This window comes from Mastacembelus armatus, chromosome 4 (genome assembly GCF_900324485.2).
Source record: "Mastacembelus armatus chromosome 4, fMasArm1.2, whole genome shotgun sequence".
Lineage (NCBI taxonomy): Eukaryota > Metazoa > Chordata > Actinopteri > Synbranchiformes > Mastacembelidae > Mastacembelus > Mastacembelus armatus.
Genome location: NC_046636.1, coordinates 4992059 through 5044173, shown reverse-complemented (window position 1 = coordinate 5044173; position 52115 = coordinate 4992059). Strand labels below are relative to the sequence as shown.

General features: G+C 39.4%; 4 protein-coding genes across 9 annotated transcripts in view; 1 reads left to right on the top strand and 3 right to left on the bottom strand.

The window, feature by feature from the left end:
- Window positions 1–5055: 5055 nt before the first annotated feature.
- Window positions 5056–24273, bottom strand: dnai3 (dynein axonemal intermediate chain 3). Its single transcript, XM_026322953.2, has 23 exons — window positions 24222–24273; window positions 23425–23507; window positions 23259–23294; window positions 21502–21686; window positions 20962–21099; window positions 20444–20572; window positions 20160–20359; window positions 19855–19971; window positions 19283–19479; window positions 18651–18769; window positions 18015–18104; window positions 17779–17859; window positions 16455–16574; window positions 15055–15128; window positions 14496–14649; window positions 14099–14195; window positions 12102–12229; window positions 11900–11960; window positions 11390–11520; window positions 10895–11102; window positions 7361–7452; window positions 6833–6937; window positions 5056–5737 (listed from the first exon to the last, which is right to left on the bottom strand). The coding sequence occupies exons 2-23, from the start codon at window positions 23483–23485 to the stop codon at window positions 5633–5635; spliced, it is 2628 nt and encodes an 875-aa protein (XP_026178738.1). The 5' UTR covers window positions 23486–23507; window positions 24222–24273; the 3' UTR covers window positions 5056–5632.
- Window positions 24274–24440: 167 nt separating this feature from the next.
- On the top strand, window positions 24441–31056 carry mcoln3b (mucolipin TRP cation channel 3b). 4 transcript variants are annotated; one of them, XM_026323450.2, is made up of 14 exons: window positions 24441–24483; window positions 25038–25234; window positions 25327–25494; window positions 26313–26454; window positions 26543–26618; window positions 26714–26765; window positions 27046–27145; window positions 27297–27409; window positions 29024–29173; window positions 29328–29429; window positions 29660–29782; window positions 29924–30130; window positions 30307–30434; window positions 30676–31056. In XM_026323450.2, exons 2-14 carry the CDS (start codon window positions 25040–25042, stop codon window positions 30713–30715), a joined length of 1596 nt encoding a protein of 531 aa, XP_026179235.1. In that variant the 5' UTR covers window positions 24441–24483; window positions 25038–25039; the 3' UTR covers window positions 30716–31056. The 4 variants fall into 4 exon arrangements, with proteins under 4 accessions (XP_026179235.1, XP_026179231.1, XP_026179233.1 ...); XM_026323446.2 differs by having other exon boundaries at window positions 26714–26810; XM_026323448.2 differs by having other exon boundaries at window positions 24466–24483; window positions 24993–25234; window positions 26714–26810.
- On the bottom strand, window positions 31048–47873 carry LOC113139853 (G-protein-signaling modulator 2-like). Of its 3 annotated transcripts, none has more exons than XM_026323444.1 (15): window positions 47512–47873; window positions 40488–40709; window positions 40012–40147; window positions 39513–39652; window positions 38862–38985; window positions 38521–38636; window positions 38117–38272; window positions 37109–37217; window positions 36694–36859; window positions 36408–36499; window positions 35708–35890; window positions 34384–34546; window positions 33533–33718; window positions 33322–33437; window positions 31048–32055 (listed from the first exon to the last, which is right to left on the bottom strand). In XM_026323444.1, the coding sequence occupies exons 2-15, from the start codon at window positions 40706–40708 to the stop codon at window positions 31888–31890; spliced, it is 2076 nt and encodes a 691-aa protein (XP_026179229.1). In that variant the 5' UTR covers window position 40709; window positions 47512–47873; the 3' UTR covers window positions 31048–31887. The 3 variants fall into 3 exon arrangements, with proteins under 3 accessions (XP_026179229.1, XP_026179228.1, XP_026179230.1); XM_026323443.1 differs by lacking the exon at window positions 47512–47873 and adding an exon at window positions 41396–41458; XM_026323445.1 differs by lacking the exon at window positions 47512–47873 and adding an exon at window positions 41288–41306.
- Window positions 47874–49515: 1642 nt separating this feature from the next.
- The window catches only part of LOC113139959 (fetuin-B), a 5740-nt gene continuing 3140 nt past the window's right edge, over window positions 49516–52115 (bottom strand). Inside the window, exons 5-7 of the mRNA XM_026323615.1 lie at window positions 51790–51897; window positions 51003–51089; window positions 49516–50356 (exon numbers count right to left, since the gene is read on the bottom strand). Of these exons, the coding sequence (XP_026179400.1) occupies window positions 49871–50356; window positions 51003–51089; window positions 51790–51897 (681 nt within the window). The 3' untranslated portion in view covers window positions 49516–49870. The remainder of the gene's footprint in view (window positions 50357–51002; window positions 51090–51789; window positions 51898–52115) is intronic.

The following is a 52115-nucleotide window of genomic DNA, read 5'->3' as shown; positions in this document are numbered from 1 at the left end:
ACGATCTTTGGTGATATATCTGGAAATACAAGTCCTCTTCCGTAGGGTACCCAACACGTTAAACTTTCATCTTAAGAGACTTCCCAGAACAAACTGCAGGTTTAATTTTCAGTACACTTTCTGAATACAGATACAGTTTTTAAAATTTTATTTATTTATTGAAAACTATTTGGATAAGATTACCTTGACATCAGGAAACTGGAGTCTCTCTCTCTTTTTTTTTTAGATTTAAGTCTGTACTGTGGGAGTCGGGGAATTGCCCTTACTAGCTTGTGGGAATCTCCCAGAACGACTTTCAGCTTCAGGGACATTCCCAGGATGCAGCTGCATTTAGCCATCCTGTAAAATCCACTGCTGGAAGGCTGCACTTTCACCGTGTCTCCAAAAACAAGCCTATACCAACAACATCTGCCAGATATAAACAATTAACGTAAACTTCAAACATCATGTACTAAATTTACACTCAAAAGCAGTTGGCAGAAACAGTTAAATGCCTCTTTAATGTTCTGCAAAACAAGGTCTAGATTCAAACAAGACCATGAAAAATGCAGCCAAGCCCAGCTGAGGTGATACACATCTCTGGCAACTAGCATGAGAAGTCAGAGCAACAGCAGTCCTTTCTGTGCTTAATGGCTTTCATCCTTGTTTGATGTCACTCCATGTTCTATATTCATGGCTATTTATTATGCCTTAATAGGAAGTTTCAGAGTACAGAATTACAGAACATCCACATACCTGCCTGGACTCTGCAACCCTGTTTTATATCCTCACTAAAAAAATATCTATGTCCCTCATTAAATATTTGCCAAGACAGAGCCAAATATGTCACTGACGATGTGCATAATTTTAAACATGGAGAATAATGTTCTTGCCAGTGTCAGGTTATTTTGCTTTAGTGGAAAGAAGAACTCAATCAAACTGCAGAATCTGACTTTCTGAATTCCTTGATAAGAATTTTACATGTTGAGTTAGGGGCTTTCGAGTGCCATTTTCAAGTACTTTATCCATGTTGACTTGCAAAGCTGTTATCTGAGCCCCAGTAAAAGCAAGAGTGAAATCCCATATGAAGACAGAGGTAGACATAATAACACAGAGCCTGTTTGGATTGTCAGGGTCGCCACTTGATATCAGACTGTCTGTCTGTCAGTGTGATCTGAGCTGAACTTTTGTTCATTTCTAATTTGGGAGAGAAGATATAGGTCTCTTTAGGTAAACATCCTTGACAGCCACCTGCATGTGAAACCAGACCTTTTCTCCAATTTTCTTTTCCTCCTCTGTTCCCTTAATCTCTGAGTCAGTGTCAGGGCTGCAAGTCAACCAGCCAACTACACAAACACATGCTCCTTGTTTGAGAGGTTCTGAGGCAATAAAGACAAAATGTCTAGGGTGACTGTACCTTTGAGGGGTCAAAGTAAATTTGTTGTTGATATCAAACTAAATAACACGGAGTAAGGCATGTTTGTTGAGCTGCGGGATTTCATGTGGCAACATGCAGCCTACTGCAGAAACCACATCCGAGGGAAACAAGGATAGCAATGTGTGGAAAAACCAAATATGTTTATATAGTGCTTTGTGTACAACACCCTTTTTAACATGGGATGTGTGTATTTTTGCCTTCTCACCTCTGGGTTACTAAGAAATATAGACAAGGTGAAAAGAAGGTTTCATCTCAGAAGCCTCAGGAGCTACATGCAGTATCCTTCAATGGGAGAGCTATTAAATACATTTTACCAAGGTCCCAGCTTTCTTCATGTGTTTTTGGGGTCTTTTGTTCCCCTACAGTCCAGCTTCTGTACTTGGCAGCTCATCTGAGGGCCTCTGGGCAGATCTCTAGATGTAGCGCTGACAGATACGCCTGTTCTGGACCGCAGTGATGATGAGAGGGAGCAGAAGAGAGGAAAGAGGGGGAGAAGATGAGGAGAGGTGAAAGTGAAGAGTGGAGGGAAGGAGAACACAGATGAGCGGCCTTTCAGATCCTCTGGGGTCGGGCCTCACACAACGTAGGCCCTCTCCTTCTGGCCACCTCCCTCCTCCACCTCCATTGCTCTGTCACTCAGGACTAGACTATTTCATTTTAATAAGGCTAATCCCTCCTAGAGGTAAGCTGCTCATCACCTCTCTCCCCCCCCTCCTTCAGAAGACAGCAATCTCCTTTCAGCACGAAGACAGGATGAGGGTGAGGGTTTGCTCTGCTTGATAGGAAAGAAAAATGTGAAAGGTGAGACTGAAAAGAAGCCTTGACAGCAGCTGTGGTCAGGCTCAATGAGAACATTTTGGCCTCGCTGGTTTGATAATCTTGCAGGTGGCACACCTTTAATACTGATTCATCCTCCAACCACTGTCTAGCATCGTGTTGATATGAAGCATGGTGATAACTTTGTTCTCCAGAGAGGAAGTGGAGTGATATAGTTGGCATTTTAGTGTATGCTATCGCCTGCCTCCTGTCAGCAGAGCACTCTCTAGCTGTCAGCAGTAAAAACTCAGGTGGAGAAGAAGGGTAAACGTAGAACTCACAGAGCTCCCACCTATTTTAAACATACACAATTTAACTATTAGCACATCTGAAGCTCACTGAATTCAAATTCACATTTATTTAAAATGTATTTCACCAATAGTCTCAATACACCATACAAGAATGACAATATAAAGAATTTTATTTGATGTTTTTGGAGAAAATAGTCCTGACTCAACTTACTCTAGATCCTTTTAATCTAATACTGTAATGAGGTTCACATTTGAACTTTGAAAGAAATGTCAAAACCTTTAAGAGAAAGTCATGCCCATACACTGATGCACACAGATGGATCCAAACTGTTGGGAACTTTGAAATTAGAAATGAAAAGCAGTCAAGAGGCAACATTCCAGTGTAGTGCCCTGGTCACCTGATCCCTTATGTGGTCAAGGGTCAACTAATGAAAACTACCACCAGCCTCTCAGAGGTTTTAAAAAGAAACAGCTTTATGGTTTACAGCGATGAATTGTAGTCTGACAAATTTAACCACTAATAATAATTTTGACAACACAGATTTAGCAAGAAACAAGTCTGAACATTATTTTGTAATGATATTTCTTGTTTGTGCACTGATCTGTCTCTCCTTGTATTATTCCTGCTGAGATTCACTCATTTGACTATGTGTGAAATATGCAGGCTTGACCCCATGTAGCGAGATTGAGGCAGCAGGCCCTAACTCCACCCCACCCCACCTAACACCCTCCCCAGCAGGAGCAGCTAAGAGGCCAGCCAGAACAATGCCAAGGCAATGGCTTAATTCGCAAGGCCAGATTTACAGCCCCTCCTGCTCAGCACCTGCTCACATTGTTTCCCAGGATTTGGTTTGAAAACTTTAAGGAGCTGGTGATAAAAATTGGACTGCAAGCATTCCATCCTGCATTGACACCCCCCTTAGGTAACGATCTCTTTTTATGTCTGAGAAATCTCTTAGATGAAGAAATCAACAGAGGAAAATCTGACATCATGAATACCCTTTTTGCCAGTGGAGAAAACTACACAGCATTAAAGTGTGAGTTCTGAGCAGCAGAGATTAACCTGCCAATGCCACAACTTGTGTCTGGGGAATTTCAAATGCACAGCTGTTTACATTGCAAGAAAGTTTGCAGAGGAGTGAGGGACTGCAAAACAGAATTCCCAAGGAGGTTTGGGAAGAGGATGAGCAAAGAGCAAAGACCCCTGTTGTCACCCAGGCCTCATTGGTGCCTCAGGGGCCATATGGACGCCTGCCTCTGTGTGCCTACATCAGGCCATTCTTCACCCTCCTCAACCCCCTCGGCTCTGTGACAGGACCGTCTACGTGAATGAGTCATGGCCTGAGTGAAGTCCACCCCACCTCATCCTTGTGGAGGGGAATCTGTTTTCTATCTCTTGCCATCTTTTTTTCTTCTCTCACTCTTTCCTTCTCCCTCTTAACGAACATTTAACCATTTATGTTTATGATGTTCACTTGTTCTGTCAACCTCTCTCTTCTTTCTCTTTCCTTTGGAGGCATCTCACAGTGTGAAAACCTGGCAATAGACAGCTGCCCCTATATTATGCAGCAACCCCTCCCACCCCAACCCCTTTTATCCCTCCAGTGTCTTTTCTAGCAGGACACCGGCTGTCAATTCTGACTATGGTTTTGCTGGGCTGTTCTTGACCTGAGGTGGACCCAGCGATCTGAGGCATCCTTATTTTATCCCGACTAAGGAGCGAAACTAATGTGTCAGATGGATGCTGTGTCAAATGAAGTCCAGTGTAGTGGAGAAGTACCCACCGCAACACATTGCAAGGGAAACTGCATGCAAATGTTGTCAGCAATGTGGCACAAGCACAAGTTCCATTTAGACAAATTTTTTCCCTTGTGGTGAAACAGTCAAAATTAAATTAAGCAGAAATCCACATGTTCAGTGTAAACAGTGCTCAGTTCTTTAAAGCTTACTTCCACTTTTGGTACTGACTAGCTCAAATCCTCCTTGACAAAGTTTCAAGGCCCATTCAAGTACAGTTCCCTGGAATTTCAAAACAGAGTCTCAGAAATGATTATTCAGCAGATAGCCAGCAGAAAACAATATGGCTACTGGCAAGTGGTGTTAATGAGTTAACATAATTATTTATTTGAAGTTGTGGCTCTGGTGACTACTTTCTATTTGCTTGTTTTCTAACTGTCTGCACCTACTCCTGAGAAAATAATCTGGCTCTGTTCACCTGGTCTAGCAGAATGGTAGAAGACAGCAGTGAGACAGAACCAGAGTAAGGTTGTGGGCCATAAAAGCTTAAGCTTAAAGCAGCACAAATACTCCATAGAGCTGCGGGGAACAATTCTCTGTGGGTTGGAGAGTCTCTGGAGAGTGAGCTCTTCCATGTTACACACACATCACTGAAGGGTTTGCTCATGTTTTCTACTAGCTTACAAAATTTAAAACCATCTAAATTAACTGATTATCACTGTTGGTTATTGTTCTTGCCTTGCTGTGCTAAATGTTCCAGATAGATGTCGTGTCAAAGGTTAACTGGATCAAGACAGAGACTATAGGTATAAATTTACCGTGCGAGAAATATTGTTTCTATTAAGTCACTTTTAAACACATTCTGAATAAAATCTCTGTTTATCAACAGCACAGAAGATGAGCCATACAAATTTCATTTAAATATTCAGTGAGCTTTTGACAAGAAATAAGATTAAATATTACGACATGAAGTAGCCATAGAATTACTTTGAGCCAAGGTCAGATCCTTGAAGTATTTCTAACTGTATCCTCAGGGAGTGACGATGAAGAGGCGCTAAGGGATAATATTACCCAGTAACGAGATCTCATATGGGTTGATGGGGGAGACAAAATCCATTGGTGTATCAGCTTGAATTCCCAACCCAAGGACTGCCTGAACGTGAATGTTGAATAGAATCAATTTACTGAAGTGTTCAAAGTTCTTAAATTATACCTGTAAGTAGTATAGAGATCATATTTTAGTGTATTAGTTATACACACTATGGTAAAAACAGCAACATAGATACAAACATTGACATGGGGGAAAGGTCTGTTATGTGGACCTAAATTTATAAAAGTAAATTAAAAAAGCAATCTGTGTATGTAGTTGTGTGTGATATTAAGTGTTCTGTGTGATGGCAGTAGCTAGATCTCATATGCCCTTCAGGATGCTTTCCTCCAGTGTCAGGTAATCCCTGTACTCCTTCATGTTGACCTCCTCACTCTCCTGCAGGGTTGTCAATTCCTTGGCTGGCTCCTGGGGACAAAATAATTACAGTCATAAACAATATGTAGCATTGGACAGAACACTTTGAAACCTCTCCTTCCCCAATACCTCATGTTTTCTCATTTTAAAGAAGTAATCCTGTCAGATTGATCTCACAGTTTTGTGCCTCTGTATTTTTGTCAGTTCATTTTTCATTTCTTCTAGCACATGTAAAAAAGACATTCTCAAAGTGCAGAAGACATTTGTGTCTACAGAAAAACCCAGGTGGGTCTATAATGTTGTAGTCAGTTTGAGCAGATTAAGGCGAGTCTAAAATAACATAAAACATACACATTTAAACCATATATAGGTACAGTATTTCTCCCACACCAGGGAAAAAGCCTTCTTAAAGAATGGTTTAGCAAAATGATCATTTTCTGTAATCACTTTTATTTCATACTAATAATGAAAACATGCAGGACATACATGTGTACACACAGTGCTCATAGACACACACTGACTATAGTACAACAGTAACGAGGGACAGTGTTTGATTTGAATTCCTGAGGTGTCTTGACTGTAATATGAATACAGATGCTGGAAGTAAGCATACTTTACTGTAGCAGTAGCCTACATGTGGAATGTTTCTGGCTCTTTGGCGCAGCAAGGAGAGAACGTTTATAAATGTGGGTCGACACATTAAACCACTAAAAGATTCAGCTTCTAAAGTTAGTATTTATTAACTGCTGTTAATAACCATGCTGTCTCCATTGCCCAAGATCAAATAACAATCTGAATGAATTAAACATGAGGAGTGAGAGGGATGATGTCTGATGTCCTCTGAAGACAAAGGTATAAATAGAATAAAAAGCTTAATAATGCAAGATGTCATAATTATTCAGATACAGGGATAACAGCAAGAACTTTTAGACAGTCTTTCCGTAAATATGTAGTTTTGCTTTAGCCAAGTTTTGGTGTTGACCTTCAAACCCTTCTCACTTGGGTAAGAAGAGTAAAGGCACAGAACATGAACCACATTATCTCTGGTTTGTTCAACAGCTCCCCACCTTACCTCCACTTTGTTTGAAGCATACTGGCACCTTATGTTTACTGCAAATTGTGTTATATTTAGAATCCATAGCTCACCATTTTCTTCTTGAGTTCTTCAGCCTCATCTTTTTCTTTCGTACACCACTGCTGCCTCTTCATCCCATCTTCTCCGAGTTCCAAGCATTTCTTCACACTCAAACGCTGCACACAGGAGGTGTGGTTAGGAGTTCTAATGCATAGTGTACATGGTTTTGGGCAGACATTAAATAATTTCTCAAACAACAAATCTTGAATTTTGATGATCACTGGACCAGTGTACCAAACAAATCCAGGTTGTAGGCAGTAGACTGTAGACCACTACTGCAATGGCACTTTGCATTTAACACTCATGTTTGTAAAGGATATTATTTTTTTAAGAACTTTTGCTATCTATCCATATAATATCAATGCAGTAAAGATGCACAGAGAAGCCTAGCATTAAAATACTTGACATTAAACTAGTGTTGGCATGCTACACAACTGAAGTTACCTCAGTATAGTACATTACTAATTGTAAAAATAGATAATAAACAACTCATAATGTCCTGTAAAGTGAGTACATAGGAGGTGCTGGGATCATCTTACCTCATTCTTGGAGGGAATATAGAGTTTCTTCGGGATTTCAAAGACACAGACTGTTCCGATGTTGTCAGCCACAGCCATGAAATGATGCTTGGCTGTAGATACAAAAAAATCACCTAAATGATGAAATGTTATTACCAAGGCTGTGAAAATATTAAAACAAACACAGATGCAGGTGCATTCTATATTTTAACAGTAAAATTTTCCAGTCAGTACTCTTCTCACGGTCCAATGACGAAAAACAAAATGTAAGACAAACAATTGCTTAATTACTGACATTTAGATCACATTTTGGTAAAAAATGTTCCATTTGTATGAAACAGTATTTCTTAGTAATAGTTATTCAATTAATATGACCTGGGCACATGGATTACTGAACAGGTCTAGTGGGCACAGGGCCAGGGGTCTGAGGGGGTCTGAGGGTCTTTTGTTTTTTGTTTGAAAGAGGGGCTGGACTCTCTTCTACTCTGGAGTTGCTCGCGGTGAGCGGCGGCGAGCTGGTGTGGGCTTGCTCATAGCTCCCCAGCTCAGCCGCAACGTGTTGGAGTTTTCCCCCCAGAGTGAAAGGGTCGTTTCCCTGCGCCTTCGGGTCGGGGATAGGTCTCTCACTGTTGTTTCGGCTTATGGGCCGAACAACAGTGCTGAGTACCCGGCCTTTTTGGAGTCTCTCGGGGGGGTGCTGAAAGGTGCTCCTACCGGGGACTCCATAATTCTGTTGGGGGACTTCAACGCTCACGTGGGCAGCGACAGTGAAACCTGGAGGGGCGTGATTGGGAGGAACGGCCTCCCCGATACGAACCCGAGTGGTGTTTTGTTGTTGGACTTCTGTGCTAGTCACAGTTTGTCCATAACGAACACCATGTTCAAGCATAAGGGTGTCCATCAGTGCACATGGCACCAGGACACCCTAGGCCGGAGGTCAATGATCGACTTTGTAGTCGTGTCATCTGACATTCGGCCGTATGTCTTGGACACTCGGGTGAAGAGAGGGGCAGAGCTGTCAACTGATCACCACCTGGTGGTGAGTTGGATCCGCTGGCGGAGGAGGAAGCGGGACAGACTTGGCAGGCCCAAACGTACTGTGAGGGTCTGTTGGGAATGTTTGGCCGAACCCACTGTCAGAGGGGTCTTTAACTCACACCTCCGAGAGAGCTTCTACCAGATCCCGGGGGAGGCTGGGGACATTGAGTCCGAATGGACCATGTTTTCCACCTCCATTGTCGACGCGGCGGCTAGGAGCTGTGGCCGTAAGGTTTCGGGTGCCTGTCGTGGCGGCAATCCCCGAACCCGGTGGTGGACACCGGAGGTAAGGGATGCCGTCAAGCTGAAGAAGGAGTCCTACCGAGCTTGGTTGGCTTGTGGGACTTCCGAAGCAGCTGACAGGTACCGCAGGGCTAAGCGTGCTGCAGCCCAGGCGGTGATGGAGGCAAAAACTCGGGTATGGGAGGAGTTCGGTGAGGCCATGGAGAAGGACTACCTGTCGGCCCCGAAGAAATTCTGGCAAACCGTCCGGCGCCTCAGGAGGGGGAAGCAGTGCTCTACCAATGCTGTTTACAGTGGAAGTGGTGAGCTGCTGACCTCGACTGGGGATATTGTCGGACGGTGGAAGGAATACTTCGAGGATCTCCTCAATCCTGTCAACACGTCTTCCATAAGGGAAGCAGGGGCTGGGGATTCGGAGGCTGATCCATCCATCACCCAAGCCGAAGTCACTGAGGTAGTTCGGCAGCTCCTCGGTGGCAAAGCACCGGGGGTGGATGAGATCCGTCCCGAGTACCTCAAGTCTCTGGATGTTGTTGGGCTGTCATGGCTGACACGCCTGTGCAACATCGCGTGGCGTTCGGGGACAGTACCCCTGGATTGGCAGACCGGGGTGGTGGTTCCTCTTTTTAAGAAGGGGGACCGGAGGGTGTGTTCCAACTACAGAGGGATCACACTCCTCAGCCTCCCGGGGAAGGTCTATGCCAGGGTGCTGGAGAGGAGGATCCGGCCGGTGGTCGAACCTCGGATTCAGGAGGAACAATGCGGTTTCCGTCCTGGGCGTGGAACACTGGACCAGCTCTACACACTCTTGAGGGTGCTCGAGGGTTCATGGGAGGTTGCCCAACCAGTCCACATGTGTTTTGTGGACTTGGAGAAGGCATTCGACCGGGTCCCTCGTGACATCCTGTGGGAGGTGCTCCAGGAGTATGGGGTCCGGGGCTCTTTGCTGGGGGCTATCCGGTCTCTGTACAAACGGAGCAGGAGCTTGGTTCGCATTGCCGGCAGTAAGTCAGACCTGTTCCCAGTGCACGTTGGACTCCGGCAGGGCTGCCCTTTGTCACCGGTTCTGTTCATTACTTTTATGGACAGAATTTCTAGGCGCAGCCAGGGGCCGGAGGGAGTCCAGTTCGGGGACCACAGGATTTCATCTCTGCTTTTTGCAGATGATGTTGTCCTGCTGGCTCCATCGAGCCAGGATCTCCAGCGTTCACTGGGGCGGTTTGCAACCGAGTGTGAAGCGGCTGGGATGAGAATCAGCACCTCCAAGTCCGAGGCCATGGAACTCAACCGGAAAAAGGTGGTTTGCCATCTCCAGGCCAGGGGAGAGATCCTGCCTCAAGTGGAGGAGTTTAAGTATCTCGGGGTCTTGTTCACGAGTGAGGGAAGGACGGAACGTGAGATTGACAGACGGATCGGGGCATCGGCAGCAGTAATGCGGTCGGTGTACCGGTCCGTTGTGGTGAAGAAGGAGCTGAGCCAGAAGGCGAAGCTCTCGATTTACCGGTCAATCTACGTTCCCACTCTCACCTATGGTCATGAGCTCTGGGTCATGACCGAAAGAACGAGATCGCGGATACAAGCGGCTGAAATGAGCTTCCTCCGCAGGGTGGCCGGGCGCTCCCTTAGAGATAGGGTGAGGAGCTCGGTCACCCGGGAGGAGCTCGGAGTAGAGCCGCTGCTCCTCCACATCGAGAGGAGTCAGTTGAGGTGGCTCGGGCATCTGTTTCGGATGCCTCCTGGGCGCCTTCCTGGGGAGGTGTTCCGGGCATGTCCCACCGGGAGGAGGCCCCGGGGAAGACCCAGGACACGCTGGAGGGACTATGTCTCCCGGCTGGCCTGGGAACGCCTCGGTGTCCCCCCGGAAGAGCTGGAGGAAGTGTCCAGGGAGAAAGAAGTCTGGGTATCCCTGATTCGGCTACTGCCCCCGCGACCCGGCCCCGGATAAGCGGTAGAAAATGGATGGATGGATGGATGGATGGAAGAGCAAAGTTCTAAAATTGAGAGGGAACATGCCCAAAGATAAGGACAAAATAAACACAAGGAAGTTGTTATGTAAACTGATACTATTATGATTTGATAAGCTTAATAGCATGGTAGCATAGCATAGCATGCTATGACAGTTGCTAAGAGTTGTATCAGTTATAGCTAAAAGTTATAACTGACATAACTACCACAGGCATGAAAAATTATTCAAGACCTTTTAATGAAATATGTTAATTACTTCTCATTGGAACCACCCGAGCTTACTACTGTGAGATGCCCCAAAGAACTTACAGGAGGCAATCCAAGGTGTGATGCAGGTAATCTTGGCATTGGTCACGTGTGCATGAACCTGTGCAGGTTCATTGGTCTTTTCCAGCAAGTTCCACACGTCAATACTTCCATCCTCTTTCCCAATGAAGAAAATTGCTGGTCGGGACAGAGACCAGCACCCCACAGTACATGCGTGCTCATAGTTTGGTGAAATAATGATGGGGCCATCCTGGATGTTATGGTTATAGAAAGTTATTGTATTTAAAATGGAAAAAAAAAATCCTTTTGTTACAGGCTGAATATCATACATTTTATCATGGTTCAATGCATCATATTTAATTATAGGATTTCAATTATGTTATAATGTTGGATAGCTTTGATCTTTTTGTCTATTTAAAGTTTCATTTTGACTAATTGAATGAAGAATGTATGTTAAGCCTGGTGAAAGATTTTTACTTATTGCAGTCAGTGTTTTTTGTAGAAGGCTACTGTACTTGAAGCCACAGCTGTCATTACCATGACTCCCTCCTTCCAGATGGCGAAGCGCCAGCCACCCGTCGTCAAAATAATGTCTTTGAAGAAGGGTGATCGCTGTATTGTATTCACCGACCAGTGATGGATGTTAAAACAGTGGAGGGGCTTGGCACCTGAGAGAGAGGAGTGTCAGGAATAGGAAGTGCACTGTTTTATTTGATAGTAATTTGTTTTGCCTAAAGTACCAGGGCTGTCTAGTACAAAAAGCAATTAACCCTGTGTGCCCTTATAATTTTAATGACTACTTTAAAATGGTGTCTCCATTCAGCATGGCTTCCATACAGAAGAGTTTGATGATAGTTTTTTTTTTTTTTTTTTTTTAATAATTGGAATAATTTGGACATACTTGCTTTATATCTATTTTTATCAGTGGCTTGTCTAAAAATTTATAATGCAATTACTATTGTAGATAACATTAAAATGCTACAAGAAATGGCAACAGTAATTTGTTCCTCTAAACTCACTTTGATATTCGTGAGCTACAGTACTCACTGTGTATCCGTCCAGAATCATCCTTCCCCAGTTTCCAGTCGGTGTAAACAATCTCCCCATTCTGGCAGCAAAAATGTTACTAAGACATGTGGAATAAATATGCAAATATCCCATATTTCTCCTTAGTAAACAGTGCAGTTAATAAAACTGTTACAGATTATAGTTGATTTTATTGACAGGAATGTTAACCTTGGTTCTGTACCTCTGTTCCAACATAGAGCTTGGTATTGATGTCTTCCAGAGTTGTCAGTGGTTTGGCCACTGAGTGTACTGGTACTTGGCTGTAATCTGGAATTGCTTCTGAGCTGTTCTCAGTTTTATCAACTTCTTCTGTAAGAGCAGAGGAGTGTACAGTGTGGGACAAGGGTAAAAGTTATACTCAGGATTATTTTTACGTTCATGGCCTTTTTCAGCCAGTCAAGAGAAGTCCTCATTAGGCAAAAAACCTACTTAGGCTACCTATAGGGGTAATACATTTATATAAAACCATGAATCACTTTGGTTTGTCTTTTTTACACCACTTAAATGCCTTGTGGCTGAATTTTATGCAACTATTTTGGGTTTTATTTGCAAAGAACAGCAGGAAGACAAGAAACACTGAAGCATCTATTTATTTAAAGTAAGAATTGAACAGTGGCTTTGTGTGCAGTCTGATCTGTAATCTGACCATGAACAAGGCCACAGAAGGACAAAAGAGGAGGAAATGGAGAGGGGTACAGCTAAGGTGAATAGGTTGGTAAATAGGGATATAAGGGGAGTGGAAAACAGAAAGTGAAGGGGGAGGTGGGAGTAAGGGTTGTGGTGAGGAGGGAGACAGTAAGGGAGAAGGGTTGGAGGAGTGTGATAGGCAGGGCTGGTATTGATGGAAGAGACCTTTTCCATCACAAAAGCCCAACTGTCTCTCAGGGACAGTGCAGGATTATCCATTCACACCCCTTTATCAGTGGGCTGCTCCCAATCAAGTATCAGCCTCAGTCTGTTAGATCTTGAGGGTCAGATCAGATTACCCCAAATCACATCTTCTAAATCCACTTTCCACAAGTTAAGATGTGTGTTAAGATATGAGACAGATGATACAGCATGCCTTTCACTTTTACCGCACTGCACTGACACTCAACTGTTGCTTAATCCCCACAAGAGCTTGTTTATGAAAACTTACTGTGGAAAATCATGTGGTACTGTGACAGTGCAGGTGGAGTGTGAAAGTGAGTCCAGCATCGAAAATAGTGAAAGACAAAACAAATGCTAAAAACAGAGCTCCAGGGCAGACAGCATAGACTCAATCAATGAGTCAGACATCTAAAGTAGTACCACATTATTAATCACACAAGGGTTCATTAAAACTTTAACAGCAGACAGCCTAAGGGCTGATGGAAAAAAAGCAATAGATTTACTGCCTCCGTTAGTGGGAGTATAAATTGTATAACCACCAGCCACTAAAGCCGTGTTTATAGAGGCATACCTTCAGCCAGACAAAGACAGGTCTCTTCTTGACCAGCCAGGACATACACGATCATCCTCTGAACCCCAAAGAGCCTGAGCAGCATATTGCAAAGAGCTGACAGTGAGTAAGGCTAATGCTCTGCAACTATGAAGGCCTTGTTTTGGAAGTATCACTTAATAAAGTGCTATGAAACTCAAGGAGAAGAGGGACTCAGACAGAGAAAGAGAGTATCCAAGGGCCCAGTGAACCTTGCCTCACTGATCACTGTGTTAAGCCATCCAAGGCAAAATTCAAGAATCCAACACCACCAAAAACTTTGAGTCATACACATTTGGCAGCTGTTGGAATGGGAATAAACATGTTTGTAATGTTTATTTTTGAGTGTCCTTACTTGCACAAGTTTCCAACACATAACAATAATGAATAGGCCTATATTCACATATTATACTTTTATGACTTAAATTTGAATGTTTGTGCCACTGGCAAGCAAAGACCATTCCAACTACAGCTTTTATATATTTTATGATGAATTCATTTGTGTGCCTTTGAAGCTTTGGGTTTTATATTTTAAACCCAGTTTGTTTTATTACATTCCTAACTGGGTTGCCATGTGTGAAAGTGGTCTTTAAATGGCCACAAACTGTAATAAAACCAGACAGTAATTATTGCAGAAATTATAATTGAGAAATGCTCAGGGAGATATGATGAAACAGAAACAAACAAACCCTGGCACCCTTAAGGTTAACATCCCTCACCTGTGTTTCTGCCTGCTTTGCCATGACAGGTGTAGTTTTCCGAGTTGAACTTCAAAGGATAATATTCTCCACTAGTGTCGATCTTTGGCAGGGAAACCTAATGCATGACAAAGAAGACAATGTTTGACATTTGAAGAACTAACAAACCAACTAAAAACAAGTCAGTTTTGTTGGTATTTTTGCCACTGTGAACTGTGTCTAGTGTACACCTTTGCCATTCCATTCGCCACTTACTACTATATGGTATTTGGGTGTATTGAGCTTACTCTTTAGAAATGGATGAAAGAAAAATCTAAATTTTTTTTTACAATAATTCACTTCTGTCAAAAAAAGTTGTAAAGTTGTATTACCTACAGTAAATACTGAGTTTAATTTAAGACCAATAACTCTGCAGTACCCTGAACAATGGTTTCCACATGCGGTCCAGATGTTTGAAGGTGTCGGGGACACCGTAAGCTGTCATCTGAGTCTTCTGAGCCACATTCTGCCTTCTCTCTGATGCTGATTGGCTCAGAAGTCTTGACACTCGCACATCCCAGAACATTATAGTGCTTTAGAGAAACAGTGTAACACAGATGCCATATAATGTGCAGTCACATATATCAGGCCTTCAGATCACACACAAGGGACAGTTTGTACAGTATGTGGTGAGAGATACAGTCAACAATATTACCTAATAAACCAGAGAAACACTAAGTATAGTGAGTCCTGTAATGTGGTCATAGTATATACATTTACCTATGTTGTCTGGTGCCTATTTCCATGCTAAATATTGACTAACACATGTCTTTTGAACATTGTCTACTTCTCCAGAATTGATGCTGGCTGTTATAGAGTGGTGTGCAAGGAGTGGAAAGTCAGGATGTGTCATACATAACTTGGTTATATTGGCTATGAGCTGATGGCAATTCATAAATTTAACATTTCAGTTGAGAATCTTTCTGTACAAGGCCTACCAGTCAGGTGCACAGGTGACAACCTGAACAGAATTGTCATTCTTGTTCTCCACTGGTAAGCCCATCCTGGTCACCTAATCAGGGAGAGTGAAAAAGTCAAGAAATGTTTGTGCCATATTTATTATTGTAAAGAGCTGATAGTAGAAAATGGGATTCCAGTAAAGATATACAGTACCAGTCAAAAGTTTGGTCACACTTTCTCATTCAATTCTATGATAAAGTGAGTCCAAACATTTGACTGGTAGTGTATATGGAAGGTTATTGTTCCGCAAAGGGCACTTTCATGATTGTCTTATTTTATTATACTACCAGTGGCTGTCATGATTTATTACTGGTGGTTATACAGACATGGGGGGCAAGTACCTGTGGAAAACCACAGAAACAGGACATTATATTCAAAATTTCATGAAGAAGATTTTACGATTTTTTAAGTAATGAATATAGATTGTGTGGATTGTATAAATCTGATGAGTTGTGTAAGACAATGGTTCATTATCATTACTTTATGTATACTTTCATAGCTACTAGTCTTACTATACACACTTAGTGACAGACCAAACATCATAATCTCGCTGCAACAAATACCACAACAGGTCAATACATATTAGTTCTACTGAACTGAATACTGAAGGATTTTGTTTTTTACTGGGTCACTGTTAGGGGACAAAACCTGAACCACAGAAATTATTGTTTGCAGCTGTCAGGAACAAGGAAGTCTGTCTGTACAAATACAAAAAAAAACATCTTGAGGCCATGATTAATGCAATCTGTTGTGGCAGTAGTGTTGTGGAGATCATTTTCTGCTCTGACCAGCTATATTTGTTAACTCTCCTACTCTGTTAATGTATTCCACATTGGTCATGTTTTCCATTGTGCCTTCTTGCTGAATCTTCTAATACCGATATCCATGAACTTAAATTGTCACATTCTTACCCTTATAGCCTTTCTTTTGCCCTAACTACTTACCTGTGCCAACTATTGCTTTACCTTCTGTTTAACTTGTTTACTTTCAAATACCATTTAAGTTTAGTCAGATATAGACTCTGTCCATATTCCACAACTAGATATAGAAATCATTAGGGCATTAACAGACCTGACAAGCAGTAATGTTTTATTATCAAGTTGAGATTTACACAGGATGAAAATCTACTCTATGTTTACATTAGATATGATAAAAAGGTTGAGATCAAGAAAATATTATAGAATAATTTACTGAAAGCACTGCTGTGTTGTTACACAAAACACGTTTCATTAATCAAGATAGGTCAAACAAAATACTGATTATAACCTTGTGGAAGGTACCTGTACCTTCCCACTGCACTCCTGATGGAAACTGTCGAGAAAAAACTAATTTGCCTATTTGGTGTCAGACAACCCCTCTACCCTTCAGCCCTCTGTACCTCAAATGTTGGTGGCAGCCATTTGACATCAGTAATTTGTGCTTTGTGGCTACCCTCTAAGGCTGACACTGCACAGTACCGCATGACAGGAATCTTATTCTCTTTGTTGTCATCGAGGTCCTGTTCAGAGGTCAGACACAAGAAGAACAGCATGTACTGAGTTCTGGCAATTCAATCTAAATACAAAGACTTTATACAGACCTGACATGCTATCCTAAAATGGACCTGCAGTATTTTTGAAAATAATATGGATAAAGATTTAGAACTCTAAGTGCTGTCCCTAAAGACCCAAACCTTCAGAGGTTTGTTTTTCAGTAACATTGTATCATAATAATGTTGCTTCCATGGACACCTGAGGTTGTATTTTTTAAGAGCAATGGTGTGAACAGAACAAAATTCTATACAGGAAGATTTAAATTCTTTGTTTATCTGATAAGCTAGCAACAGGTGCTGGTGTAGTGTGGCTTTCACAGCACTCAACATTGAAGCAAAGCCTTTTAGTTGATACAAGTGCCATTGTTTACACTGCAAACACCAGGGAGGGCAGTGATCTGATTTGCTTGTATGTTATCGTCTGTGGGGACAAGCTACGGTGGTAGATGGAAGGCTTGTGTAACAGCTGGAGCATGTGAGCTGATGCTGTTGACTCATGGAAATGAAGAGCAAAGAGAGACAAAGAGAATAGAGGGAGGTGCAGGGATGGAATGGGGAAAAGCTAAAGAGTAGGAAGTAGTAAGGAGAGGGATGAAGACAGCTGGTCCATTGTAGAGGCAATAAAAACACAAAGCAAATGGAGGCTGGATGATGAGGGCATGTGTCTTTTTAAATAGACAGAGTGGAAGATACAGTAGATTTAATGTACTTGTTATGTTGTGAGTTTAAAAATGACTGCTTTGAATTTTCATCTTGTATATATCTATCTACGATGTCATATATATATATATATAGATAGATAGATAGATAGATAGATGAACTTGCTTCAGATTTATTCCTGGTACAATTGTAGAACTAGATTTGACAGCTGTGGCTTCCTTGAAAAGAACCATTAGGCCACTGCATTCCCATCTAATGAAAGGGTGAGGATGAGGAGAGAACTCAGGAGTCAACGTATCATCATCTTACTCTGTCATACAGCACCACTGTCTTTACAGCAAATATGCCGCATGCTTTGATAAACTAAGGACCCATACTTGAATAAACCAAGCTGACATCATCAGTAGCCAAAACTGCAGTAATTGATACCACATGTAATAACACAGATACAGAACACTGTGTATTACTGTATCAACACTGTGCACATTAGAGACGGGATATGAGTACTTACGAATGTCTCTGACACCATTTTACCACTAGTCTGTGTTTCCTGTAAGTGCATGACACGAGAAGAAATGTCCCATAACACAACCTGTGGCAAGAGCAACACAAAAAAGGCATATGAAATACTTTTTCTTACCATTCAAATAAAAAAGAGGGCATGGGAGGGGATTCAGATTATTGAGAAAGTGACAAAGCACAAAACCGTGGAAACAGTCAAATAGAAATGCAGAGTTAAATGATCACCTGGCCATTCCTGCAGCCACCAACGATAATATTTGGATCTGTGGGGCAGAACTCAAAGACAAAAATGTCATCTGGACACTCCAGCAGCAACTACAAAAACACAAAAAAACCACATATACATGGCATAAATGTTATATTTCAAAGTAGAAATTTTCATATATTGAGTGCTTGCCATCCTAAGTATTTATTTATTCTAGTATCTCCGTACAAAGTACAGCTTTTAATCCACTAAACCAAGTGCATACAATAGATTCCATTTGAACAGTTATAGGGTAAAGAATAGTTTTGCAGTCACTTTTCAGCCTTCTGTTTAAATTTGTTCAAATGTATAATTAGCTGTATGGTTGTACTATAGTATTTTGATAAACATATTTATTTGAATTATATAATGTATCTGGTTTCCTTTACATTGTATCCCCTGTTACTGTGATTAGTGGTCCAGTAGACAGTGAAACCAAAGCATGGCACATGCCCCAGTGAAGGCATACATCATGCAGAACTCATGTTACTTTTAAGTCATTTAGCAGTTCAGTTGTATTGATTTAGTGCCTGGGTCAAATCAATAAGGTCTCTCAAATTTTTCCTAAGGTAAATAATCATCTTGAATGACAGCAATGCAAATCTTTCCAGCCATACCTGGGGATTAGAAGGGTCAGAGAAACTATAGAAGACAATGAAAGAAGGTCTGATGTCAGATGTAGGGGACTCATTCAACCGTTCCTGTTTTTTCTCTGTCAAAGCCACAGCTATTACACCTACCAAATCAAAGAACATGTCATACAATGTATTAAATGGATGTAAAAAACAGCTTTGTAGGTGATGACAGCTGGGCAACATCACAATTGTTACCAAGTTCTAAGTAACAATATTTATTTTTCTTTGGACAAAGATTTGAAATTCTGATACTTACGTTCATCATAATTTATTTTATGTCACATTTTTCTCACTATCAACACTGCCTTGCAGAGATTTCTACACCAGCCATTATCTTCTATTGCTTAATAGTCTACCCCCCGAAGCTTCAGTATAGTCCATGCAAAGGTTTAACATGACCTCATTTGTTCTGGCAATGAAAATGCATGAAAGATGCAATAATTATAGTGATGTTATCCAATTATATGTATATTGTAATGAGAACGGGCAGAAACGTAATGAGGCTGCTGATCTGAAAATATTAAATGAGGATGCTACAGTCAATTTTAGTCATTGTTTTTATGAGAAAATGTTGCAATGTTGAAATCTGTTCCCTGACTGAAATCATACTTTACCATAAATAGTAGGATGCCAGTTAATGCTGCTAATTTTCTTGTCCTTAGTGTAGTTCGGATCTGTGAAGGCCTGATAAAGCATTAAACTGTCAGAAGCCTTCCCGGACCAGTCAACAGTTTCAGACCCTGCCTCCAGAAACTTCCAGTCATCAGAGAACACATTCATAATCTCTTCCTGTTGAAGGGCTTGCAAAACCCTGCAAAGCAATAAACATCTTTTGGCAAAACCTTCATAAAAGTGTGCATATTTTTTCTCTCCATAGCTAAAGCTACAGTACAAAGTATTTGTGATGATGTTCATAAGGTTAACATTTCTTATTTCTTAAAGGACATGTCAGAATCTGGGAGAGCATGACAATATCATAAAGTTTCTTCACCAGGAAAGTCAGTTACAGCAACACTAAATGTAGTGAACTGGGAAGGTGAGCAGTGTTCACAAGTACCTTCAAAGTCAAACTTCAGTTAATGGGAGTAACCTATGGCTGTGTAAGTTTGCATTACCTTATCCTACACAATATATACACCTTTGGGCACATACTGGGCACCATAAATTACTAGAATATTCACTTTACCTGGGCATCACCGAGTTGCAAAAATTCTTCAGACTCTCAGCCTGCAGAATACTTTCTATTTCCTCATCCTTTAACTGTCTTGCTGTGTACTGGGTAAAGATGTTCCTCTGAAACTTCCTGTAAAATGGACACAACATTCTCAGCATGAAACATTTATCAGGAATGGAATTACTACTTTCTTAGAATAAAGAGAGAAAATATAGGCACATAGATATAAATGACACAAAACTACTTTACTATTACACTGTTTTTCTCCTAAGTAAACTTTAAAACACAATTTTATGTATAGGAATTTCCTCACACACCACTGTGTCTGAGCACTGCTGCTCTGCAATTTGGGAACAGCTTGAATCCCACAGTCCCTCTGCATCTGCTTGATGCTGAATCTGCTGTCTTGATAGGAAGCACACTCCAGGTAGCCATCTTTAGCATCTGAAGTGTTGCGGTCAGAAAAACAGACTGATACCGCGAACTTCCTCCTCACTCTTGAGAATTTGTAACACAGCTGATAACAAGGAGAGGGGATAGAGGAGTGAAAAAAAAACTGTCTTAAAACACATATTTAATGCGCTTTCAAATACTGAAATACCTTTTCTCTGGTCTCTATGACAGATTCTTCATCTATTTCCTGCTCACTGCCAAGAGATTTCCATTGCTTTGGTTCTGGAGTTTTATTGACTTCTTTTTCAAACACTTCTGGTGTCTCAGGCTCCAGGATCTACACAACACAGAAATAATTACACTAAAATAGTGAGAACAAAAAAGAAACTCACTTAAAGTAACACACTAAAGCAGAATGATTTTAAGAAATTAATTAATATGTCTATTAGCAAAGCAAAATCAGAGATCATTCATCCTCTGGTATCAGTCATTAAGTTTAGTAATAAGTGAAAATAGTATATCACACATAAAAGAAAATTAAATGGCAGAATTACCAGAATAAAGTTGAATAAAATGATTGACCCCACACTGGGCTCTCTAAATGATTCAGCTATTTATCTTCATACTTTGGAAAATGTCATAATGACATGCTCCATAAGTACTTCAAACATTCATACTGGACAGGGTATTAATAAGACCAAAAACAATGGAAGAACAAACTGCAACCTTGTTACTACAACTAGAATTATCCCTTTCTTTCTTGAGGATATTGTCCTTAGCTTCTGGTGTCATAACCAAGTAAAAGCTTTGGCCATAAGTGAAGTCTCTGTCGAAAACCAGCAGGATCTCATCTTCTGGGTAGTCCTGTCAATAGCAGAGAGATAGGAGTGTCAAGACTTCCATCAAGTAAAAGTTTGTAATTCAAGTCAATCAGATGTTTTTGAAAAGACTCAAAGTGGTTTGTATTTATTCAGGCAACCCCAATGAAACTTTGGGGAAGTGGAAGATGGAGTGAGAGGCTAGCCTTTGGCTATCTACCAAATAAGAAAGGTGACATTACTTAGAGGTTGGAATTAATGAGTCTGTAAGGGTCCCCATGAGTGCTATCTGGTCTCATTAAGGTAATGTACTGTAAATGAAGGGGCATGTATGCACAAAGCAATAAGGGTAAACTGGTTATGGTGTCTGTTCCCAGAGCCTTTAATTTGTGTTTGGTGTCTTTAGGGTGTTGTCTGAGTGATCTGCACAACAATGGATCAGACTCACCAGCACAATTTGCTTCACAGGGCTGAAATCGGATACTGCAGCTCTTGTCTTAATGTCCCGAATAATGTTGTCTTTTTCCAGCAGCTTGTAAGGGTTCTCCCCTGTGACATCCACATCAGCACGGCAATCAAAGAGCTCTTGGGTGGCTGATGTCAGGACCATGGGGAAGATATCCTTAGGTTGATCTTGGTGAGAGAACAATTGAACAATCAATATAGGCCAGAAAGGTGACAGACAGGAAATGATATATTAAAATTAGCTAGAGTTAAATTTCTAACTTCCAAATATTGTTTGGGTAAAGCCTCTAATTATGAGAAAGAGAAATTTTGTTAGCATGTGAATAATGTTGTAAAGATAGTGGGCCAAAGCAAGGAAAACACTAAACAATCTACAGATGAAATGACTATTGCCTACAAATGAATTTATCTATGGATGGATGGATCAATGGATAGATAGATTGATAGACACACAATAGCGCTGCATGAGATGCAATCCTTGAAAAAGCATGTCCATGTCCAACTATGTCCTACTACTTTGGCATATAAAAGGCTGATGTATGCTGCATGAATTCAACACATACACTGATCAGTTATGGGCAGCTACACCACGACTGTTATTATAAAAATCCTGAGTGCTGCATCATCATCAGCACAACAAAGTTTTTCTTAATGAACAATATATACAGACACCTCCATATCTAACCCCAGGCTCAGTCCAGGGCACACTACAGTAAACAGGCCTCCGCATAATAATAGTTTTCATCGTGCTTGCAGTCTCTCTCTTCAAAGTCTTTCCACAAGGTTGCTGAGGGGACAGTGGGAATGCTCAAGTATAGAATAAGTAACCACTTCCCAGCTGGGTGTGTCACCCTTTTCATCTCACACCACTTAAGCCTCACTCCAAATCATTGTAGTGGAAACTCACACCCCTCATTTTACAAAGTTATGTGTCAACTATGGCATTTGTATTCATGGGAAATATTTGCTTGGGAGACAAAGAAAGTGTGATGTGCAATGTTCCATGACCCTCAAGAATGCAGTGCAATTGGATTTCTAGACTGTGCTAAATACACATTTGCTGGGCCTCTATCCTCTTGCATAATCCACTCAAGGCTAGACTGGTTCTCATCTGCTTATTGTAAATTATAGCAATTACACTAAACCCCAATACATGATTGTTTCATGTTTGTTTGTTTTAATTTGTTAATTATAGTGAAGAGTTTAAGCCTGCACAACATGTGCATATGGCGATAAAAATGCCCATCATTTATATCAGCAATGTCTTTGAGAAACCTGTTCATGAGTGACAAAAATGCATGATAGGCCACCATGTTGTCATTGGGAAACGTGCACACATTATTTTTTACTCCCACTGGCAAAAATGAACTAATCTCCAGTAAAAACATTAGGTGAGTGTTGTTGAACTGCATTTTAAAAAAAGTGCATTTTCAGGGCTCGTATACTGAACAAACATCAACAATGGTGACAAACAGCTGTGATGCAACGTTACACACAAGATCACATCAGAAGAATGCAGTTTTCCTGACTCCTTAAAGAAAGCTCTGGTTATTAGTTTTACCCTTGAATGTTATATCACTGGCTCAAAGTTTGATGTCTTTTGAATTAAGTGTCCAGCATTTTACAGGTAAACCTGAATAAATGGCATATAGAGTTCCTTAAAGATGATCTTAATGGTGGTAATGAACAAATGAATTTAGGATGGGTAAATAAGTATATAAAAAGTAATTCATTTCTTACCTGGCTTTTCTACAGGTGTAGGTGACCGGATCATGCCTGAATGGGAAGTGACAGTCGGTTCATTCATTCATTTATTATGTTACCCTATTGGAGATCTTCCTAAGACATCTAAGACAATACATGCATTTTCATACATTAGCACTGCATTAGTATTCAAGACACTTACCTTTACCTTTCCCCTTACTGCCTGCACTGCTTGTTTCACTTTTTTGTTTCTTAGGAGGCATCCCTGGTCTTTGTACAGCTTTACTAATGATAGGGAGAAAATTTAGTAGAAATTATTTGAAAACAACATTTGGTTATGTCTCTAGAAGGAAAATGCCAAAGTACACGTTTTTATCTCTAAACAATTGTGTTAACAGTGAACAGTGTCAATGACAAATTCATACACAAAGTGGTAGTACAGAGCCCTCACTGTCATTATTAAAAGCACATGGCGACATCTTGTGGACGATAAGGAAATTGTCCTGCCATTCTTGCACTGCCCTGTAGCAGGGGTGTAGTAGAGGAACTTGAATTAACTTGATATGTGGAAAAAACACTTTAACAAAGTCTTCAGTCTGACGTAACGTTACGTTGTTGTAGAAAGTAGGCTAATAGAATACCCCAATCTTATGACTGTGCTATTTCATAGTTACTGACCATTTTATCCTGGCTATAGTTAGTCTATTAACCTAAATAGTCTGTGTTAGGCACATTACAGCCGAGGAACGTTAGGTTAGCTAACTTAAGTAAGCTAATGCTAATTTAGCAGAATTAGTTAACGATAAATAACACGTTATTAGCGTTAAAGCTAACAGTAATTTATGAAAAGAGCGTTGTAGCTAGGTAAAGCCTCTAGCATAGCTAGGACTTTTTTAAAATTACAGATAGATTTAATCAAAAGTGCAGCTTTTTACAGTTAACAGTGAATTAAGTTCATGACTTACAGATACAGTTAAAAGACAAATAAGTAAAATTTACCAATAATTTAAACCCTAGTCTGCTCGGGGCTCATCAGTGGGAGTGTTTGGTTGCCAGGGGTTACAAGACTGACACAAAGGTTGACTGACTGACCCAATAGCCAATCAGATCTCAGCTATCATATGACGTTTCAAGGTCGTCAGTAAGTTGCCTGACTCGAAACCCAATGTGACTCCGCCCACCTCTGGTTCCACCCCGTTCCTCATTCGGCAGTGACCTCGAGGTTTTCACGCACAAAACATCATACACGCACACGCGGAAGGTAAGACAAGTTTCATTATTTCACTCATTACTGTCAGTTGAACAGAAATTTTGATAAGTTATGAATTTTAATTATGAAAACAAATTCTTATACATTGCCGGTGGCACAGCTGGATGCAATTAGAAGTTAATTAGCCTGTGGTCAGAGATTGGTAGGTAGCGTTTTTTATATGTTTTTATTTTTCAGTTTTCCACCGACAAATGATAAATATTTGATGGTGTACCACAACAGTGTAAGATAATCAACTTTCTGAAAGTGAACTGCTTTGTATTATTCAACATTGCCAAGGTAGCCTACTCCTGACTAGCTAATTAAAATGTTCCCAGGTACACCGATATGGGCTAATCTTGCAATCTGGGGCAACAGTCCTGCATGAAATATATTTGACGCATATTTGTTGACACTGTCAGGTTTTATTATTCAAGTATTTTGAAGCCATAGTTTGGGTATTGGGTACTGGAAGTTGTTTTAGCTGGGACTGCAGCCACTGTTAATCTTTATATGTGCAGAGTCTACAGTGACACCCCAAACCATCCATATTCCATTTAATTTAGATATGGAGGAGTCTAGTGATTTGTATGATGAGTATGAGACAGATTTCCCCTGTTCCTGGGCTGAGGAGGATGTGGAGTGTCTCAGAAGGAAGATAAAGTATTATTTTATGAACCCCTGTGAGAAGTATCACGCTCGTGGACGAAAACCATTCAAACTCATACTCCAAGTCATCAAAATTGCCATTATTACCATTCAGGTAGTACTCTGACATGATCTGAATAGATGTTTTTAAATTTTAATTGCGTTTTTTCCCCATCCTGGTAACAACTTTCGTTTTTCCCATCTCAGTTGGTATGTTTTGGCCTCAGCAACCAGATGGTTGTCACATTCAAGGAGGAAAGTCTGATGACATTCAAGCACCTCTTCCTGAAAGATTATGTTGATGGAGGGATGGATACATATGCTGTTTACAGACAGGGTGATGTTTATGATCACATTAACTACATAATTGAACAGGTAACTGAATGATGGTATTTTCTTTTTATATCATCCCTTTTGCAAGTATCACCAACATGCCATGTATTGTATTTCCTGGGATTAATAGTGTCAACATAGATATACAGGCTACATTTTAGATGCTTTGTAACTTATAAATGTAGATGTTATCATGCTACAAACATTTAGCAGTTAGCTTTGTGATTATATGAGTTATTGTGTTAAGTAGTCTTAAGGTGTCAATTATATATTCCATGTCGACATCAACTGTTTAAACTTTCATTTAAACGTAATTTAAATTAACAATGTAGTCCAACAATGTAGTCATGATGTCAAATCAAAATCAGGTGCCAAAATGTACAAAGACAGACATGGACAGTAGCACTGAAGAGAAAGGATCCTGAGCCGTGTTATTGGTCACTTGTCTGCAGCAGTCATTAGATGACTGTGACAGGACTGGACTGACAACATTTTATAAGGAAGGCAAAGTTTTTCTATAAAAATGCAGCACCAAGTCTTTTTTTTTTTGGTGCTTTTCAACTCTACACAACTGATTAGTTTATCAGAATGTGTAACTGTAATGAACAGCAGTGGTTCATGTGGCATGTTTTCATTTTACTTTTGCTGTAAATCTTTGTGGGAATTTTACAGTAGTGCCTGTGTATATGGCAACAAGCTTGGCAGGCTCTCATGATAAGTTATATCCTGTCATCTGACTGGACTTTGTTCATGTTATTTGAATCATTCACTTAGGTATGTTGCACAGATCTGTCATAAAACCACTCATCTATGCATCCCAATCTGCTGCACGATAACTGTTTTCAATTGTTGATTTCTAGTATGGACTTTTGCACAATATCACAGTTGGAAATCATGAATATGAGAAAAACACACCGTTATCATTATGCCAAGAGTTCTACAGGAATGGAACCATCTACCCCGGAAATGAGACCTTTGAAATTGATTCACAGGTGGAAACTGGTATGTATGTGCTTATTTTATTTTTTGTAAAACATTTTACATAGGTGGATTTACATTTGTGTTTCTCTTTTTTGCTCCTATCTACCAGAGTGCCTGAAAATTTATCCAGTATACAGTGGGTCATTGCAGGAAGTTCTTCCACATTTTGAATTGCATTTCAAAAGGTTCATTTAATCTCTTTTTTTTTTGTAATGCCAAACATTGTCTTCTCTTGATTTTTGTTTTAATATGAGAATCTCTTGTACTTTTTATCTTCCAGATTGCTCTACATCACGATCACTTTTGTTCTCAAGGCCATAAACTTACAAACAGTGAGACATCGAGAGTTGCCAGACTGCTACGACTTCACTGTTATTGTATGACACTTGGCTCAGTAAACGCCACATAGATTAAATGAAAATGTGTCAGATGTGTGAACCCTGTGTTTATTTAATGAAGCTATTTTGAGGACACGATGTTTGCACACAGTGCCTGCTAGTTACATAGTTAAATGTTACCTTGAGGGCCGTTGTTGTGAACGTTTGGCAATGTGTATGTCAAAGTTTATAAAATTTGTCTGCCTTTCCTCTAATATGGCTGTCTGGTTAACAGATCACATTCAACAACCAAGCTCACAGTGGCAGGATAAAGGTCAATCTTGAAAATGATGTAGACATCAATGAATGCAGAGAATGGAAAGTAACTGGGGCATGTAAGTTTGGTGACTTGATTTTAGTGCACACAAAAGAATTATCTGTATAGCTGTATGCCTATGAATTGATTGCTGTGATATATTTTGGCTGCGCTGAAAAATGAGATATTGAGAATTAGATAGACTCATTTTAATTTCTTTGTTCCTTCAGCTGCTAGAAACTTATACCTGACTGTGGCATTTGACTGCCTCATCATTATAACTTGCATCACCTCCTCCTTGCTCTGTATACGCTCAGTGATCAATGGAATTCAGCTGCAATTGGTGAGTAAAATTTACTGAAATCCTGAAACACTGCAAGTATTTTTATTATCCCAATTAGTTTTTTCCAGATCTAAGAAAAAGTATTGTTCTTGTATTAACATAAAGTGGAGGTCAGTTACATTAGTTTACGCCATTAAATCAATACTGATGGATGGAGGTTACAACTTTTCTAATAGTAGTCTTATTCAAAACATTTATATGCTAGTTTTACTTCACTTACAGGATAAGTTCAGCTTTCTAAACAGTTGGCAGGTACACCTACATGAAAAGAGGTTTTACATGCTATAATCATTCCTCCTGTTCATACTGGTCATGAATACATCCTTTTCTGAAGACCTTTCAGTTGAAATGATGGGCAACACAAAACAATCCTTGGTTGGTGCAAAAATGTATTCGAATTCTTATATATGGAGATTCAGCTCACCAAGCTAAGCAAATTAAGTGGGAATCTTAACATTGAAGTCTTTTGGTGTAATATTCCCTCTTGTTGCCCTGGATAGTGCTTCTCGGTTGAGTTGCAATGTGAGCGACCCACTGACATCAGAGTGAATATAATAAGACGTCTTTAGAAAACAGTGAGATCCACAGTATCTTATTTCAACCCATATGTAATCGAACATTATTGTTTCAGTCAGGAAAATAATTGGACTGTTAGCACCTCATACAATGGATGAGACAGAGGATTGAGGCTACACGCAGTCAGTGTGTCCTGCAATGAGAAAAGTGTACCTGGCTCTGAAACAAATCCTCATGGTCTGCTTTACATAAGGGAATAAATTGATTTGAAACCTATTATTAATAATAATGGTAGCCAGGATGAGAGTACTTGCTCTGAATATAATGCAGATAAAGTAATAGGAATTCCAAAGCGCACAGGGGAAGTCTAGATCATCATCTGGTCATGGGCAACTATTAATAAAATAAGATGATCTAGACATTCTGGATTTATTGTCCTGCTCTGACTTGGCACCCTGTTAGATGAGCATACAGCTGTGCCCAGGATTACTATTCGCTGATTTAGCAGATATTATATTGTAGCATCATATCAAAGCAGTATACATGAAGTCGTGAATTGAATGTCAGCCACTTTTTGCCATGGGTCTCATCCCATTTTCGCTGCTTTAGCATAGTTGCATTGTCTGAATTAAATTTAAATTCCTCTTCTCATCCAATGAGAAATCATCATGGTTTTGACAAGAGCACACACTTGTCTCAGATGATTGCGTCCAACTTTTCTAACCTGCAATACAGGTGTTTGTCGGCCAACCAAAATATCCAGATGTTCTTAACCAGTATTTGAAAAGCCAGCAGTACTCATTTGAAATGTTTTGCAACATACTACTAAGAGTAGCGTACCCTCAGGCTTTTATTACCCACTTTTAGTACTTACTTTTAGTACCCACATTTTATTACCCACTGTGCTTTTATTTTGACTGACATTCTCAGAGGCTTTAATGATCATTAATTGAGTTGTCCTTAATTTTATATATCATCATATAAATATAATTAATGCCTATATATCCCAAATAGAAATGTTAAATTTGCTTTAAAAATGGGTCGACTCTAAAAAAAATATATATTTATAGTACAACCTGCATTTTCTTCTGTTAACAGGAGTATACATTCTTCTGCCAGAACCATTGTGGTAAAAAGGCCCCATGGTCAGACAAGTTAGAGTTTGTGAATGGTTGGTATATCCTGATCATTGTCAGTGACACGCTGACCATCATTGGCTCTATTTTGAAGATTGAGATCCAGACTAAGGTAAAGATCATTTCATTAGATGTTGATCCAGATTCAAGTCAATTCACAATATAAATTACAATGTCTTCTATTACTTTTACCTTGTATGGTTGTTTTGTTGTATTACTTTAGTCTGTTGATAACCTTTTTTAGATAATTGACTGTTTTTGTTTAGGTCCTTACAAACTATGACGTGTGCAGCATATTCTTAGGGACAGGCACCATGTTTGTCTGGATTGGAGTCATTCGCTACATGGGCTACTTTAGGAAGTATAATGTAAGCCCATACAGTACATGTCCACCAGTGTCACATAGTGTAAATCATTTAACTGCATTCTTACACAGCTTACAATCTGTTTCTAAGATGGATCTGTTAGAATTTGAACACATTTGCTTTTAACAGGTCACGGTTTTAATACAGCACATTCTTTTGTGTGGTTTCCAGAATCTGGTCTTCCGTATATATTTTTCAGCTCTTTTAACCACGCGTTTTGTGGCTATTTTCAGATTCTCATCCTAACACTCAGGGCAGCCTTCCCAAATGTTATCCGTTTCATCTGCTGTGCTGGAATCATCTACCTGAGTTACTGTTTTTGTGGGTGGGTAGTCCTTGGTCCATATCATGAGAAGGTACGGAGTATCTACATAGTACCTGAAAACATTTAAAATTCTAGTTCTGTCCCATTTCAGTAGTCAGTAATCATGGGGACAAGTACAGAAAATGATTATACTTCTGACCTAATGTTTCCCCTCTGTGACCTTATGTTTTAGTTTCGAACACTGAACACGGCGTCTGAGTGTCTGTTCTCACTGGTAAATGGGGACGACATGTTTCCCACCTTTGAAAACATGAAGCAGAAGAGCAGCCTAGTGTGGATGTTCAGCAGGGTTTATCTTTATACCTTTGTCTCACTCTTCATCTACATGATCCTCAGCCTTTTCATCACCATCATCACTGACACCTACGACACCATCAAGGTAAATATCACTCTGCATTATTGATCCTTTGTCAGTACTTTTTGTTATGCAGACATTAGTATATTTCATTTACATGTATTCTAGAAAAATATGCTTAAAATCAAAATATGCATGTTTCTAAAGAATGTAAAATTTTAGACTGAAACTAATGTCACTTTCTGACTTGTTTAATTTAGCAACAGCAGCGGAGTGGAATCCCAGCATCAGAGTTGCAGAGGTTCTTGTCAGTGTGTGAAGATCTGCCACACTCTGGGGTGTATAGACTTGAGGAGAATAGCTGTATTTTCAAATGTTGCATCAACAGGTAAGATCAGATGTTCACTCTAAGAGGACAGAACTAGAATTTAAATGGCCCAATGTGTGATATTACTGGTAATCTTATCTATATTATATTAAAGCTCTGTTCATGGTAATAATATACATTTTGGTGCTCCTTATTTGCACCTTTTCGACTAGCGGTGCAAAAGAAAGTGATTTTAAAACCCTTAGTGTTACCTTGAATTAGTTATGAATAGAATCTAAGTTGAGCCATTTTCTCCTTTCAGGTGCAGGAATTATCAGGAGAGGCTGATTTCAGTGTCATAGCAGGTGTCTAATGTGGAGTTATTATTTTATATACTACTACTGAACTATAATCATTAACAACAGTGGGCAGATTGGAGGGTTTATGTCTTTACCAATAGGCCCCTAGTTTGCTCAGATGATTTGATTTTAATATGAAGGAAAATTTTTGTTTCATTTCTGGCCAAATCCTAGTGGATATAAAAGGTCTGACCACTAAATACATGTATTTATACTTACATGTACTGTAGATAATAGATGATGAAAGTGAAATTTTATTTTTCCAAAGCATGTAACTTGGAAGAGTCCCCGTGTTGTAAACTGAAGATAATGAATCAAGGTTTAAAAAGTTGCAATGCAAATTTAAGAGATTTTATTTCTCCATTGTCTGGAGAAGGTATCAATATAAAACATAAAATAGCACTTTTTTTCTTCACACTAGTTTATCTGCTGTAGAATCTTGTTACAAAGAAGAGAAATCCCATTTCAGATCATAGTAATACTCCACCCAAACAACCTCTTAATGTAAAATGTCTTTTTAAGTTTTCAGAAGAAATATCCAGAAACAGACAATATAAACAGCTCCACCAGTCACCAGTAGCTGTGGATGGGAACCTTAATTTACCCAGAGAGTAAATCGGTGAAGGTATAAATGGACAGGACAGGCCATGCAATGTTCCAGTCTGCTGAGAAGCAGAACCTGTAAGAAAAGTTCAGAGTGTCTCATAAAAATCATAAAGCAGAAGTCTCTGAAGTTTGGCTCATGTCCTTGGACTGCAGTACTGTTACTCCCAGTGAAAGAAAAACCATAGCCCAGTGTGTGTGGGAGACCTGTTTCAAGTCTCCAGTGAGGGAAGCGATCACTGGTACTGAGTGAGGTCTCTGAGAAAACAGTCAGCAAGGAGCACTACAGGAGAACAGTAAGTGGCAACTGCCAGCTATCTAAAAAACAAGTCCATACAGCTTAAAATTTATGTTTCCCATGACTATGTCACAGTGACCAGTTCTCTATTGTTTCAGATCTTAATTCCTAATAGAATCCCTTAGGGAGTCTCCCAGTATTGTAGCGAGGAAAATTGCAAAATGCAGAAAACTGGGATGACGCAGCCTAAGAGAAAAAAAAAAAAATTCTGGATTTCAAAAATATGGAAGCTTGATTCTTCATCTGAGGTAACATGACAAATCACTCCTCGGAGTTAGTCTGGTTTGGATTGCATAATGCCAGGGGGCGGTAGGACTCGCTGCTCCTCCATTCTGTTGGACTGCGAACGCAGGATGAGACTAAAAAAATCCTCATCTGGAACCGTTGGTCCCTTAGTTGTAGAGGGTGGAGCAGCACACCTCTGGTCATTCAGTCTTGAGCCCTGCAGTACATTATAGAGAGACAATTATATTGGCTCTTGTTGTTGATACTGGTACAGCTAGTCATGTATCGGTCTCTTCAGGGCTAAAATGATTTGTCTCATGATATAAAAATACTATTTTAATTAATTATAATTTGTTCTAAAAAAAAAAAAAAGCCCCAAATTTAGCAGTTTCATCTTCTCAGTTCAGAAGGCCTATTATGTTACTGTAAATTGAGTCAAAACATTAAGCAAAATTCTTAAAGCGAAAAAGACAATTGGCATTTTAAAGTTAGAACCTTAAAATCTTAAATATCCTAAATATACAATGTAACTTGCTTGAAATCTTTGTATGCCATTTGGATTTAAAAGAGTAGACATGAAATTATGAATTGAATTTAAATCGAATTATTCTGTTTAAAGATAGAATTTGAAACAAGGATTGAAAAGGTTAAAGTTTGAATATGTAAAATATAAAAATATGGTCAAATATTCCAATAAGTCAATAACGGTACAAATCTGTCTTCTAAGTTTTGAAACGTTTTTCTCAGATTCAAAACTCTTTAGAGATCCGCATCAGCTTTTTCTGACACTTGTATCTGGGGAGGGGTCTGAAACTGCTCAGCGACCTGGGTGTTAGCTAAAGAATGTAAACCAGTGAGCTAATAGTGATACACCTAAACAATTCGATTGGCAACACTGGATTCCTATTGGAGGATGGATGCATGGAAGGCATGCCAGTCAATACAGCTGGAAATGAAGATGTTTACACTTTGCATGAATTCATCCTTATGATATCCAGTTGTACTTACTCATGTCCAGTGTGACCAATGAAAATGTGTTAAGATCAATCCATGTTAGCTTACAATGTTTTAGAAACCATGTAATTGGCCCAGTATCTGTGAGAACCCACCCCAGGTCCTTAGGCAGTTTCAGACCATTCCCTTGTTGAAACAGTGGCAGAAAGAGTCTTTCAGAAAAGAGAGGGTAGAGTCTCTGACGAAGCCTAGCAAAATCTCTAAAATCCTTTCAGTTCACAGAGAAGCATATAACTCAACATACGGTACAGTACATTGAGAATCAAGTTTCTTATAAACACTGAAGGAATATACATTTAATGGATCAACTCTTCAAACAGAAAATTCTCCCCATCATTAGTAACAAACTATTCAGTTCTTTCCAGGAGACGACTTAAAAGTTATAGACCAGTAAATCAAATGTTATTAAACTCCGTGTGTGATGTGGAAATTACTACTCGAGGTCTACAGTAAATATGCTTTTTCTCACCTGGCACTTAATTAGCATGTCAAAGAAGATCTCATCCCCCTCAGGTTGCTCAGCGCTGGCCTCGAGGCGACTGTGCAGGGAGGGTGTGTAAGGGGTATCTGTACTGCAGACGGGGGCTGGGAAGAAAAACAAGCATTAGTCAAGACGTGTGCAATGAAACTATAGTAGATGACAAATTGATATTGGGAAATCCCTTGTATTAGTTCATCACCTTGTGTGGGGACCTGATCTGTGCTGGAGGTGGAGGGTGTACGAGGCGGGCTGGAGGTGCTGAGACGTAAGCCAGGAAAATGGTTCAAGCTGGCTCTTTGGTCGTCCAGACGACGGGCCTGGGAGCTGGCCAGCAGCTCCAGGAAATGACCAGGATCCTGCAATGGCGCTTCGCACTCCAAAACAGCTAGAAGTAGGCAATAAATGATATCTATGGGTCTAGTGACAAATGGAAAATAGCAGCTTATACTGGTAACAGTGAAACTTGTGACTTGTAATCCTCTACTCATCTGTTCATTCTTATGTCAAAGGTAACAAAGCCAGAGCACACCAACATGTATCTTTTGAGATTGAAACCCTCCCTTTAGATTTGAAGGTCAGCTGACCAGAAAAATGTAGTTTCATCCTTCACAGAGCACAAAGCCTTTGATAAGCTTGGATGGACAGAAAGTATGAAAAAAACCCATGAAAGCTGCTGTGCTCAGTGTAAGATGAAACCAGAAATCTTTAACATAAACTCAAGCTAGAAAGGCTAAAAGGTTGAGCCTCTGAAGGTTCAGGATCATGTCACACAGCCATCATAGCCACCAACAACACATTTAATATGTAGAGCATATGTTTGTGGACATTCTGCATTCACACCATAAAGGGCCAGTGTGGTACTGATCTCTGCAGTGAACTGGCTGGCCTTCCCACCAGATTCTCAATATGCTGGCTAATTTGCTCATTAGTAATGGAAGAACATACAGTTTCTTTAAAGTCTTTCGACCTGTACTGATTGTTGAAAAATAAGTGAGAAAATTACATTACATATGGTGTGAATGCAGATGAAAGCACAAAGGGCTGACTCACATTTCCTTCCAGCTACAGGTGGGGTGGAGGAGGGAGAGGAATGGGCAGGGGGATGGCTGTGGCCAGCCAGGAGAGTGCACCTTTGGTCGTCCATTCTGTTGCTCTGAAAACGAGAGAGGAGGTCGAAAAAGCCATCCTCTCCAATAGTGTCCTGTAATCCTAGCTGCAACATTTAAACAAAAAAAAAAATGCTAAATGTATATTTATTAGAAAAGGGCTTCATATAATTAAGGTTAATTAGAAAAGATGATATGCATAAACCATGCAAAATTCAAAAGTCTTAGAGGTTAAAGGTTTTTAGTGTCAATAAAATAATTTGCTTTTTTTCAAACTTTAAAACTGTGATGTGAAAACTGTTATTCAGATTTTTCTGACAGTTTGACAGTACCTAAATCTAGGATGAAGAGTCGGGGGGGATCGTGCCTTCTCAGTAGCAGCCCCTAAACTTTGGAACAAGTTGCCCCTTTACATCAGACAGACCCCGACTCTTCCTATTTTTAAATCTCACCTTAAGACTTTTTTATACACATTGGCATTTAATACTGAGTGATGAGGTATTCTTCTCCCTGTTTTTTTTATTTTATTGTCTATGTCTGCAGCTATTTTAGAATTGTACAGCACTTTGGTTAACTAAGTTGTGTTAAATGTGCTTTAAAAATAAATTTGACTTTGACTTTTAGACCAAGCAAATAACAGATAACAGCCAGATTAATTTAAGTTCAAAGTAACTGTCAGCTGCAGGCCTATTTAAGTTAGATTATTTTTCTCTACTCATGTTACCACAAATAATCTCCAAAACAGGCACAGTTAGCAGAAAATATAGTAGATGTCAGGTACAGTGTATCTCAGCTGTTTGCTTTGATTTTTGAATAAAACAGGAAAAATAACATACAAATAGTCTTAGAAAGCCAATACATGCAAAGGGTTAAACGATCAAAGCTGAACTGAACTTTGCTGTACTGTATGGGTTTCCTCATTTAAGACACAGGACACACAGGTCAAACCAGTTTCATCATTAGTGTATAAATTGTAATCGAAAATTCCCAATATTAAGTGTTTTCATTTGACACACATTAACTACTGAATTTGAAATTCCCTTAACTTTCTTCACGTGCACTGAAGTTGTCATTGTTTTTTTTAATATGAGTGAGTAGCGATGATCTCACATTACTTCCTCTCATATTCTTAACATTAGATGCGAAAAAAATCTGTTGGAGTAAAGCTGTGTCATTGGATACATGTTTTACTAGTAACTTTTTCTGAGGATGAATTATTTCCCATCATAAATCTTGTGGAGAGGACAGTGTAATGTATTTAGAAATACCATAGACACTGGTGCATCCAGCTCAGCAGCGGGTTGCTCTGTGCAGTGTTCGTGCTGGTCTTTAGGAGATGATTTGTTGTTCTTCTGCTTCTTACTTTTCAGCCGCTGGAAGAGGAAAAGTTTGGTAGAAGCCTTGATTGTGTTGTTTTTTGAAGACCCAGGGAATACTTCCTCCTCCCAGTCCTGAACAAACAATGTGCATACAGAATGGTCATTATAATTGAACATTGTCACATTCAGCTGAATGACAAAACATTGTTATAAACTCTGAATGTTTTTGTTTATTTGAGCCTAACACATGGCTGACTTATCTAATGCTGCTGTTTCCAAGAGAAAACTGCACCATTTTATATGAGCAGCAGACGATTAGCATTTCAGTTCACTTTCAGTGTCACAATAGCAGTTTGTCAAAAAAAAAAAAAAAAGAACATTTCACCTATAAATTAAACGTGTAAAAGAAAAAAAAAGAATAACTCATTTAGTAACAAGTAATGTAATGCTTGCAGTTTGACAGCTTTGTCTGTTACAAGCTAGAAATCTATGGTGGGGATATGTGTATGAAAACTAAAGAGCTGATCCCTGTAATTTGTTCATTAGGTTTGAAATCAGAGCGAGCAGCTTCCACTGGGTTGTAATTTATTAAAACACACATACTCCTCGATGTAAGCGCTTGTGGCTCATGAAGTAATTGTATACGTACTGGACAGGCTGAAGAATCTCCAGTGTGATTTTTTCCAGGACTCAGTTCCAGGTTCTCGGCACTGCCTCTCTTCCTTAATGGAGACTTAGACCCTGAAATACAAAAATCAACAGTATGGCCACATTGGAACAGCACCCTCATAACATCACAAAATATGGTGAACATTTCTGGAGACTGTAAAACAGATTTTCTATAGTATAGAATTTTAAAATGCACACATAAAAGGCAATTACAGAAGTATATGCTACATGTTGAAATACATCAAAAGGGAGATGTGCAGGTTTACCTGGGAAGCTGCCATAACACTGGTAGTTTACTGGCAGAGCAGAGCTATTAGCGTTTGTGTTGCGCCAGAAGTTGGGATGGATGTTGGAGTTGGACTTGAGGCCTACAACCAGTCTTAGGTCTGACAAGTTCATCCTGGCTGTGACCTCCCCACTTTTGTCCCCAGTCTGCTCAATGGACGTCACAGTGAATGTAAACAATGTTAAATATATTGCTCCAAAACAAAGACCATTTTTGCACTAGCTTTGTAACTTATCTGTCCATAAATTGTCTTAATGCATGCATACATGTAATTGCTGCAGATAAAGAAGCCATATTATTTTCTGCTGTTCCCCTTGCAACCAGTAGATGGTGATGTGGCCTGATGGCAGCTACTGATTGGCCTGTGACGGATGAGGTAAACAGTAAACAGTCACCTCTTTGGCAATTTCCAGATGTTTCTCAGCAAAGTACATAGCTTGCTCATGATTCCCCAGGGCAGTATGGGCATTTCCTAGACTCCAGTATGCTCTTCCTTCACCAACTCTGCAATGAGACACAGGGAAACAGGCTGAGCAACTTCAGCTGAAACTAAGCAAGACTGGGCAGGGTATTCATCAACTTATCACATAGTACAATCAGAAAGACCTGAATTTATGCACACTTTAAAACAACAGTGTTTAACAATTTAATATTTATCATAGCCATTGAATTATTCTGACATCTATACACACATTCTACATAACATATATTATTTTATATAAAAAAAGGTATGTGTTCTACATGTGGTGTGGATATTTGTAGAACAGACCATTTCAAATTCAATAATCTCAGTATTAGCAGAACATATTCTATACATTTTACATGTCTATCAAGGCTTTGCAAGTTTACATGATCAGAAATCCCCAAGTCCATAAAAAGAGAGAAGTACATTGGAAACTAAAGCCCTGTTACTGGAAAAGGAGTAAAGGGGAAACCTGTACACACTGATCTGATACCCATCTGTAAAGTGAAACAAAAAGCAACAACTCTTCATTCTGACATTTTGATTATTTTATTCAGTTCAGTATATACTTTAAGGTGCAACTCAGCCTTTTAATGTTATAGTTGCTCAACATGGAACTGTAAAAGTGTGTCATTTATTATATACTATGGATGAAAACTAATCTCTAAGTAGAAAATCTTGCTTTTTGTGCATAATATCGGTCTGTTTTCTAAATGTGCATGTCTGCTGATTTGCTAGTGCTAGTCACAGGACAGCACATGGTATTAAATCTGGTAAAGTGCTGTTTCCTTGTCTGCTTTAGTGTCTCAACAGTTTACTGTAGCATGATGGTTTTTACTTGTGACACCATTAAGTTTTAGCAAATGATTTGTCAGTGACTGCCCACATTCAAGTGTTAAAGACAGTTTGGCTGACAACAAATGACTGTTATGGCCGATACCGGTCACTGAGGTCCTGAGCGATGACCAGATGTTTGAGGTGATAATCAATGGCTCTCTCATAGTCCTGCAGCAGAGTGTAGGTGTTGCCCAAACTGTAACAGGCCTGGGCCTCCACTGCTCTGTCCTTCAGAAGTCTGGCTAACTGCAGAGTTCTCCTGAGACCAAACAGAAGAGAAGGAAGAAGGTCTGAGAAAGTCTAGGATAGGTACAGGAGACTGAGTGTTATATGATGTTTCCTTTTCTGTACTCTCTTTTGTTGCCATTTTCCAAGGGTGTAACAATTTGTTTATGCAGGTACTTTAGTTAAAACTGATGAAATGGAAACAGCATCAGCATGTTTTGTGTCAAGTATCATGATCTGCCAGTGTTCACCATGAGATAAAGGAGCGTCACGTTCACTTACTTGTAATGACCAGCTGCAGTTTCAAACTGGCTGAGGAATATGTGAGCATTGCCAAGGTTACAATGCGCCCTCCTCTCAGCAGACTTATCCCCAAACTCTTTAGCGATGAGAAGACGCTGCCAAATAGTACAGTGCACATTAAGGTGGATCAACATTTTGAGGTAATCAAATTGGAAAACACACTAAGATGCAACGAAATCTAAATTTCCTTTCTAAAGTCTTTCTTACATGTTCAGTAAATATCAACTAATATTGTTATATGGCTAACAAGAGTGAGAAGCCAGTTTGATGCAGCTACCATGTATTTGTATGTATGTACATTTTACTTTGATTTCACCTACTTTTTCATGTGCAGCTACTGCAGGTTCAAAGTCACCCAGCAGATAGTAAGTATTACCAAGGTTCCCATAGGTCCGACCCTGGGCTGCACGATCACCCAACTCCTTCACCAAGCACAGGTTTGCTCTTTGTTTAAAAAAAATATAATAAAGAAAAAGAATAAAGTTGAAAGTTTGAAAAAGTTTTGTTTGAAAAAACTTTCTCATATCCAGAACTGATTGCTGTAAATTTTGGTCCTCAGGACTGCCATGTCCGGTACAGTACATTTATTTATAGTAGGCCACATATGGTAGTTGAGCCACCTCATTCTCATAAAAGGCAACAATTTTATAATGAGTTAAGATTATTGTGACGAACTATTATTTCTAAGGTCTAATTGACACTGATTAATATTACTACCATGGCTACCTATGGTTAAACAGTAGTATCTTCATTCCTTTTAACTTTTTAACAGCTTTTAACCAGTGTAAAAATCTGAGGCAGCCAAGGTATGCTTCATATGTCAAACATTATGAAGAACCCAACCAGGTGACACTGAATTTTAAGCATCTCACAACAAGGTGAGAGTTCAGCACCTTTTTTAGAGACCTTTTTGTTGAGGATCAAAACAGGAAAACATCACTGTTTACAAGTAAACAGTGAACCCAACTCACTCATAGTACTGTGAAGCTTTCCTCAGGGCGATCCTGGCCTCATCTGGGAACTCTCCTGGCTCTGCTCCAGTCCAGCAGATGCTCTTGCCCTTGGCGTGGTAAACATTCCCGAAATTATACAGCGCTCGAGCCTGCCCAACCTAGAGCATGCAGACCAGATTTTCACAGACAGAAACCACAGTCACCACTGTTGTAATTATATACTTAAAAATACCCTGACCTGACACCAGGCCTGCTAGTTTGCATTCGGGTCTGCATACTATTCTAGATGTTGGTATGCTAATGATCTACAGTCATTATATACCCAAACTGCTCTGTGGCTCACTGAAAATCATTTGGATCCATCTATTCTAATTAAAATATATGGCTAATATATGGATTTTATACAACAGAGAAAAGCCATTTATTCTCAGTTTGCTAAGATAAAGGGACTGAAGAATTGTTTCACTAACAACTAAAAAAGACTTTAGTAATAAAATACAGCTAATTTATAACCCACCTTATCATATATGGCTCTTGTGATATCCAAATGTCTTTGGCAACAAACCACTGCTTCATCATAGCGTCCTAAAAGCTTTAATGTGTTCCCAAGGTTGCCACTGGCTTTGGCCTCACCAAGTTCATCTCCAATTGTTCTGGGAGTGTAAGAAAAAGGGGGAAAAAAAAAACAAAAAAACACAGGAAATAATTAGACTGGAATATTAATGGATAACTGAAGTGTATTAGTATGAGAACAAGCAAGAGAGAAAACAATAATTTACAGCCACAAGCAGGAGTATGGTGGAGTCTTGTAATGTAAACAGAGCAGGAATTATTTGTTGGACTGAATAAAATGTGTGCATGAGCTCTAACCCAAGTAAAAATTAAATCCATCGGGAAGCAGTGATTTTGCAGGGTTGTTCAATTAATTTAAAAGTCTTGTGAAGAAGGATATGATTTCAGCACAAATTACTATTAAAGACTGAACTTGATTACCTGGTAAGTGTGAGGTCATGCCGATGGTACTCCAGGGCTTTGTTATACTCCTGTAGGTGAAAGTAGGCATTTCCCAGCTGACTGTAGATAGCGCTAAGGATTTGGAGGTCCTCTGTTCCAACCTGGATGGCAGATTCAAAGAAGGACACTCCAGCACGATAGTCACCAGCCTTACAGAGCCGCTCACCTTCCAGAGCTAGGTCCAGACATGACGACTCCATCCTGCAGGGAAATGGGATCTGTATGAAAAGTGACCAAAAATGCTGTCCAAAAGTCATGAAATCCTCTCATTACATCAGGACGATTTAACATTTAATTAACAGCAGAATAATAATAAAGCAAAGGCAAAATTTGATTAATGGATTAAAAAAAAAATGTGTAAAATACCTGGGGGATACAATAAATTAAATGAAATAAGGCAAAACACAGAATCCAAAGAACTTAATTTTATCTTTTAATTAGGGCCTAATATACATGTTTTTGTAAAAAATTTGCACACAGACCCAATAAAGTATTTCAGCCAAAAAAGCTTAAGTAGACTGCAGTGTCAAAAGTAGCAACAATTCTCATGATGTGATTTTTGGCAATGATCTAATGACATCAAATATTCAGGCAGAGGTATTCTTCATAATCAGAAACATTACAAATGCAGGCATAGCACAGAGGGCGTCATCTGTGTTTTGGTTTAAGCCATTTAATCTGGCAGGTCCTCTCAACACTCAGTGTGGAGAGCCTTTCTCACAATAGTAGCATGCACATACAACAGAAATAGAAAATATCGAGCAGAGAGAAGTCCAGACCCTGTGAAGCCAAAGACGAGGATTATAAATCCAAAATAGGATGGAGCATTTCCTGTTGATCATAAGCACTGACGCCTAAAAACTCTGCAGTGAAAATAAGTGCCTTACATTTAACCATGAACTCAGATGTGTCTGTGGCGAGGACTACCACACCCTACCAGAAAATAAAGAGTTCTTTTCTTGGCAGCTTGTGAGATTGCAAAACAAATCCAGTCATGCTTGGATACACAAGATTCACATCAACAGGAGAGTGACTAAAGATAACCACCATTTACTTAATATGTGGGATGCAGTTTTAAGTTTAAAGCTAAATTTCAGAAGCTGAATGTATTTTATTCCAGCTGACTTATCCACAATTTGGATCAACAACTCTACTTTTCAGAAAGACATTATGTATAGAGAATTTAATCCCTATTCTTTAAAAAACACTGAAATTAAAAATGATAACCAGGTTTTTGACATATAAATTGAGTTCTTCCATGACTATGGTTCAAGTGACATGAAGACAAGCAAAAGAAAACATATGCCTGTATGAATAAATAATCACAGGCTTATGACCTGAGGTTTGTTCTCTGTCTCGACCTCAGTCAGCATCAACCACCAAAACAAGTAGGAGCTAGAAACATTCAATACATTGAGTGATTACTTCCTCCTAAGCTGACTTTTAAGTTTCCCAGAGAGATAGTACATCCTCTTTCTCCTGAACACCAAAAAAACTCAATCAATGATTTGGGAAACTGCCTGTTAAAGGTTAAAGACCTGCCCTTTTCAGTAAATGGCAAACTCTTCGTGTTTACAGATGGACCAATATACTTTCTTGTCTGGTCCATGCAGAAAAGACTGTGGCTTCATATAATTAACATATTAAAATAGAATATTCTTTGCTGATGCAGTGCCTGTAGCAGCCTCTTAGACACTGCCTCTATTTACTAGTACTATTTAAAGACAATGTTAGCAAGTATAAAAGTATTTGGTGTGTGCTGGCCAGCAAAAGCAACAAAAATATGGGTGTTTTCTTTGTAAAGCTCTACATAAAGCTAAATACTGAAATGTTTGCTTTTGGTTCTAAAAGCTTTTCTCTCAACAGATTTTCTATGAAAGTATACCCAGACATTATACAGTCAAGGGGTGGATCTGTCTGACAAGACTTTATAAAGCCATATAAAGAATAAAATATTTTTCGTTGTGTAGATAAACATGCTCCTTGACATACAACATGACAATTCTTTACCTCCAGTCCCAGTGAAGTGTTGCACCAAAGCCCAGAATCACATACCTGTTGCCTCTCCCCATTCTGATACACTCAAGACAGTTTGACACGACGGACATTTCAAGCTTCTCAATCCCTCTCTGGGGTGAAAACAGCTCATTCAGCACAATACTCTTCTCTTCCTTCACGTGCATACACATTACGCATCAAGCTTCTGTGTCCCACTAACATAAAAATAAAGAAAACACAGATCTGCTGCCGTCTCTCAGAGGGTTCTGCTAATTTGTGGTAACAGCAAAACAAAGGTCTTAATCCGCTCAGTGTTCTAGTTGACCTTAGCAGGCAGGTGCTGGGGCGAGTGACCTTTAGTTGTAGGTGAATACAAATAAACAGCAGGTTGTTACAAAGCAGAAATGACTGAAGTGAGCAGTCAACTAGGTTGACATGTTTAGCTGATTGCCATACTTCTCTCCACTGGTAACCTGCATTTCTAAGCCACCTGATGGTGTCTGTCACTTCCAATTAAGCTAGACCTCAGTGGTAATTATAGCCACATTAAGTGGCTCTAGTGAACCCTAAAGCTATTTGCTCAAGACTCCATGAAATAATCATTCACTGACAGCAAGCCTGGATGGGCAGAAATTTATTTTATTAAAAATAATTTACCTGGATAATATATATTTAAATAAGATGGGTTATTAATTTTTGAATTTCCATAGTTCTCAATAATTTCTTGAGACAAGTCCCACAGGGACAGCATAATGTATTAGAAAAGAAAAGCCAGACATAAATTAACACCTCAGCACAATTCCTTGTAGTAACAGCAATAGCCAAGCCAGAGAAATCCACTTGTCTGAATTAACTAATAGGTCTGTACCAATGTGCCCTCTAGAGAAAATTAAAAAAATCAAAACATGTGTGATTATGCCGTCATCTTAGTTGACCAAAAGCCAGCCCGATCATTAATGTAACACAGGGCAAAGGTTGGTAATAACCCAACCTTGGAAGTGTTTCGCTGTAGGTTAAAATCAGATTACCATCCTTTTTAAACACATTTTTGTAAACAGATATTTCAAGCTGCTATTCAACTTTAGTTTGCCATGCTGCTTGTTAGAACGAGCACCAAAATCACATTTCCAATCTTGATAAAGCATTGTTGGTGCTTAACAAAAAAAAAAAAAAAAAAAAAAAAAAACCCCAGCACATTCATCAGTACATGACTGTGTCAGTAATCTCCAGACTAGCTGTTACCTGTCACTGAATTCACAACCAGGAAACTGCACTGGTGGTGCACTGATCTGACCGGACCAGTCTTGCATGCAATTCTTGAAATTTCTACAGGGCAAACTATGTATACACCTTTACCCCATAGGGCTTTCTATAACAAGACTTAACACATAAACATGTCATTGATAAACACAGAGAAGCTGGGACAGACTGGTGACCGAGCCAGGATGAACCCTCCCTCTCTCCACAGTATTTTCTGGGACTGCCTGCAGTTTTCTCCACAACCCTTGATAGGATGAGCGTATAACTAATGACTAGAAACAATCACATAGAGTTACTGACAGAAAGTAAAGCATGACAAAACAGCCTGCAATCTGGTGTTTACAGTATCCTCACAACTTTTTTTTTAGTGGTGCAATGAAATATTTACATTGAGGTCAGTAAGGACCCCCTGTAGTCCGCTCAGTATCATTCATCAGTTAGCCAATTAAGTGTCATGTTACTGCACAGAAAACTCAGAGAATACACTTATGTACCATACACATACATAGACAAGCATCTGTAAGTAGCATCATGAAAGCAAACACAAACATATGACTAAAAATACACCAAGGATGTCTGCAAATTGGACTGCATGATACAATGCAAGAAACTCTGTTTATAGTGTCCCGTCTGCAAGGTCCTATGTTAACCTTAATATAAAGCCTACCTGTGGCGGACATGAAGTAGATACTCCCTGTCCTGTGCACAGTACAGAGAAAAGCTTCCATACATGACAGTCATCCAAGCAATCCTAACCAATATAACCAGAGGAATAACATGATGGATCCCTGTTAACACTGACAGTCTCAGTAGAAAAAAAAAACAAACAAAAATGAATTAAAAATATAACAAGAAATAAACACTCCACCATTTGCGAAAGTCATCTGGGAAAGCTAAATGGGCTCCCGTGAACAATGTAAGAATTCAGCTGTCAAGCTATCTCCACCTCTTATCTTGTAACTGGAGCTGGGCAGCATAAGTAAATGCTTGCTACCACTCACTGTCATGTGTTCAGCAAAATCTAATTCTTTAGCAAAAACATAATCAATCAAGCAGGTTTTTGAAAGGACACAGAAGGGAATGCACTTGAACCTGCAAAGTTCTACAGCTTATTAACTTATAATTTTCATTGCTACTCAAGTTACACTAAACTAAAATTCAAGCTTAATCTAAAATTTATTTAGGAAAAAAAAAAAAAAAAAAAAAATCACTGCCAGACAACTCAGTAATGATAATTATCAGTTGCAGCCCTAGTCACTTTCCAGCTTTGTTTAATTTCTTCATGATTCATAGACAAAATGCATCACATCATACACTATAATTATTAAGTAGAATACACACAAACATTTTGTGGCTGCTTCACTTAGAATGCCCTGCTAGTGCTGGGTAAGATAACCTTATGCAGCTGTTTTGCTGGAAGTATCCTTTCAAAGAAATGCAGACTGCAGCTTATCGCCAGCCATGCTTAGACATACTTAGGCTTCTGCAGACTAGTTTAACCAGACTGCACCGTTAAAACAACACAGGAATGATTCATGCAGTTTGTGCTAAATTCTCTCAACTGTGTTAAAACAGAAACTTGAGATTCAGTGGCTTAAGCAATGTTTTATCCACTTCACACTTCCCATTTTGGCAATCATGTACCCACTGGGTTTTTTGATCTCTTTTTCACATACCATTGCACTGAGTTATCCTAGACTTGTCTCCCTGTCGGCTCAGATGGCCCTCTTTGTAGCTGACTCTGCAATTTTTTTGTTGATTACACAATCCTCTATGGCCTCCAGACAGTGTAGTACACAAAAACCCCAAGGGTTTCCAAGGTGTTTCTGATGCAGGGACCACAATGTCTGGGAACAATCACACTGTGTTCAAAGTCCCTTAGATCCTGCATCTGTAGCTTTTATCAAACAGTAACTTTATTTTTTGATCTATCAGCATGTTTTACTTTCATTCTGTTTGAGACTTGGGTCATAGCTATGAAAGGAAGGGGAAAAAAAAGATGCAACATGTATTTTTTTTTTTAAACAGTTCATAATAAAAAGTATAAGCCTCACTGTAAAATACTGGTCAACAGAGAGAATGACCCAAACACTGGGAAATATCTTTAACTAGTTTGGCACATTTGAACCACTCATTTTCACTGCCTCTAACAATGCAGCACTGCAGAAGAGTTTATCAAGACTGAAGAGGACATTCAACAGGAACTGAGACAGGTGGCCACATAAAAAGAAAGTACAAACAAATAATTGCCATGTCATGTTTGATTTTATCCATATAAATGTAAATTAATGTCAATTTTATATAAATAACTATCATTTGAAATATCCCTAGTGCAGACCTTTGAATTGCTGGAACACTTTGTGTGCGTATATATATATATAAATAAAATAGGAGCAATTACGTCTAATTCACAATAGGCCTAAATCACTGCCCTATAGTAATATCAATGAGGAATCCATGACCAACACACTGGAGCGTGTGCATGCTTGCCACAAAGGTCTGAAATCCTCAAGGAAGCTTTGTTCTCATTGCAAAACAACACAAAGAAATGCAAAGAGATGACACAGCACAAATGTGCCAGGTGTAAGAAAATAAATTTAAAAAATAAGGCTCAGCAAAATTTATGGTGTTTTTCCACCAACATCAAACATGGGAGATAATGTAATTGTACTTCTTTTGCACTTCAGCAAAAGATAAACGACTTGTGTGAAAATGTACTACAACAAAAGCATAAAACAGCTCTTTGAAAGAAACCCTTTGCTCTAGCACTTTAGTCACATATGCTACTAGACCATAACCATTTCAATATGAATATGCCCAAAAGATCCCTGTCCAATTAAGTGATGCGCTGTAAAGTGAGAACCATATTGTCTTCTGAAGAACGCTTATGAAAAACCACCTTTAGAGACACCATCACTGTAGGTTACTCTGTCATTATTGCCAAACTAGTGGAGAGGGCTTCATGAGCATTACCTTCTTGAATCCTGATACAAATGGAAGAAAAAACGAAAAACTACACATGAATTGTAACAACATTAAAGCTCTTAAATAAACTACCAGGTTTACTATGATCAGCTGGGGACACTTCACTGTTTCAGGTCAACAGAGACATTTCATCAGTCGAATCTTAAACAAACAAACAAACAAACTCCCCCAAAACTTCAGCTCTCAGTTTTCTGAACTTCTCTGTTTGCCACTGCATTTTATGAGTCTAGACTACTTACTCCATGACTCTACATTTTTGTTCTACTTTTAAATTTTACTTTATCCTTTTACTTATTTATTCTACATTTATGTAATGCATGTTAAAGGGCACGGTGCAAAATAAGCTTGTTTTGCTTTACACCGAACTCAAGACTCTACGGTCACGCTCATTTTGCAGAAAAACGAGGAAGCTACAAGTTATTTGAAGTTATTTTTTACTCTTCCAGTCAGGTCTCAGGCTGCACAGACTTCATACTGACGAGTGTTTGGGGAGTGGTGCGTCGTTAGCCCGACGTAACGTTACTGGAAAGCTGGAAATGAGTCACATTTACTGTGAACATGCCTTCACATGTTTGACTGTCTGGCTGAACGACAACAAAACAAACGGACGTTTGAGTTTGTTATATAACTTTAGTTAAAGTTGGATTCAAAGCAGAGTACGGGGGGTTCGGAGTTAGCAAAATAAGCTAACCCAACAGGTAGCGAGGGACCACAACAATCGGACTGACACCGAAAGTTTCCAAGAAATTGTTTCACCTACCTCAAACTGAAGTACGTGAATACATCACAATCACGGCTTCAGAAAACACTCCTCATCTCAGAGTCGTCTTAGCTCATCTTTTCACCCAGTTGTGTCCACTTCACTAACTACTCACTCGTCCATCTGGGGGAGTATGACTCCGCTGTGTCGGGATGAAGAAACCACTCGTCCTGTTGAAAGTCTGACTCCAATTAGGATTCAACGGGTGCTGCCTTCAAATGCCACCGGAATTGTTGACATTACTTCTTAAACGCGCATGATCGGCCAACCAAAGTGGTAAAAATATGCTTTAAATGTGACGTCTGGGAGGCGGAGGGAAGCTAATGGGTTACAGTCTTAATTCATAACAGCAGCATGTAGTGATTTGCTGGGACTGATTCAGCAGCAATTACATGTCTGACGTGGTAGTTTACATTTGAAGGCCTCTCTCGCCCCCTGCCGCATAAAGTGGCCCTGTGCTGCTAAGGGACACTTAGTAGCACAAATTAGTTAAACAAATGGGTTAGTTAGTTGGTTAGTATTAACTTCCTGGGGCAAACATGGTGCATATTGAGCCCCAGTAACCAGCAGAGTAATATATAAGTTGACTGACAGAAAATGAATGTAACTGGATAATTGTATAATTAAAGAAGGTCTAATTAAAAAAAAAAAAAAAAAAAGCTAAAAGTTCACAGGTATCAAAATCTAAAATTTGTGTATTTGCTTTTCCGGCTGGGCTTCTCCATTTTTCTGCTAAGGTGAAGTCATCGTGATTTTGGCACAATAAATGTTTAACAGTCATTTCCTACAATAAACCCAGTCCGTCATCTATCCATTATCTATCCATTTCCCTTATATTCACCAAACACATATCCTGTCCCATTCACCAAATATATATTCTGTCCTAATTACTTTTCAGTCATCCTCATGGTGTGTGTAAATGTTACCTGCTAGATGTGTGAGTTGTATAAGGGCTTCACCAGCAGGGATAATCTAAAAATGTAGTGGCTGAGTCTTCAAACTGCTCTGGTCTTTCTTGGTCAATGCCCAGACTCAGACTCTGACCTGCTGTCAGTGCACCATGCAGTCAACAGCAAGCCCAGGAGTTCATATGCTGGGATATATTATATAGAAAGGATTTGCTGCTGCAGTTCAGTAGGAGAGGGGGGATGAGTCATATCACATATCCGGTGCCATACCCAATGATTTATGTTTTACTCGATGCTACTAATGGTTCAGTTCCACCCATTTACCATTTACACCAAGCTATTCCACGCCAAACTACAAGACAAATAGACTTTATACATAGGAAAAGACTACTTATTATACTTTTTAAGTATATCTTGTATGAAAGATTAATACAAATATAGACCAAATGTACTTTGACTTTCTTGTATAGATGCCAGTATAATCCAAGTGTCCTTAAGCAAAAATTTTAGTGGCCTGGATCTCTCATACGTACATTAAAGTAAACTGAAAGTGTGCTACCTTTTGTTTTTTAGTTCAAAAGTAGTATACTAATGGCACAGCACAGAGCCAGTATTGTAATATAGTGAGGCCTGTATACAAGTCATTGAACTGCATATCACTCTTTTTATATTTGTTTTTTGTAGAGCACAAGTTCCTGATTTGATGGATTTTTTAAAAAAACTACAGAGATCCTCCTGAGTGCCACTCCTATGTGCTGCTCTGCTCTTTCTAATAGTTCTAGCTGTTGGGTTGACAACACTTTAGGTCGCTGCAAGCTGTTAAGGCTTTCGTGAGAGGTTTACACTTGTCTTTCACCTCAGTGCTATTGGGCACAGTGTTAATTCAGTGGTGACTTTTCCTCTGCTTTTCTGAACGTCTTTGCAAAGTGTTGTTCTTCGTCTCTGCAATTCTGTCAGGGAGTCCAATGTTAGACCTAATTCTGTGTTGGCCAAAACTGGAATAATACGCCTCAGATTGTAAAAGAACAGGCTTACACATTCATTCATTCGCATTCTCACAGTCCTATAATTTGTCACCTGCAATAATGACAACTACTCAACTCAGAAGTCTAATTTATTTTTTATATATAATCAAAATAGACAGTGTAAGTATTATCAGGTTGTTAACCTAAGTATTTAAGCTCTGAAAGGAGTTGACAGAGGATTAAAAGCAAGATTTATTCAAATTGTTGAAATATTTAATGCCTTTTTCAGATACATATGGCTGCTGAGGGAGCACTATAACAGTAACAGCAGCGAGGTCATATCAGGGTGAGTGAAAAAGAGATAGCATTTCTCTCATTAGCACAAACTATTACAAGCCTCCAGTGACATGGAGCGGAGCAGTTTATTGGTCCACCCTCTCATGAAATGAATCAAAGATCAACAAATGGAGTCCAGAGCAGCACCAGTTAAACTGTGGTGTATCGCGCAGGACTAGGACAGGAGCGGAAAGGTGAAGGCCCAGTGGGGAAATCAGACAGGAAGACAGGGTCGTAAGTGGGCGAGGCTTGCCGTTTCTTACGGTCATGTCTTCGGTAGCGAAAACTAAATGGCGGTCTCAGTGCCACAGGACCCCCAATTTCTTCAGAGGATGAATCCAAAGTACCTGTAACTGGTGGTTGTTGTTGCTGATTCCCTGGACCTTCAGCAGATTCACTGGAGGATGAGATGAGAGGATTAGAAGGGTTAACTGCAAGCGAGGGGTCAAAGGGCAGAGGGTGAAGCACTGCAGGGTCAAAGGGTGCAGGCTGAACAGCAGGGCTCACGGTGGGGTCAGAGGGAACAGGCTGCCAACCATTTTCTGGGTCAGCAATCAGAGGCGGGAAGGTTGAGATCACAGGCTCTTGCGGGAGTTTGCGACCCTGCGGCTGCGCTGGTCTGGGGATGTCTACTTTCTGAAGACAAACACATTATCACACCAAGTAAGTAACAGGCTCTCTCCATGAGACAGGAGTCTCAGTCATGCAATATTACATTACACACCACAGCTCTAGAAAGGATCAGGAAGACAACATAATTACAGCATAGAACCATACAATTTTAAATCTCACATATTTGAAGACACAGGCACAACATGTAAGATGTGACAGAGTAATTATATGGCCAGTGGCACCCATTCAGAAAGTTAAATGATCATTTTAAAGGTTGCTTTACTAAAATCTGAAACAACAAAGCATTAAACATTCATCAAATCTAGGTCACAGAGTGAGCTATTACATCCCCAATTTGCAGTGCCACGGTATAAGCTGATTGGCACTTCATATTATTTTACTGAAGTTTTTGTACTTTATTGATTTAGTGACTTTTCATTCACTTGAATGTTCTGTTCTTTTCAGGGGTATGCTGCTGTTTTATAGTATCTAATAAACTGTCATGGTTTGATAGTCTATAATTTAAAATTCACACGTATACTGTAGTTGAAAGTATCTTGAAAAGTCTACGTTTTTTTTTTTTGTCTGTCTGTCTCATTGAAGAAATTACAGCTGTGTTTTGGCTTATTTCCTTTATGGATAAAATGACAAATATTTCTGTTTACTATACCTGTACTTTGAACATCTCACAGGACACGCGAACATCAGGATGGATGTTTATGTTTCCACGCACAGATCCTGCACAGAACCCTTCAGTCTGAGAGGAGACGAGTAGACATTATAGTAATTTCTTTTAAGGTACTGGGCTGTTACAAGAACATAAAGCAACAGAATAGATCTGTGGGGGGGGGGGTCAAAAAACATAGAAATAAATAAGGAGAGTTCCTGTCAAGCTTCTTTAATGAAAGAATCAATTACTGCAGCCTTTTAGTGGTGCCACTGTTAAAACTAGAAATTAATCTGTCATGTCATCAACTTAGACTCCAAGACCCAGCTGCACTAAAAAAGATGGTGCCTGATCAATGTTTATTAAGGTTTTTAGAACAACATTAATTAATGTGTCATATTATCAATAAAGTAACTGATTTTTTTAAATAATGGAGCTGTTCGACATAATGGTCCTTGAACATCTTTGTATTGTTAGAAGAAACCAATGACATGCACTACCTGTATTTGTGTAAATGTTATTAAAGTATTACATACACTATTAGGCTGACCTGTACAATCTACTACAATTATACTGCAATTCTTTTGCAAATTCACCTTAAAAAAGTTTATTATGATAAAAGTTGACAAATAAAAGTATATGTTTATTACTGAGGTCATAGTTAAATGTGGTATTCTACCTAAAGAAATAATAGGTGTAGCTATCTAATTAAGGGGCCCCTAGATGTCCAAAATAATGTGTGTTTGGTAAATCTCTAATTTTGCATATGCATACTTTCTGCGTTAAGTACCTGTGTGTCAGAGTCAAGTGTTAGTCGCTGGCAGGTGCCTCTTTCCGTCACTCCCTCTGGACACTCTTGGACTGTATACTCCACAAAAGTGGTTTTCACTGGCACAACCTGAAATATAAAAATAATAGGGCAAGAAAGGGGCAAATTACTAAAATACACGCAGATACACGCAGATCAGAGTTGATATGGTTTTGTGCTGTAATGTACAGCAGCTATCATCATAGAGTTAGAGCACAATGTACCAAAACTGGGCCATTATATGCAAAGAGGAGCATTATACCGAGCCCAAAAGTGGTCTATTCAGTTTCTCATTTTCCCTCAAACAA

What these genes read in the sequence shown, in the direction of transcription:
- dnai3 (XM_026322953.2), bottom strand. Translation starts at nt 23,485, where the DNA reads ATGCCTCCTAAGAAACAAAAAAGTGAAACAAGCAGTGCAGGCAGTAAG. An exon ending in CAGTAAGGGGAAAGGTAAAG is followed by an intron (nt 23,295 to 23,424) that starts GTAAGTGTCTTG and finishes CTTCCCATTCAG; the next exon opens with GCATGATCCGGTCACCTACA. An exon ending in AGCTCTATGTTGGAACAGAG is followed by an intron (nt 11,961 to 12,101) that starts GTACAGAACCAA and finishes TTTTGCTGCCAG; the next exon opens with AATGGGGAGATTGTTTACAC.
- mcoln3b (XM_026323446.2), top strand. Translation starts at nt 25,040, where the DNA reads ATGGAGGAGTCTAGTGATTTGTATGATGAGTATGAGACAGATTTCCCC. An exon ending in ATGGAATTCAGCTGCAATTG is followed by an intron (nt 27,410 to 29,023) that starts GTGAGTAAAATT and finishes TTCTGTTAACAG; the next exon opens with GAGTATACATTCTTCTGCCA. An exon ending in ACACCTACGACACCATCAAG is followed by an intron (nt 30,131 to 30,306) that starts GTAAATATCACT and finishes TGTTTAATTTAG; the next exon opens with CAACAGCAGCGGAGTGGAAT.
- LOC113139853 (XM_026323443.1), bottom strand. An exon ending in CATGACCTCACACTTACCAG is followed by an intron (nt 40,148 to 40,487) that starts GTAATCAAGTTC and finishes TTACACTCCCAG; the next exon opens with AACAATTGGAGATGAACTTG. An exon ending in ACCTGTAGCTGGAAGGAAAT is followed by an intron (nt 33,719 to 34,383) that starts GTGAGTCAGCCC and finishes GCCTACTTCTAG; the next exon opens with CTGTTTTGGAGTGCGAAGCG.